General features: G+C 39.6%; 8 protein-coding genes across 17 annotated transcripts; 4 read left to right on the plus strand and 4 right to left on the minus strand.

Moving 5' to 3' along the window:
- Window positions 1-23972: 23972 nt before the first annotated feature.
- On the plus strand, window positions 23973-26244 carry LOC116215299 (probable pectinesterase 53). Of its 5 annotated transcripts, none has more exons than XM_031550952.1 (5): window positions 23973-24448; window positions 24569-24758; window positions 25282-25485; window positions 25618-25823; window positions 25980-26244. In XM_031550952.1, the coding sequence occupies exons 1-5, from the start codon at window positions 24012-24014 to the stop codon at window positions 26131-26133; spliced, it is 1191 nt and encodes a 396-aa protein (XP_031406812.1). In that variant the 5' UTR covers window positions 23973-24011; the 3' UTR covers window positions 26134-26244. The 5 variants fall into 5 exon arrangements, with proteins under 5 accessions (XP_031406812.1, XP_031406813.1, XP_031406810.1 ...); XM_031550953.1 differs by having other exon boundaries at window positions 23974-24448; window positions 25578-25823; XM_031550950.1 differs by having other exon boundaries at window positions 23975-24448; window positions 25588-25823.
- A 988-nt stretch (window positions 26245-27232) lies between these two features.
- Window positions 27233-28765, minus strand: LOC116215300 (nifU-like protein 1, chloroplastic). Its single transcript, XM_031550955.1, has 3 exons — window positions 28354-28765; window positions 27866-28002; window positions 27233-27753 (listed from the first exon to the last, which is right to left on the minus strand). Exons 1-3 carry the CDS (start codon window positions 28697-28699, stop codon window positions 27565-27567), a joined length of 672 nt encoding a protein of 223 aa, XP_031406815.1. The 5' UTR covers window positions 28700-28765; the 3' UTR covers window positions 27233-27564.
- A 7503-nt stretch (window positions 28766-36268) lies between these two features.
- On the minus strand, window positions 36269-36812 carry LOC116213733. Its single transcript, XM_031548777.1, has 2 exons — window positions 36747-36812; window positions 36269-36658 (listed from the first exon to the last, which is right to left on the minus strand). The coding sequence occupies exons 1-2, from the start codon at window positions 36810-36812 to the stop codon at window positions 36269-36271; spliced, it is 456 nt and encodes a 151-aa protein (XP_031404637.1).
- Window positions 36813-38223: 1411 nt separating this feature from the next.
- LOC116214044 (long chain acyl-CoA synthetase 1-like) lies at window positions 38224-43624 on the plus strand. Of its 4 annotated transcripts, none has more exons than XM_031549268.1 (20): window positions 38224-38406; window positions 39182-39337; window positions 39628-39691; window positions 39780-39869; window positions 39976-40032; window positions 40119-40167; window positions 40252-40328; window positions 40430-40469; window positions 40555-40649; window positions 40742-40909; window positions 41105-41215; window positions 41307-41394; window positions 41487-41553; window positions 41681-41756; window positions 41887-42004; window positions 42074-42319; window positions 42418-42557; window positions 42655-42837; window positions 42929-43048; window positions 43151-43624. In XM_031549268.1, exons 2-20 carry the CDS (start codon window positions 39192-39194, stop codon window positions 43193-43195), a joined length of 1980 nt encoding a protein of 659 aa, XP_031405128.1. In that variant the 5' UTR covers window positions 38224-38406; window positions 39182-39191; the 3' UTR covers window positions 43196-43624. The 4 variants fall into 4 exon arrangements, with proteins under 4 accessions (XP_031405128.1, XP_031405127.1, XP_031405129.1 ...); XM_031549267.1 differs by having other exon boundaries at window positions 38225-38406; window positions 39178-39337; XM_031549269.1 differs by lacking the exon at window positions 38224-38406 and adding an exon at window positions 38450-38676 and having other exon boundaries at window positions 39178-39337.
- Window positions 43625-44439: 815 nt separating this feature from the next.
- Window positions 44440-46202, plus strand: LOC116213734 (pentatricopeptide repeat-containing protein At4g02750-like). Its single transcript, XM_031548778.1, has 2 exons — window positions 44440-46000; window positions 46144-46202. The coding sequence occupies exons 1-2, from the start codon at window positions 44440-44442 to the stop codon at window positions 46200-46202; spliced, it is 1620 nt and encodes a 539-aa protein (XP_031404638.1).
- Window positions 46195-50065, minus strand: LOC116214043 (probable pre-mRNA-splicing factor ATP-dependent RNA helicase DEAH2). Of its 2 annotated transcripts, XM_031549266.1 has the most exons (7): window positions 49583-50063; window positions 49031-49233; window positions 47828-48912; window positions 47295-47420; window positions 46969-47207; window positions 46758-46876; window positions 46195-46624 (listed from the first exon to the last, which is right to left on the minus strand). In XM_031549266.1, exons 1-7 carry the CDS (start codon window positions 49880-49882, stop codon window positions 46498-46500), a joined length of 2199 nt encoding a protein of 732 aa, XP_031405126.1. In that variant the 5' UTR covers window positions 49883-50063; the 3' UTR covers window positions 46195-46497. The 2 variants fall into 2 exon arrangements, 1 of the variants encoding a protein (XP_031405126.1); XR_004158219.1 differs by lacking the exons at window positions 46195-46624; window positions 46758-46876 and having other exon boundaries at window positions 47022-47207; window positions 47295-47528; window positions 49583-50065.
- Window positions 50066-50242: 177 nt separating this feature from the next.
- LOC116214045 (flowering time control protein FCA-like) lies at window positions 50243-57020 on the plus strand. Of its 2 annotated transcripts, XM_031549271.1 has the most exons (19): window positions 50243-50690; window positions 50806-50876; window positions 51504-51582; window positions 51729-51811; window positions 51913-51985; window positions 52266-52304; window positions 52446-52496; window positions 52676-52723; window positions 52885-52932; window positions 53608-53675; window positions 53879-53945; window positions 54445-54524; window positions 54601-54665; window positions 54757-54816; window positions 54901-55240; window positions 55750-55902; window positions 56006-56170; window positions 56398-56437; window positions 56580-57020. In XM_031549271.1, the coding sequence occupies exons 1-18, from the start codon at window positions 50336-50338 to the stop codon at window positions 56431-56433; spliced, it is 1881 nt and encodes a 626-aa protein (XP_031405131.1). In that variant the 5' UTR covers window positions 50243-50335; the 3' UTR covers window positions 56434-56437; window positions 56580-57020. The 2 variants fall into 2 exon arrangements, with proteins under 2 accessions (XP_031405131.1, XP_031405132.1); XM_031549272.1 differs by lacking the exon at window positions 52885-52932.
- Window positions 57021-58092: 1072 nt separating this feature from the next.
- Window positions 58093-60695, minus strand: LOC116215372 (WRKY transcription factor 23-like). Its single transcript, XM_031551054.1, has 3 exons — window positions 60076-60695; window positions 59329-59478; window positions 58093-58840 (listed from the first exon to the last, which is right to left on the minus strand). Exons 1-3 carry the CDS (start codon window positions 60450-60452, stop codon window positions 58384-58386), a joined length of 984 nt encoding a protein of 327 aa, XP_031406914.1. The 5' UTR covers window positions 60453-60695; the 3' UTR covers window positions 58093-58383.
- Window positions 60696-60948: the final 253 nt, after the last annotated feature.

Raw genomic sequence — 60948 nt, forward strand, 5'->3', positions numbered from 1 at the left:
GAAAAGAATCCCGCCAGATTTCAAGGAATTCACTCCCTTGAGTCGGGGCCCCCCCAACCCTAGATAGCACGGTCCCTGTAGTACCCAACCATGCGTCATGCTATGCCTCCACACCAGTCTTCAACTCGACTTCAGCAACTGTCCATTTAGTCGTCCTTCCAGCTTTTGAGTCTTTTTATGTTTTGAAAGAGATTGTACATAAACTGTGTACCTTGTATATTAAGCCGTGGGCATTTGCTTTTCTGCAAACACGCATCATGCATTTTTGAAAATTAGGGTATTATTCACATTGACGGGTCCTAAGTCGGTTTCCTATCATCATGGTAAAGGATGTCATGCTTGGACCCTTGTCCGCACCTGGATCGCGTCACGCAACCGTTGGACGACCTTACTCGCATCTGGACCAGTTGGATTGCAACCAACCACGATTACGCCATCGCTTTCCTCGGAGATATCCTTCTACCGGCCGCTCGTCTGATAGAACCGAACTTCCTTGAAGTCGTGACATTATGGGATCCAGTCCACGCAGTCTTCGACATCCAAGACACCAAACCCACACCAACCACAAGGATCCCACCAAGCCTCCACAGATCGAGGCCGACACCCCTACAGAGACACCTTCCTCTTCGAGCTTGCTAGTATCCAAGTTGAGAGGGATCGTCTTCACTGGGAGATAACCGAGAAGGACGAAGAACTCACCAACCAATGTCAACTCCAGAGGGAACGCCCAAACCCATGCCGAGCTGTAAAAACGCAGCCAAGAGCAGTCTCAAACGAACGTTGCTTTGGAGAGGTTCAGGAAGAAGACTCGCGGAGGCCCGCATACATCCAAGGATAGGTTCCTCCGTGAGGTCTCAGCCTAAATCCGGTGCTTTTTAGAGCAACGCTCGCTCGTGCTCAAGCGCGGTTGGAAAACTGACTTAGGATTCTACTTTCAAGGCTTGCAATGTACTTTGAACCTTTAAAGTTAATGTGAATGACTACATTAGTATTTTCAAATCTCATGCATCACATGCATTCCTTTTATTTATTGTTTTGCAACTAACACGCATTTCCAGTAAAGGTGAGTCGTGCCAACATTTGCAAGTAGACCATATGCGGTCCCCACCCTTCCTCCGCGGTAAGATAAGCTGTGGCCCAAGGGCCAACCTACCTTCCAAGGCGAGCAAACCCCCACTGACTTCGCGCAACCGAAAGCGTCTACAAGTGCGAGTGAGCGCATCCCCGGCGTGCCAAGACACATCTCTAGCATTCTTTGTGCACATTACTCCGCGTTGTGCGAGTATATCCCTCTATCCTCATGCATGCACCCTTAGCACACCCCGCATAGTTCTCTCACTGTGCTCGCACGACATCTACCAGGCCAGTTCGGTTGCCTAAGCCCTCGCATTAAAGTTGCGGACATTTCTTACTCCTTCATTGTTTATCCTTTTCCCATTGCAAGAAATAAACAACAAGAATGCAACTTGAACCCCAAACGATCATAATCATGACAACGAATACTTCTGGTCCAGCAGTGGAATTTCGACACTAAGGCCCAACCCTCCTTCTGCAAAGATCGCAAGTAACTACTTCAACAGATAAGGCATAGCCCAACCCACCCGCCAAGGGAGTTACTATTACGGTCGCACCTCCGACCAAAAAATGGGCCCACCCTACCCTTCGTTGTGGCCACCAATCAGCCACTGGGCCAACACACACTTTCTTTCTTAAACTGTCATTTTATTTCTATACAGTCCCACAAATGGACTCCCAACTAGAACAAACTCCCAAGGGGCATTAGGACAGACCTAACAATGCCCTAACAATTCTGTCGGGCCTGTTCGACCAGTCTGTCCCTATGGGACCCAGCTCCACGAGCCTTCCCTAGGACAGCTGCGTCTGCCTACCCACACCCGGGAAAGTACACTGATGCGGCCCCAGTCACGGTCTGACCACTCTAGCGCGGCGATGACTGCACTCCCGAAAAATGAGTGTTCCCACGTGCGGTACCCCATGAGTCACGCGCTGGACAAGGGGATTTCCTATGGGTCCACTCCACATTTTTTACCCATAGTCCACCCAATAATCGCCTATTGCATCATCTTTTTCGTCATCCTTCACAGGGACACGCCAGTCACAGGTAAAGAATGATACACAGATTCACACCTCCCTAAGAACTCTTCTCGGGCCCTTCACCTTATACTTCAACGGGGTAGGAGTTCGACTGAAGAGGTACCACCCACGAAGCCAAAGACGGAGGTGATCAAGCAAACAATCCAACATCGATGCAACCATCTTACTTAGAATCGAGTAACGCCCTAGTTACAGTTATATATACACTACCGTTATCCGTAGTATATATATTATGACAGTAGTATAATATATAGTTGCTATGTGTTCCCATTCTTCTATTCCTTCAAATTCCCCCAAATTGGAGGGTTAACAAACTCAACTAAGTTACTCTCCCTCCATCTCCCTTCATGTCCTTTCTCCTCACCAAAAAAATCTCCTAAACAAAGGTTTCACTTTCCCTCCAAATCGATCCCCCTCCATTTTTCTTCGCCCAAACACACTGTTAGGTATTAAAAGCGGGAAGAGGCGCATCTTAATTAGTCAGGGCATGACTAAAATCCTATTCAACTCATCATTGAGTAATAAATGAAAAAATATATATTTATTAATTAATTTATTAATTTATTTATTTTTAAATCTCAATCAACCTAAGACTGAGGCTGATACTCACTCTCAAGCATCTATTTGGTCCCTGCCTGAGACGCTTTCGGTCGGTCTCAAACGAGACTTATACTGTAAGTAAAGTCCCTTCAAAACGTAGTTTATCAATTACACCACATCTCACGGTTAAATGGTTATTATGACAAATTTCATATTAGAAAATAAAATCTTAAAAAAATTGTACATCAAGAAAATTTAGAGGCCCACAAGAGTCGAAATAAAAAATCACGAAATATAATATCGAGAAATTACAAGAGTCAACTTAACTATTTATGGACTAAATGATGAGATAAAAAAATAAAATTTAAAAGATATTTTTAATTAGTATAATAAAATAAAATGAAAATATACCAAATCTAAATAAGGATTTACTCATTATTAAAATACTATTTAGAACAAATGACAAGAAATTTGTTCGGTAATTGCAATTGAAAATACCCACAAATTTTGGTTTACATATTCAATTCTAATTTTATTACTATAAAAGACTATATTTACATGAGGTGACCGCTGAAACCGAACCATTATAAAAGGGGATGTAAAGAAAAAGAATTAACGCATTGCATTGACATTGAGACAATATCAAAGTAGAAGATTCAAGGCAGAATTAGGTGAGCCTCCAATGACCCATTTTTACGTTATTTGGTTAATTTAATTTATCGTTTGTCTGAATTCTTATCAAATAGCCACCTAAAAATACATAAGTTGCTTCTTAAAATATTCCATGATATGTATCACTATATAGATTTGCAAATTTTTTAAGAAAATATCCCCAAACTTTTTGCATGGCTGTTAAATTCCCCCCCCCCCCCCCCCCCCCCCCCCCCCCCTTTTTAGACAGCTCTACGATCTTTCATTTTTCAAATTCTTGTACTTTGTTTTTTTGCGGCACCACGGTGTTTTCAGCCTATGCCCAAAAATATTATCCCTTAATTGAAGAGTTACTTCGATAAAATCCCGTGCAATGTATGGGGCTAGTTTTGTATTAAAAAAATTTCGTTTCTTGGAAAAGACTTGCACCAATAATACTATTAATTGGTATTTCCAATTCTTTCCTTCACTCGTCTATTACAATTTTACTTTCTTTTTCTGGGTAAATTATTACAATTTTAATTTCTCGGCAAAGATTCCATCATTAATGTTCGTTAATTAACATAAATTCAAATATTCTGCTAATATTCAGTGTCTTTTCTTTTTTGAATTCTAATCGTAAGTATGGCAGCGCAGATGTCCCAGTTATCATGTGCTCTAGTTGCGATTGCTCTCTTTGCTCTCTGCCAATGTTAGTAAGCGGATATATTCCTATTCTCTATGAATTGATCATAAAAGATGAAAATGAGAAAAAAAGAAAAGGACTGACGATATTATATACGTACTTTTGTTAATATAATAGGAGTTTCTAATTAATTTCATTTATGAATTGTACATTCGGGCAGGCACAGTGTCACGACATCCGGTTGATTTCTTGCACTCCAAGTCACTTAAGGTGAGGGAAGAAGTCAAAAGAGCCAGTCCTTACAGTGGCCATCAACTCCGAGACAGCTCATCAGGGTCCCCAAAATCAATGGCTGCGAAAATAGTGATTTCACAGTGCAGCAAGAGTGCATTTTTAACAGGGTTCTGTTGCGATTCAGATCCGTCCCTTAAGTGCTTCGACACTAGAGAGGAGTGTTTGAAAGTCTGTCCTCCCTACAGCCCCCCACCGGCTCATAACTAAGGTCATTTGCCCTAAAAGTCATCTCAGAGGAATAAAACTGATCATGTGAATCCCATTGTGATTTTCTCGATCGAGTAAACAATCTAGCAGGGCAGTTAAATGTACTTCTGTTTGCAGGATGGGTCTGATCTATGAATAATAATAATACGAGAAATGAATTTGCTCATTTATATGATCCTTTTAATAGTTTTCCTCAATTCAGACATGAATTAGTTCCACTGATATCCTCGTACTTAGCCTCATAATCCCGATGAGCACCACGGGCACTGTGTGGCTATGGACTGGCCATGCAGCTTCTGTTGTTCTTGCTCCTTATGTACGTAGCTTGGAAATAATATTCTCTAGTTTGCCCTCGAGCAATTCACTCGACACAAGAAATCACCTCCATCGGCTATGATTCCAGTCCATATGTGAGAGAAATTTAGAAAAATAATAGTTGTGTTCACTTGTATACATAATGTTCATATTTCCAAGTACAGAGAAAATTTTGACCTCTAATTTTTGAACAAGAATTCCATATTTTTCTATCGAAAAATGGATTTAGATATGAAGAAAAAAGGTGAAGAACAGAAGTTGAAAATAAATACACAGATTCTGCATGCTTTTAGGCTTGAATACCAATTCTTTTGCACAATAGATTTACCATTTTTTGGGTATTAGTAACCTTCTTCAAAAGGGAGTTATTAGCAATTGATTCATGCCCCAACACAAATATAATTGGCAATAAATATATATATTCTTATATTGGGTAATAAATGCATGGCAAGTGAGTAATGCCCATCATTTTCGTACTTCCATATATATCTTCTAGGCGATTGATTTTATTACGGAAAAAGACTATATATATATATATTATGCGGACTGCATAAGCTGAATTATAAGCATTCTCCATAATTAACATGGGATATAATAGAGCATTAATTACTGTGGCAATGACATTGAGACATTATTGATGACCCTACGAGAAAATATTAAATGATCCTACCTCATAATGATGTGGTGAGGAAGAACCAATAAAATTGCTTCGATTAAGAATACTTACCACAATTAATCGAGTGATTATCACTGTACACATATAGAATCACTACAACATAGTAGTTTATTATCATAATGATGTGGTGAGGAAGAACCAATAAAATTGCTTCAATTAAGAATACTTACCACAATTAATCGAGTGATTATCACTGTACACACATAGAATCACTACAACATAGTAGTTTATTAGCAACTAAATGATCAATTTTAGTTGCTAAAAAGTGCCTTTAACAACTAAAATATATTTCAACCATATATATAGTAACTCATTTAGCTGCTAAACTGTTACAATTGAAATGCAATCAAATTATTTTAGCTGGTATAAACTTTAACAACAATACTTTGTCCTTTAACAGCTGAAATTGTAGTTGCTGAAAAGTTTATTAGTTCCTAAATGAATTCTTTAACAACTATATCTTTCACTTTACCAATACGTAAAATGTGATTGCCATAATCTATAACAACTAAAAACACTTAGTTGCATATTAGTTGTCACAACTCAATAGCTAAAGGGTATGCCAACTAAAAATATGTTTGATTGCAAAATATTTTAGTTGTTAAAAGTGACCTTTTAGCAACTAAAAATGATGAATTAGTTGCTAATAAATTACTTTATTGTGGTGAATTCAATCCCCCAAAAAAATGTGCATACCTACACATACATAGGGGTGTAAATAAGCCGAGCCAAACCCGAATATACTAGGCTTGAGCTCAATTCGTTTATTAGTTCGCAAGCTTGGGAACAAGCTCGAGCTCACGAGAGCCTAACTCTTCGAGCTTTGGCTCGACTCGTTGTATTTAGCGAAGACTCGGCTTGGTTCACATGGGCTCACCACGCTAGCAGTGCTTACCTCGTATAAGGCTCGTGAGCTCAAGCTCGTATAGGCTCGTGAGCTCGAGCTCGCAATGGCTTGAATTGGACTACCTACGCAATAACTCATAATATATATATATATACATATATTTATATATATAGTTCATTTAGGCTCGTGAGCTTCACAAGCTGAATACTATTGAGCTCAGCTCAGCTTCTTTAACTGGCGAGCTCGAGCTGAGCCGAATTCGAGATTTCATTGAGCTGAGCCCGAACTGTTCGCGAACATCTAACCTCGTTTACACCCATACACACATATAGTCTTCCATTCTATATATTGTATTTTCCTTTGCAGGAGTAATCAACACATCGCAAGGAAGCAGCTATGAGGCGCTCGTAGGTGAGTTTCCTATACATTTTTAACTATTTCTTTAATTCGATTTATGTCCGGATCGATTTGAATCATTAGCGCATATCTAGGAATCACCTACTAGTGATTGCTTAAAAGAATGCATAAATTACTTGTTTAAAAAATTTACTATTTGTACTATTATATGAGTAATTCTACAATGATTCACAGAAAAACAATTATAGTAGTTGGCCATATCTTCATGATTTCGATTGGACTATCGTCGTATGCGCCGTTGTTGCGTCAGAAATGCCCGGGGTGGACTTCAAGCTGATCAAAAGGGTCATGCTTTATTTCCAGGGTTCGTTAATAATCTTTCGATGTGGAGTGGATATTTGCATGCATTACGTAAATATTACAAACATTTACACTAATTTTTTCCATACAAATAAATATAATAATGGCCGAGCATTCATCTCCCAATTAATACCACAACATATAAAATTTTCATTTTTGAATATTAATTTCCTGATGCCACGAAGAATTACGCATTGTTTGTAGTTCGTCCTAATTACCTCTCCAACATGATGATCTTAGTGGTCGCAAAATATATATTTTACTACATATAAAAAATTATATTTTTTTCATACATTTCAATGAAAAAATTTTAAGAAAATATAGCTTTTTAAAAATATTTTTGGTAGGAAAATAATATATTTTACTTAATTTTCCTCGGAAATTTCCCCAAAAATAATAATTATATTTTAAAAATATTCCAAAGGAACTACCAAGAGGGAATATCCCCTGACAAGTAATTTCTGATCTATTAAAAATTTTCCGAGTGAATTCTTTTTCCCTTATTTTTATTATTTTTCAACCATCATCGGAAGTTTTCAAAAAAAGTTGCACAGGAAATTTCTCTCCAAAATAGAGAATTTTCTTATAGTAAATTTACTATATTTCTTTTTCGGTTATAAGGAGTCTCATGAGCTCTAAAAAGCTAATATAGGGGTTCGGATAGTCTCACCATAATAATTAAATTTGAAATTTCTAGATTACCAGTCATAATGGCTCATGCTACCCAACCTCCGAGGCACCGAAGAAGCCCCTATTTTCATAGTCCTAGCCTGCCTGCCAGAGCTGACAAGCTATTTGATATAAGGATTGATATTCAAACAAGGACATTTCGAGTATGCGTATGCCCACGTTAGCTCAAATACGTAACAAAAGCTAATGCCCTACTGGTGGAAACCATATGGATGGGCTTTGGGAGAGGCTTTGCAAGTAGTGAACTATGTGATATATGTTTACTCTTTCTTGCCATGGCACATATCAAACAATCAGCAAGTGATTAGTGTCTCTTTTGAATATGTGTCTCGATTCCTCATAAAGTATTTAAGAAGGCAAAAAGTGCCGGACACAGGATGAATCATCCGGATTATCTGTAGTGGCTTAGCCAGCTCTGAGGTTGTGTTTGGGAGTCTTTAGGGGAGGGAGAGGAGAGGAGAGGAGAGGGGAGGAAGGGGGGGGGGGGGGAGGGAGGGAGGGAGGGAGAATGCATGCTTGTTTGGGCGATTTTAAGGAGTGGAGAGGAGAAGTAATGAAATATATGTATATTTTAAAAGAATTATACTTATAATTTATATAACAAGCCACTTTACATTTCATCCATAAACATATCTTTCCTATATCAAAATGAACTGTACGTGCATTAATTTAAATTGTTATTTCATGTACCGTAGTATGAAAAATTTTATTTTAAAAATTATTTGGAAAATGAATAGAAAATTTTGTTTTAATTCTATGTAATGTCTTATGAATAATCAATTATCTATTTTTTATTAAGACATGTAATTTAATTTTTCACATTAAGTACGTACAAATTTCAATCATGGACTTAACAAACTATTATATAATTTTTAAATTACGGGGTAATAATTTAGAAATATCGGCAAAATATGGTTATAATTATTTTCTCTTTTATAATTTCATATGCATAACACGCTATTATAATAATTAATTTTAGTTTTACACGTCATTCTTAAGTTTAATATGAAGTAGTTTTTTTATATAATTTTATAAAAATAAATTGCGTGTAAGAATTACTGCTATAAAGACTACTATGTATCAATGTTATAACAGTAGTATAGTGTAGTGCATATATATATATATATATATACACAGTAGCATATTAAAAAAATTAGTAGTATATATACATATAACGGTAGTATAAAATTATCATTATATATATATACATATATATTATATATATTACGGTCATACATAGAATATATATTATGAGAACAATATATATATATATATATTCTATTACTGTTATATATACACTACCGTTATACGTAGTATGTATATTATGAAAGTAGTATAATATATAGTCTTTTATGTGTTCCCATTCTTCTATTCCTTCAAATTCCCCCAAATTGGAGGGTTACTCTCCCTCCAAATCCCTCCATCTCCCTTCAAATTCCCTCCATCTCCCTTCATGTCCCTTCTCCTCACCAAAAAAATCTCCTAAACAAAGGTTTCACTTTCCCTCCAAATTCTCACCCTCCCTCTCCCTCCATTTTTCTTCTCCCAAACATAATTAGTCTGGGCAAGATTAAAAACCCATTCAACTCAACATTTGAGTTATAAATGATATATATATATATATATATATTCTAAATCATGATCAACCTAATACTACTCACTCTCTGGCATCTATTTCGTCCTTGCCTAAGACGCTTTCGGTTGGTCTTGAACGATACTTATACTGTAAGTAAAGTCCCTTTGAAACGCAATTTATCAATTGCTCCACACCTCACGGTTAAATGGTTATTATGAAAAAAAAATCATATATATAAAAAAAAGCCTTAAAAAAATTGTACATGATGAAAGGCTCACGAGAGTAGAAAATAGAAAATCACGAAATATAACGTCGAGAAATTACAAGAGCCAAGTTAACTACTTATGGACTAAATGGTGACATAAAAATATAAAATTTAAAAGATATTTTTAATCAGTATAACAAAATAAAATTAAAATATCTCAAATTTAAATAAGGATATACTTTACTCATTACTATAAAATACTATTTCGAACAAATCACTAGAAATTTGTTTGATAATTGCAATTGAAAATACCCACAAATTTTGGTTTGCATATTCACTTCTAATTTTGTTACCATAAAAGACTATATATACATGAGGTGACTGCTGAAACCGAGCCATTATGGATTCAATATAAAAGGGAATGTAAAGAAAAAGACTTATTGCTTTGCATTGACATTGACATTGAGACATTAACAAAAAGCAGATTCAAGGCAGACTTAGGTGAGCTTCCAACGACCCATTTTTACATTATTTGGTTAATTTAATATATCGTTTGTCTGAATTCTTATCAAATAGCCACCTAAAAATACATAAGTCGCTTCCTAAAATATTCCATGATATGTATCATTATATAGATTTGCAAATTTTTTAAGAAATATATCCCCAACTTTTTGCATGGATGTTAAATTCCTCTCCTTTTTAGACAGCTCTATGATCTTTTATTTTTCAAATTCTTGTACTTTTTTGTTGCGGCACCACGGTGTTTTCAGTCCATGATCCAAAAAACTTATCCCTTAATTGAAGAGTTCTTTCGATAAAATCCCGTGCAATGTATGGGGCTAGTTTTATATTAAATAAATTTCGTTTCTTGGGAAAGACTTGCACCAATAATGCTATTAATTGGTATTTCCAATTCTTTCCTTCACTCGTCTATTACAATTTTACTTTTTTTTGGGTAAATTATTAAAATTTTACTTTCTCGGCAAATATTCCATCATTAATGTTCGTTAATTAGCATAAATTCAAATACTCTGCTAATATTCAGTGTCTTTTTTTTTTCTTTTGGAATTCTTATTGCAAATATGGCAGCGCAAATGTCCCGGTTATCATGCGCTCTCGTTGCGATTGCTCTCTTTGCTCTCTGCCAATGTTAGTAAGCGGACATATTCCTATTCTTTATGAATTGATCATAAAAGATCAAAATGAGGAGAAAAAAAAAAGGACTGAAGAGATTATATACATACTTTCGTTAATATAATAGGAGTTTCTAATTAATTTCATATATGAATTGTACATTCTGGCAGGCACAATGTCACGACATCAGGTTGATTTCTTGCACTCCAAATCGCTTAAGGCAAGGGAAGAAATCGAAAAAGCCAGTCCTTACAGTGGCCATCAACTCCGAGACACCTCGTCAGGGTACCCAAAATCAATGGCAGCGAAAATAGTGATTTCACAGTGCAGCAGGAGTATATTTATAAGGAACTTCTGTTGCGATTCAGATCCGTCCCTTAAGTGCTTCAGAACTAGAGGGGAGTGTTTGCAAAGCTGTCCCCCCTTCAGTCCCCCATCGGCTCATAACTAAGGTCATTTGCCCTAAAAGTCATCTCACAGGAATAAAACTGATCCTGTGAATCCCATAGTGATTTTCTCGATTGATTAATCAATCTAGCCGGGCAGTTAAACGTACTTCTGTTTGCCGGATGGGTCTGATCTATGAATAATAGTAATAAGAGAAATGAGTTTGCTCATTTATATGATCCTTTTAATAGTTCTCCTCAATTCAGACATGAATTAGTTCCATTGCTATCCTCCTACTTAGCCTCATAATCCCTATGAGCACCCCGGGCTCTGTGTGGCCATGGACTGACCATGCAGCTTTCCTGCTCCATATGTAGGTAGCTTGGAAATATTATTCTCTAGTTTGCACTCGAGCAATTCACATGACACGAGAAATCACCTCCATCGGCTGTGATTCCAGTTCATAAGTGAGAGAAATTTAGAAAAAATAATAGTATGCTTTCACTTGTATACATATTGTTCACATTTCCAAGTGCAGAGAAAATTTTGACCTCTAATTTTTGAACAAGAATTCCATATTTTTCTACCGAAAAATGGATTTAGATATGGAGAATAAAGGTGAAGAACAGAAGTTGAAAATAAGTAAACAGATTCTGCATGCTATTAGGCTTGAATACCTATTCTTTTGCACAATAGATTTACCATTTTTTGGGTATTAGTAACCTTCTTCAAAAGGGAGATATTAGCAATTGATTCATGCCCTGACACAAATATAATTGGCAATCAATATCTATTCTTATATTGGGTAATAAATGCATGGCAAGTGAGTAATGCCCATTATTTTTTCACCAAAAATAAAATGCCCATCATTCTCGTACTTCCATGTATATCTTCTATGCGATTGATTTTATTACCGAAAAAGACTATATATATATATATATATATATATTACGTGGACTGCATAAGCTGAATTATAAGCATTCGATATAATTAACATAGGATATAATAGAACATTAATTACCGTGGCAATGACATTGAGACATTATTGATGACCCAAGTGTACACACATAGAATCACTACAACATAGTAGTTTATTAGCAACTAAATGATCAATTTTAGTTGCTAAAAAGCGCTTTTAACTACTAAAATATATTTCAACCATATATATAGTAACTCATTTAGCTACTAAACTGTTACAACTGAAATGCAATCAAATTATTTTAGTTGATATAAACTTTAACAACTATACTTTGTTCTTTAATAATGAAAAAATGTAGTTACTAAAGAGTTTATTAGTTGCTAAATGAATTCTTTAACAACTATATTTTTTACTTTAATAAGAGGTAAAATGTGATTGCTATAATATATAACTAAAAAAAATTTAGTTGCACATTAGTTGCCACAATTCAATAGCTAAAGGACATGACAACTAAAAATATGTATGATTGTAAAATATTTTAGTTGTTAAAAGTAACCTTTTAGCAACTAAAAATGATGAATTAGTTGTTAATAAATTACTTTATTGTAGTGAATCCACTCCCCTAAAAAATGTGCATAACTGCACACACATAGGGGTGTATATGAGTCAAACCTAGCCCGAATATACTAGGCTTGAGCTCAATTCGTTTATTTGTTCACGAGCTTGGGCCCAAGCTCGAGCTCATGCGAGCCTAACTCTTCGAGCTTGGGCTCGGCTCGTTGTATTTAGCGAGACTCGGCTTGGTTTGTATAGGCTCGCCACGCTAGCAGAGCTTGACTTGTATAAGGTTCGTGAGCTCAAGCTCGAATAGGCTCGTGAGCTCGAGCTCGCAATGTCTTGAATTGGATTACCGTATGTAATGGCTCATAATATATATATATATATATAGCTCGTTTAGGCTCACGAGCTTCATGAGTTGAACACTATTGAGCTTGGCTCAGCTTCTTTAACCGGCGAGCTCGAGTCGAGCCAAATTCGAGCTGAGACCACACTGTTCACGAACATCTGACCTCGTTTACACCCACACACACATATAGTCTTCCATTCTATAGGTTGTATTTTCCTTTGCAGGAGTAATCAACACATCGCAAGGAAGTAGATCTGAGGCACTCCTAGGTGAGTTTCCTATACATTTTTAACTATTTATTTAATTCGATTTATGTCCTGATCGATTTGAATCATTAGCGCATACCTAAGAATCACCTACTAGTGTTTGCTTAAAAGAATACATAAATTACTAGTTGAAAAAATTTACTCTTTGTACTATTATATGAGTGATTCTACAATGATCCATAGAAAAACAATTATAGTAGTTGGCTATATCTCCATGATTTCAATTGGACTATCGTCGTATGCGCCGTTGTGACGTCAAGCTGATCAAAAGGGTGATGCTTTATTTCCAGGGTTCGTTAATAATCTTTCTATGTGGAGTGGATATGTGCATGCATTACGTAAATATTACAAACATTTACACTAATTTTTCCCATACAAATAAATATAATAATGGCCGAGCATTCATCTCCCAATTAATACCACAACATATAAAATTTTCATTTTTGAATATTAATTTCCTGATGCCACGAAGAATTGCGTACTGTTTGTAGTTCGTCCTAGTTACCTTTCCGACATGATGATCTTAGTGGCCGCAAAATATATATTTTACTACCTATTATAAAAAAAATTATATTTTTTCATACATTTCAATGAAAAACTTTTTAGAAATAAATTTACTCCATACTTTTCGACTGAGATATTACATAAATAAATTTACAAATAAATACCTCGCAATGTACTATCAAATAATAAATACAAATTACAATAAATGGATCCCGATCGACTCACGCTCGACCAATATTCCGTTCATGCTCACCATTGGTTTAAACGACCAAAACCGAAATTAAAACAATGCGGGCTCGTAAGGGCCAGAGATCGGGTCCGACCGACCCAACGAATTTCAAAAGGACAAAATGGTCCTCGAGATAGCCGTGGGATCGGTCAAGCTCCCGGGTGATTGTCTAACCTCATTTCACGTGTCTTAACCCGAGTCATCCTCTGCTTAGATACTAAACGGGTCGAGACAGTGACTCAAGGCGAGACCCTAGATCGCACTCGAGACACGCACACTTGGTGTGTGGGGACGTTGGACCCCTTGATCGACAGTAAAGGGACACTGGACCCCATGTGCATCGTATCCTATGGGCACGGGCTCAAACCGTGTGAAAACAGACAAAACAAATAAAAAGCAAATCAAGTCAAAAAACAACAGACAAATTGTGTGTTATTGTTAGATTTACGTGATTAACAAATTATGAACCGAACTTGCTTGACTGACAAGTTCGTACCATAAACAGACAAATGGGGTGATATATTCAATGTGAATCAATCATGGACTGCCCTGAGATGGTATGTTTCATTCGGCAATATTGAAAGGACCCGACAAACATGATGTCTGTAGTCAATTCTCAAATGTGTGAGTTGTTTTTCAATTGTTCTGTAATGTGACAATGCAGCTTTTACAGATTATGACAAAGGTGTATTTTCGCCTAAAACCCGAAACCTAAATCTTTGCTTGACTATTTGCCCGCGATTAATTAAACCGAGTTTGAGATTAATCCGTTCTTCGTATTTGGACTCATTCTAAGCACAAACTTAGGGAAAAGGAGGCATGAAATACCATTAGGGTGCCAAGATCTCTGCACATATCCCATGAGGGACCAGACAACCTTTCACAAGCCGTTCCCGCTCGTGCCTCTAATCCAATTTTCTAAGCGTCCGAATCTACATCAGGGTGACAGAAACATACAGACAGAAAAGGGAGGGTGTACAAATGATAATCACACCTTGATGGGCGCTCGTTCCTTTCCTTATTCGATATATTTCAATCATCATGATGCCTAGGGTGTCGGCGAGGCAAGAACCGGCGGTCGTGCCCTTAGATTGAAAAAATGTGTAAGTGCATAGGAAAAATCGAGACCACGTGACACGGACTATCGAAAGTCGGCAACCGGTGTTGACCGATCCCTTGGACCTTCTAAGGTCGTGGAGATCCCGAAAGAGCCAAGAAAACCAGTCGCTCCTCCCGGAAGTGGTCTAAAGAGGACTCGTGTGCCTTGACTTGAGTCGTCTCAAATCGGGCCCAAACTCAAGTCAAAATACACGAGTACTCCCTAGATATCCATGTTACGCATGTCATGTGCCTTGATGCTCTTGAAATTGTGAGTTTTAAAAGGGTATGACCAAAAGTTCTTGATTTGTCAACACGATTACAGATTATTGACAGGTTCGTGCAATTTATTAAGTCAAGTGATTTACTTAGCCAAGTAAAACGTCCTGATTTTCCTGTATGTGGAATTGTTGAGTTAATTAAAATCTCGCCGAACGCTTTAAATTTTGCAGATTTCGAGCCGTCGAGCCCGCCATTGATGGACCTTTCGATGAGAGCTCGAATTCCCAACCGTCCTAAAATTAAAGCAGATTTTAAATTGAGTTTACGTGATTAATTCAAATTCGTGCGAGGTTTTAATTCAAATGCATTCAAACATAACACACGAATCATGGGCACACAATTATGTCAAGCTCACCAAATTCACTAGTCAAATATCGAAAGACTTATCTCATGACACTAAAGTGAAGATTTGTACCTGATCCCAAGAGGTTCTCATGATGGGTTAGCTCGGAAAATCCTTGACTACCACGGACTGAGGTGGCTTTCAAGTCAGGACTCAACCTAAGCCTAGGTAAGTCTCAACGTCTTCAAGCCCCCACCGGCATCGGCCTACTATCTCCACTTCTTTACATCTTTCTTCTTTTCACTCCCAGGCTCAAGGTGACATGCAAAGCAAGAAACAAACATGGGAGAATCGGGACAAAGGCAAATGTACAAGCCATGAACAAGATCGAGAGAGATAAGCTTGATAAAATGAGCTCTACGACTTCGGCTTAGATTCTGGTCATGACTTAAAAGTCTCATATCTTGACTCTATAATACCCGAAATGCCAATAGAAAGCAAGGGAAAGTGACCCCGGGGCATCTAGGAATGAAAACAACTTATCATATGCCGTAATGGTGACTGAAGCAAACCTCTGAAGGCCCTAATCACAGATGGCCAGCAAGCACAGACATTCACAAACGAATCTTAACACAGTGAGATGCGAGACACGAGAACTTCTAGAAGCGCACAAGATCGATCCTAGGTCATACTCAAAGTCTAGAAACTCAAATCAAGCATTAATCGACCGAATGTATAACAATTTATCCCGATGTCAATTCACATAGGTAGGCTTCCCGCGCCTCAACCATTTCCCACAACATCCATCCTCACCATGGAACAAATCTCGTTCTCAAACCCATTTGATTCAGCCACACATTCGGGCATGGGGACAAGTCACCAAGATCGAGTCTAAACATTTCACATCGAACAAAAAACAAAAAAACAAAAAATCACCAAGCAATTCAGTCCACAATGTAAACCCACCTCCAAATCATCCAAACTAAGCTAAGCACACTCGAATTGGTCAAACAATCTCATCACATTCAGCCCACATCAACTTAAAGTCGATGAAATCACGCCAAACGAGCTCAAAACACTAAAGGAACCGTAGCCTAACTCAGCCATAAGCTCAAAGGTGAATTTAAGCTCTTAGAATCAAGCAAACTCCCATAAGTCAATCGAAGAAACCGAACTATAGCTCAGCCCATGCTTCAAAAATGATCTCTAAACCTCGAAATCAAGCTAGAACCATCTTAATAGAACCAAGATTCGTTCTACAGCTTAGCCTAGCACTTAAATAGGATTTTAATCGCCAAAACCAAGCAAGACACGTCTAGATCGAAGCATAAGCTAACAACAAATCTAACTCAGCACTCAAGCACGATTTCGGGGTGAAGGCGGCTCACCTAGCCCTCTTTTTGGCTCGTGGCTGTGCTGTAACGAGAGAGGTTGAGAGGGGCTTCACCAGTCGACAAAACACTTCAAGGAGCTCAGATGAGGATGAACAACGGCTCAAGGAGCTCAACGGGAGGCAGCCAACAGTTGCATCAGCTCAGAAAGTTGAAAAGAAGCCCAAGAAACAGCATCGAGGCCAAGGAGGGACGTGAGCAGCGCATGTGAGCTTGGGGAACTCAAGAGGAGCGCCAGCATACAGTTAAGGGGCGTTGATGTAGCTGCAAAAAAAAGGAACGAGAGCAAGAAAGGGAGAGGTTGAGATGGCTTTGCCGTTGAAACCAGGGGAGGCTGTCAGGAAAATTTAAAAAAAAAAAAGAAAAAAACGAAAACAACATGCAAGAGAAGAAGAGAAAAGTCAAAAGAAATCTGCATGGGGTTGATGTGTGTTGCAGAACAAGAAATAATAGAAAAAGAACAAGGGAGGGAGGCAGTAGTGGCGCCAAGGATGCGGGACAAGTCAACGGGAGAAAATGGAATGGCACGGGCTTGCAACAGTTGAGGAGGAGCTGGGATGGAATTCTAGGGATGGTGAGAACCGATCGGGAAAGAAGGGAAGGCCAGTCCCGGCTTCTATTCTGTTCTCTTTTTCCTTTTTTTTTCGTTTTGCCCGCTAGTGTGCGAAAGAGAAGGAGAGAGAGCCGGATTGAATGACCCAGAGTGATTAGAGCTGCTGGTGATGTCCAGCAGCAGTTGTAGGTGATGGCGTGAAGGAAAAAGAAGAAGCAGAGGTGAGGACGTGATGGTAATCTGATTGCAGGGGAGAAGGGCGGGATCGCCAGGGCATGGGCATGTTCAGAGGAGTTGCTGGCGTCCTGCAGAAGAAAAATAGAGAGGAAACACCGAAAAGCAAAAAAGGAAAAAAAAAATGGTCCGCTTCAGAAGATGAAAAAAAAAGAAAAGCAAAGAAAAGAAAAGAACAGGTTAGTCAACAGCTCAAGCCTGATGGCCGAACCTTCTGACATTTGCATTTCTTTCCTCGTCTTTTTCTATTTTTTTTCCTTTTCTTTTTACTCGTACTGGCGTCTTCGGGGTGAAATTTGATTTCTCAAGATCCATCGATATTTTAGAAATGAAAATTTCGAAATCATGAAATTCGAAAAATAATTGGCTTCATGATAATTTCAATTTGCACCGACGGAGATCGAATCTCGATAAAAATCGATATCGAACGTGCGTTGATCGTAATTGCTCAATTATTTCCGAAATTTAATATTTTCAATCAAATGTCCGAAATATATTTCAAAACCATCGTTGCGTTCAAAAAAATTCAAGAATCGAAAATATGCAGAAAAATATTTTTCATTCCCAAGCATCACCCCGAACTTTGAAAAATTGAAATTAATGCACGTATGGCTTAAAATTTTCATCTTTCTAATCAGATCCCCAAAAAATGATCCAGGATTACCATTGTATTCAAAAAAATTCAGGGATCGATATTATATAGAAAAATATTTTTCAGTTCTAAATATCATCCCGAATTTTGAAAAATTGAAATTAATGCGCGTAAAGCCTGAAATTCCCGCCTGTTCAATTTGGTATTAGAAAAATGATTCAGGACCACCATTGCATTCAGAAAAAATCCGGGATTAATTTTGAGTAGAAAAAATATTTTTAGCCTCGAATTTTGTTCCAAATTTTGAAAATTAAAGTTGATGTCCGTAAAATCCAAAAACATACCGTAGAGTTTTTTTTTTGAAAAATGTAAAATTGGCGTTAAATTAGGAAAATGCCCCATTTTCAAGAGCCATGAATGTCCGAGCAATTAGCCGAAAATACTTCCATTCGATGAATGACAGAAATAATGATTTTGCCCTCTATTGGAGCCAGTGAATCAAAACGGGGTGCTGACAGTTGTTATGACAAACTTCATATATATATATATATATATATATATATAAGCTTAAAAAAATTGTACATGATGAAAGGTCCGGGAGAGTAGAAAATAAAAAATCACGAAATATAACATCGAGAAATTACAAGAGCCAACTTAACTATTTATGGACTAAATGGTGAGATAAAAAAATATAAATTTAAAAGATTTTTTTAATTAGTATAACGAAATAAAATGAAAATATTTCAAATCTAAATAAGGATATACTTTACTTATTACTATAAAATACTATTTCGAACAAAAGACAAGAAATTTGTTTGATAATTGCAATTGAAATTATTGACAAATTTTGGTTTACATATTCACTTCTAATTTTAATACCATAAAAGACTATATTTACATGAGGTGACCGCTGAAAACCGAATTATTAGGCTTGTTTGGTTTGCAAATGTGATTTTAAAATCACAACTTTAACCTAATTTTACTCACAACAAAATAAAATAGCTCATACAAAATCAAAGGGTGGACCCCATTTATATCACTTTTTTTCACAATAAAACAAAATAACTCATACAAAATCAAAGGGTGGACCCCATTTATACCACTCTTTTTTAAAATCAAAATATGATTTTAAAATCCTACTTTGAAACCAAACATAGCATAACAAAGTAGCAGATTCAAGGCAGACTTAGGTGAGCTTCCAACGATTCATTTTTACGTTATTTGGTTAATTTAGTTTATCATTAGTCTGAATTCTTATCAAATTAGCCACCTAAAAATACATAAGTTGCTTCTTAAAATATTCCATGATATGTATCATTATATAGATTTGCAATTTTTTTAAGAAATATATCCCCAACTTTTTGCATGGATGTTAAATTCATCTCCTTTTTAGACAGCTCTACGATCTTTTACTTTTTGAATTCTTGTACTTTTTTTTTTTGCGGCACCACGGTGTTTTCAGCCTATGCCCAAAAAAATTATCCCTTAATTGAAGAGTTACTTCGATAAAATCCCGTGCAATGTATGGGGCTAGTTTTATATTAAAAAAATTTCGTTTCTTGGAAAAGACTCGCACCAATAATGCTATTAATTGGTATTTCCAATTCTTTCCTTCATTCGTCTATTACAATTTTACTTCTTTTTTTTGGGTAAATTATTACAATTTTACTTTCTCGGCAAAGATTCCATCATTAATGTTCATTAATTAGTACAAATTCAAATATTCTGCTAATATTCAGTATCTTTTTCTTTTGTTTTTTTTGGAATTCTTTTACTAAGTATGGAAGTGCAGATTATTCTCAATTATCATGCGCTCTCGTTGCGATTGCTCTCTTTGCTCTCTGCCAATGTTCGTAAGCGGATATATTCCTTTTCTCTAAGAATTGATCATAAAAGATCAAAATGAGGAGAAACAAAGAAAAGGACTGACGAGATTATATACGTACTTTCATTAATATAATAGGAGTTTCTAATTAATTTCAGATATGAATTGTACATTCTGGCCGGCACAGCGTCACGACCTCGGGGTTGATTTCTTGCACTCCAAGTCACTTAAGGCGAGGGAAGAAATTGAAAAAGCCAGTCCTTACAGTGGCCATCGAGTCCGAGACACCTCGTCAGGGTCCTCGAAATCAATGGCTGCGAAAATAGTGATTTCACAGTGCAGCAGTAGTTTATTTATAAGGAACTTCTGTTGCGATTCAAATCCGTCCCTTAAGTGCTTCAGAACTAGAGAGGAGTGTTTGCAAGGCTGTCCCCCCTTCAGTCCCCCATCTTCTCATAACTAAGGTCATTTGCCCAAAAAGTCATCTCAGAGGAATAAAACTGATCCTGTGAATCCCATAGTGATTTTCTCGATCGAGTAAACAATCTAGCCGGGCTTCTGTTTGTAGAACGGGTCTGATCTATGAATAATAATAATAATAATAATAATAATAATAATAAGAGAAATGAATTTGTAAAGGAGCTCGCAAGTAAACCCTTTCATCACCCTTTTTCGTTAGACTTCTCCCCGAGATCCCTTCACTGCAGGTCTAATACGAATGTTGTGGCTTGCTTTCGTCAATCGGTACGCACATGGACGGCAACAGCCTTACCGTTCCCAGAAGTATCAGTTTGGCTGAAGAGTGGCTCATAAGATCTTCAAAAATATATGGAGCTACATTCTCTCCAATATGAATGGAAAAGGAGCAGGACAATTAGTTGTATGTGACCAATAACTTACCTCTGAGATTCCCCAATGCAAAGAGATAGTCATTTACGTGATTTATCCTCCTTTTTTTCCCCCCAAAACATCAATGCTTTTAAAGTTTATAAATAAAAATGACGCGATTTTCGTTTTATTTTTCTCAACTCAAGCTAATCTGTCCAATTTGCCGTTAAAATATTTACATGACACGTTCGTCCTACCCGGTACTTTTCCCGACATGCACCCAAAATGGAAATTGAAATGTAAATTCTATGGACACTTCCTATAACTTCCTAAAGCAAATTCCTATCCTTTCAAGATACGACACTTCCTATAATATTTTAAAAATATTTAAGTAATTTTATTGCAGAAAATAAAACATAACTCATAGAATTAGGTGAAAGAAAGAAGAACAAAAAAACTAATTACCGAGATCCCTCTCGGTGTGACTGGTGGAGCCTCCCCTGCCGGCTTAATCGGAAATTATGCTGCGATTATTTAAGTGACATAACTAAAAGCCAAAACTAGATATATACTCGCATTATCGCGGATTTTATTAAGTTAATAGAGAACATGTCCTATTTGAAATCGAAAAATTTCAAAAGAAAAAATTCATCTGTTATGTGCCATTTCATTCTTTTTCACCTAATTACTTCAATAAATTATGTGGGATTCTTTCGTAATAAATCATAATAAAGAATTCTAACAGAAAGAGTTTACTATTAGAATTTATACGAATGGTGAGAAATATTATAATAAATTAATATTGTGTTAATAATAGAAAAGGCTTATGTGTGCCCGATTTTGGTGAGGGAAACTGGGAAAGAAAGAAAATGGTGGAAAAATGACTGCTTAATAATATATCAAAATATAATTTTGGCTCTAATTCTTTTTTCTAACACATTGCTCCTAATATTTTTTTCTTAATTAATTCCGATGTGCATTATCGAAAATGGCATGCTACAAGAAAATCTTTTCCTATAGTCAATAGATATATTAATTTCTTTTACTCGAAAATTATATTTGCTTTTTATTAGGAGATGAGTGATCTACGAGTCTAGTATAAGAAAGTAAAAAATCTATCAAAATAACATAAGTAATTCTAACATGAGAATTGAATCTGAAATATTTTATCATACAAAAGCGTGTGCCATTATACAATATTATCTTTCTTAAATATTTAAGAGTATATGAGATTCAAAAACTTTTCTAAAGTCGACGAGCTGCTGATCAGTCCAAACACTATTAGCATCACAGTGGACGACAGATCGATATCTAGGCTTCAATAAATGGCGCAATAATGGGTTGTTTTCTCGGATTACCTCGAAATATAGTTTGAGTCCAAGAAAAAATAACAAAAATAGAGGTGGAAGACCGACTATATAATTATCACATAAACATTCACCTTAGAAGACTTCACCGGCGGTGATTTATTAGTGGCAATGCCAGCAGAATACTCGATATAAAAACAGTTCACAGCCTGTGCGTGCGGACTCGGAGCTGATGCATTGGCGCCCGACGAGACTAACAATGAATCTAATTTCACATGCTCCCAACACTCCGATAGTCGAGCAATCGTTCGCACTATCATGCATGTTGAAGGTTGTATGCTCGTGTGACATTGTTCACTCAAATGGCGATTAAACTTTACCAAGCTGGTCCAAAGCAAATCGCGCAAGTGACCTGGGAACACGCCACGAGTTGACTCTCGCAAAACATATATAACATCTTCGAGAAGGTTATAACTTCGAGTTATTAGTACTCCACGCGCATATTGTCTGTATGAATCAAATTAGTCAGGACACTGGGCCTCTGACTCCGCAATAACACATATAGATTGTCTGGGTACAGTACCAGCCAAATCGAGAAATCCACACCAACATAGATTTGTTTCAAGTAGTTCGACACATACTTCTCTTAAATAAAAACTTGGATTCAAGTTTTGTATATTGAAGAAATCTACATTGGAGAGCTCTACTCTTAGTGAACCGATCTAACTCAAATTGGATTAATCGGGGCCTTTTGAACTATCGGATAGTAGAGTTCATATAGAAAAATTGAGAAATCCACGAAAGAAATTAAATTTATTAGAAGGTGCAATTTTGGTATACAGCTCTGTCCGCACTTCCAAGGGGACCTTCCTCTGTATATTCGCAAATGACAATATATATGGGAAGAGGTCCCCATTGACATTGGCCCTGATCTACTCTCCACTCACCTCTCTTATGGGGACATAACACGTTTTATTCCTACAACGTTTGCTGTATTATTGATGCAATGAGGACAGTAAGATGAAAGCATGACATCATGTGTGCTCTGTTTGACAATTGCCTTAATTTCTTTACCTTTGTTAGGACGACTCCCCCTACCTCTACTTCGTCTTAACGGGGTAATATCCATAACTAGTGCCTTTAGTGACCCGTAGAGGCATAAAAGGAACATTCAAATCCGGAATGACCGAGTAGCAAAACGTGTAATGTTATCACGGACTCGGTAGCCTTTGGCAATACATGTCCCCTAGTTTCTTTTCTTTGTTTTTTATCTTAAGAACTCTAGTTCTGAAGTGCAGACTACGTCCATATTGAGTAATTCATCCAACCCAAGGATAACTATAAGTTGCTATTATGAGACATATACACATTCATATGTTTATAATCGTCAATTTTGTACGATATTCTTATTTGGTGAAGCTGTAAATCGATTATTGTTGCAATCCAAAATTGTCAATTGCAATTGTAGGGAGACTGAGTTCGGACTGTATTTTTTATTCCGATTATAATGGAGAACCATGAGAGTACTAAAATGTAGAATTCTCAATCCTACTAGCTAATGAAAGGGCACCGAATAGTCCCACCTTAAAAAGTGACATGCAACATATTGGCTGATATAAACGTCACCGCTGATGTCGCACCTCTTTCTCAGTTTGGCTTCAATATTTATAGTAATCATGAGAATATGTGAGGCTAATATTGTAAATTTACTCGACAAAAGATATTCCACTTTCATTTTCCATGCAATGTTATATGTCCTATGATATCATTCTCTTTGCTTCCACCACCATTTTATATTCCTACATACACACCAAATGCATGCAAGCTCAGCTATAACACTCACACAGCCAATGGCCTCACCACTCTCCTATTCCTACTTCTCCCTCATCTTCTTCCTTCTAATCTCTTTGCTCGGTACCTCGTCGTCGGCATCGTCTTCTACTAGTTCTCATCGATTGTTGACTCCTGAGAGAGCTAACGCTGACAGGTTCAAGCAATGGCTGGCTTGGAATGTCAAAAACCACCGCCAAAAGAGCGCTTTGAGGTCAGAGCTTGCAGCGGCTCAATTAGCCCCGAACACGACCTGGGGAGCTCTTGACTGGCAGCTCAGGAAAGCCGAGGAAAACACGGTTGAAGTGACGGTGAGCCAAGATGGTACCGGAGATTATAAGTCCGTCAAAGAGGCCCTTGATACGATCCCCCTTTTCAACACGAGGAGAGTGATAGTCAAGATCAAGCCCGGGGTCTACTGGTAGGCACGCTATTCCTTGGTCTGTCGTTTCATCCAATCAACAGTTTCGAAAAATTCATAGTCGCCTCATGATCGGGAAAGGTTTCATTATATGACTTTATGTGTGGGGGAGTGGCCCAGGGAAAAGATCAGCATCCCTAGAGCTCTCCCCTTTGTGACATTTTTTGGGGACGCTTCCGACCCACCAACCATCACCGGGAACGACACCGCATCAGTCACGGGAAGCGGCGGCACACCGCTAAGGACATTCCAGAGTGCGACAGTCGTAGTGGACGCCAATTATTTTGTGGCCATCAACATTAGGTTTGAGGTATACATTTTCAATTATTAGTAAGCTTTGCTATATCATATGGACAGTAACGCATGTGAGATTGTGAGAAGAAAACAGAACAAACGAATTGTCAGGATTACAATAATAAAGACTAAATATAAATCATGAATTAATTGAAAAAAATAAAAGAAAAGAAAGATTCTGGTCGGAAATGAATGGATCAGAGAATGAAGACAGATAAAGATTCCATTCTCTGGTCAGGAACAAGCCTCAAGTTTCCAAACGAAACAGCCCTGCCATCTAGTGGCCGGGCCACATACAGTTCAAATCGGGCAATCTTGTTCTTTGAGGGATCGGACTAGTTCCGATCTATTTTGACCGTCAGATCAACTTCTTCTAATAGGGTCTACAGCACAAAAATTTGATCTAGGGGTCGTGGAAAGGAGGGCCTGTTCTTGAGGGAAAGGTAGAATTATCCGATTGGTAATTAGCATAGATTATGAGAGTATCAGAGTTAGGGGTATTGGGCTTGTTAAACACTTCTTTTGATGTTAATGTGCAGAATACCGCTCCGCACGAGGTTGGATTCAGAGGGCAACAGGCGGTGGCTCTACGCGTATCGGGCAACAAGGCCGCATTCTACAACTGCAGCTTCATTGGGTCACAGGACACACTCTATGACCACAAGGGCCTCCACTATTTCAACCACTGCTTCATCCAAGGCTCTGTTGATTTCATTTTCGGGTACGGGAGGTCACTATATGAGGTAATTAATCAGTTCCTAGTCCATAACAACTGCGACGACTTGTCGAGGCCGGATACCTGCTGAAAAACCCGATCTGATCTATTTATGATAAGGATGATACAGAACTGTTATTTGAACTCTGTTGCAAAGAAGGTGGCCTCTGTGACGGCACAGAAACGTACAGAATCGTCAATGGCAAGCGGGTTCTCCTTCAAGAACAGCACCGTGACAGGTACTGGACTCATCTACCTCGGAAGGGCTTGGGGAGACTATTCGAGGGTCGTCTTCTCGTACACTTTCATGGACAAGCTCGTCCTTCCCCAGGGTTGGAGCGATTGGGGCAAGCCCAAGCGCGACCCGTAAGTTTACCCATTCTCACTTCAAGACAGACTCCCAGTAACATGTCCATTATTTTCTACGATCGGCATCAATATCCGATCACAAATAGAGGGCGATATCGCCTTCAACTTGCTACCATCAAATTAATTTCTTTCATTGCTTGAATGTTTTGGAAGCAGAAGAGTGTACTATGGAGAATACAACTGCAGGGGGCCCGGAGCTAACACGACAGGAAGAGTGGCATGGGCAAGGATTCTATCTGATGAAGAAGCTCAGCCCTTCCTCGGAACCTACTACATCGACGGAGACTCTTGGCTTTTAAGCCCTTAAAATCGAACCTCAACTATAATGTAACAACAACATAAGGCCTGTCAATTCATGTGTTGTGGTAAATCGTCTGAATAAATTATCCGCAAATTGATGTCGTCGATTAAGATCTTTCTGGCTACTTATTTGACTAATTGCTACCAGAGTCGAGCCCTCCGCCACACGACATGAGATTCAAGAAAGATTTAGACGAACCAAATCTAAGCCTGGAAGAAACTCACAAACAGTAGAGAAGAATGCTTTTGAATTTGACTGTCAATTCGACAAGAGTTCAACAGTGGTCATGCTTTTGCCACTACGAACATTTGATAAGTACGACTTTATTTATTTCTATACATATCGAGGGGTATGCGTACGTATTCATTACCAAAGTCAGATGACTCTACAGCCAGATGGAACTACTCGCTATCTCCCATTTCTGGAAATCTTCATAGCCGATATCCTCAGGTCCGCGAACGATCAACTCAGGTTTCCCACCAGAAAATCTCCTTCCCCGAATTTGCTTCGGATTCTTACTGCTGAAACAGATCTCGCCCCCATTTGGTGCCTGACTGAGCATAAGATCCGCATCACAGCACCTTATCAGCGCCTCAAGCAACAGGAGCAATGATGCCATGCCTCCCCAACTCCTTAGATAAATTAAAGTAAGAAGCAGAAAATAATCTATCGAAACCTCGAACTCTTTGAGAGTTTCGCCTTGGGGGCATAATAAAAGATTTCGGGCATGATTGGCTGGGGAAGTCGAGGGTATTAATTCGTGCAGGAAACGTTAAAAGGCAATTAAGTCTTTAAGTTGGTCATCCGAAGAATCCATCCATGTTTGACCCCAGTCAACAGAGCGTTTAACAACTCCCTCCGCTGCTTTTCTTCTTTGACCTCCAAACCTCTGCCCTTCAAGCAACTCCTAAGCCCACAGAGTCATTATGCTAATTCGTTTCATCAACACGAGATATCATCATGAGTACATAATGACTGGCGACATTCCAAACATTGTCTTTTCCAGACGTTATCGACTTATGGAGCAGGTACGATATCAAGACTAACAACTTCATTAGTGTAAGTGAAAGTTCCGACTACCATTTAAGCCACAACCACCGAAGAGTTCCTATTGGGTCGAAATCTTGTACTAAAACTTAGTTAAGAGCGTATTTTACAAGCTTTGCCCTCCATGTCGTTGCTATAATTTATGCTTCTACCTTTCACAAAGTGCCTAGCACGACTCAAAGATAAAAACTTATCCTGAGATCTTTCAGGAAGTAAGAATGACAAAGAAATATGGAAAGGTAAGCACTTTATTTTGATCAATACAGGTTTTGATGATATTTTTAGATGCTTCCTTTTCAAAGGACAAATATTAAACTATCATCACCGTGAGAGACATAAAACTTCGGATATCGAAAAATCTATGCATACACCAACCTTCTCATGGACAAGCTAGTCCGTGAGGACAACGTTGGTGATATCTGGGAACTTCTCCTTAATTGCTGCTTTGATTCCCGATCCAATGGACTCAGGTCCCACATACTTGACGAGGCACTCCACGCCTTCAACCGATAATACTTCGACTGACCCACCATAGTTCTTAATAGCCGGCCTCAGTATGTCGAGGTGGCGATTCACTGCCTGCATTTAAACAGGATAATATTATATTTTCACATGCAATCAAAATCAAAATCTCTATTAATTTGGAACTTGAGCAAAGCACTTCGGAGTGAAGGTTTCAGTCTCTTCTCACCTCAGCAGTGGTCTCGTTAACTTCCTCATCATACACCTGCCTAATGTCTTTGATTGCGTCCGCGAACTTCTCTTTCAGAACCCTTTCGATTCCCATCTGCATTGTAGTAGTCGAACTGGGACAGCTCCCGCATGCCCCTGTTGATCAATTCAACATTAGACCAATCCGACGGTTCGATAAAACTCAACCTTTACCAATTCTTCTGCTTAACAAATTACAGATAGACAAACAATGATTCTTAACATACTAATAAGATAATATCCTAACGAATTATCGTCCCGTGGAACGAGCAAGGCCGAATAAAACTTGAATTGAACGAGGGGATGCAATTCAATTCTTCCTTGCAATTCTTGTCCTCAACGGAAATCTCCATGAATTCTTCGAAATTCAGCAAATTTATTCTCAAAGAGCACATTGGGCGCTTCCATGATCCATCAATGGATGATGAGATTAGAATTGAAATGAAGAGCTGAGCTATGAGTACTAACCCTGAAGCTGGAGTGAGACGATGCCGTCCTCAACCGACACGACGTCGACGTTCCCGCCGTCGGCAATCAGATACGGCCTCACGTCCTCGAGAACCAGGTCGACGTTCTGGACTGTGAGCTCGAACTTCTGGGCGGAGTAAAGTCCAGGAGAAGGACTGGAGGAGGCGGCGGCGCCCGAGTCCGAGGCCCTGATAGCCGTCCTCGTCTTGATGGACAGCCGTCTCCGGGGCCCCACTCCAATTCCTGCTGGAATTCGGCGTGGTGGGTGCCGGGAGGATTTGGTCGGGGTCGCCGGAGAAGGCGACGGAGTTACGGGCAGCCTAGTTACGGTGAGGGAAGACGCCATCGTTGGTCCTCTCTTCTGGCTGGGGTTACCTTAGAACGGGGACGAACGGGGAGCGGGTGAGTTAGGGAGTGACTAGCAATTTTGGACAAGTACAGGGGTGAAAGTGAAATTTCAAATATCTTGTGGCTAATAATTTATTGACTTTTTTTTTTGGTTAATAAATTAGAGATGAATGAACATGTTGAAAAGATAAATCAGTTTCTATATTACAATTCATAGTGTTAAAAATGAAAATTGTTGAGTGACTTTACATCATCGTTTTACTAGAAGAATCAACATAAAAGTCGAAACACAGAAATGTGATAGCTCCATTTAATAATTCTCATCTCCTGATAAGACATCTTCAGTTACTTGAATCAATCCATTTGATAACTCTTAGTTCCAAATGAATTGACTTTTCAATTTTTGTTCAAAGAACATATATTATATTTTATTGATGTTATATACGACGAATGTTAGAAATATATAATAAAAATTTATCGAAAATTAAAAGTTTGCTTGATAATCGAAAGAACTCTTCAAAATATGTAATATTCTTTAACTTCCACGCTCTAAATTCTCTATAAATACCAATAAAATTCATTTTATTCATCGTTTTCTTATTTACTATGTTTTTTTTCTACACACCTATACGATGACTCCACCACTTTTCATAAGCATTAATACATATTACAATATTACGATTTTTCTATAAGTGTATTATGTGCTTTATATGTTTAGAGTACGCGTTTGTTGATTGTCGTCATGATTTTACTTACGTGGACTGTCTTCTTTTTTTACCTATATTTATTTATAAGTCATATAAGTTAATTATTTGGTAAAAAAAGATTTTAAAAAAATACCATGCAACGCGCGTGTCTCAATTAGTATGTAATAAATTCTACATAATATATATATATATATATATATATTGATAATTGGCAGGTATCACATCAAATATTACTAAAACTTATCATAATATAGAGTTCATTAATAAAAAAAACATTGAGATATATTATCCCACGCGAAAAAATTTTAAAAATAATAATAAGTTTATAAAGGTTTGGATCTATCAATATATCAGTTTAAGTTTTTGGATTGCATATTAGCTCAAGTCCGTCTAGGTCCAAATAGAAATTTTACATGGTATTAAAGCTGATTACGCTTTAACGAGCACTTGTGAAATTTTCGATTTCTATTATATTTAGAATTAATAAAAATTTAACATTGAAAGTTGGGTCAAAGTGAAAAGAAAGAAAATAGTGGACTAGCAGGAGAGCATTACCCCAAAAATTCTGGAACGAGAGATTTAGGGAGTTTTTCACGCTCGTTAATGAAGAACTCATCAGACTTCATTGTATCCGGGAAGAAAAAAAAATCTTTGTCTTAACCTTTTAACAGTGGTGTAGGGTTGAATGATTCTCTTTGAAAAGCGTGTCATCTGCACTTCGAAATTCCTCATCGCAGTTCATATTCGTGTTCTTCATCAACCGTCTTCAAAATTCATCTTCTTTCCCGGTTCGTCCAATCCATCACGACCCTCGATCATCGCAAGGTACGTCCCCAACATTCACATCTTAATATATTAACATTTAAACATTGCCTTGAAACTGATGAAGTCACCCCCATGCTTGTACGTTTTTATTAGAAGACTGGACCAGTACGTCGAATAACTTTTGGAATACATCATCTTCGTACTCCGGGATGGACCATCGAAGCGAACTTAACTTGCCAAATGAATTGGTGCGATTCGTCATGTGATCGAAAGGGGCCACCAATTCTTATCAGGAAAAAAAAAAAAAAAAAAAAAAGAGGCCGCCAATTGATTGTTTCCCTAGATGGATGAGCTATTCCTTCCGGGTTACATATTTATTATTCTCCTTCGATGTAGCTCGCAAAATCGACTGATCCAGGACCACTGATATTTCTCTTTAGAAAAACCTCAAAAGGAGAAAAAGAAATAGGGCAATGGATTCATATTCTCGGACCGGCGTGCCATAACGAGCTAGAGATCCAAAAAGATTTAAACCTCATTTGCCAATAATACTACGCGTATGTTTGAACCTAAGATTGAATTGGGTTTGGTATGCCAGTAACATCGCTCAAACTCGGTTTCGAGAAATTTTTTGTGCAAATTAGAATGGTTTCGAGCAGCTTTTGCGCAAATTGATGAGGTATGTATGCGATGATCATACATAACGAAAGCATTTTCACCTGGACAACTACTGTATGCCCTTTTCAGTAATTTTACAATTCAAGACTCTTCGCATGTATTAAGAATTTTTTGATATAATTATTCCGGGTTTAATGAGGCTAGCTAAACTAATTGCAGATGGACCATCAAAAGAACAAAAGAGAAACAAGTAGTTAATTACACGTCGTATGTGTTTACAAGCCAGCCATTCAAACCCAATAGGGTTGGCCGGATGAAATAAAGGCGCGATATCTTTACAGGATTCAAGTTCAAGTCATCCTAAATCATGCAAGTGAGTTAATACCTATTGGACCACCTGCATGCATGGTCTATGCGGTTGGCCTGATATGTTCCGTTGTAAGGTGTTCGTATGGACTTGTGAACTAGTTGGACAAAAATCCATACATCTTTCATTATTTTAAAAAAAAAAAAACACTGTCTAGATAAACAACCTTTCAATCTGCATTGATGCCTTGCCAACCAGCTGTCCCCCAGTCAGATCAAATCACTAGTCATAGTGGGATAACTAAGGTTGAGAATTAATTATAATTCCACATTAAAAAAATACGAATGAAAATTTATTAATTTATATGAAATTTGGATATCAATTTTTATTAATTTGAGTTTTTAAGTGAATATGAACTCAAGTCCATATAAGCTCAATGGAAATTTAATATGGTATCAGAGTATAGGTTATGCATATACGTATCCACGCGCATATGCGCATACATCGATGTGGTTCAAACCAAGGAAAAGAACAAACAAAGACATTCGCTTAAACAACGTTGTACAGAGATCCATGTGAACAAATTAATCTCGTATAGTTCCTATTCCATTGGTCCCATTCAATTAATTGATAGTGAGAAGGATGCTAGTTTATTAGCTGGAAATTAGTAAGATTTTTGTTATTATTTTCTTTTCAGTAGACGAAGTACAATAACTGATATATTATAGTTGGGAATATACAATACATAGTATCCTAATTTAGTTTATAAGTTTTGGCTAGTCATGTATAACATCATATCTTCGTGCATTAATGCCTACTTAACTGAAATGTGCTTATTATATTCGGACTGCCTGTGATGGTTAATAATATGTATATATATAGGTTAATATATATTCTCAAGAGCTACTTTAAAATATTAAAATAGAATTTTAAGATGCTATGATTCCATTCCCAATCCAAATCCATGAATCCTCTGCCATTTTTACATGGAAACTAGATTTCGATGAACTTTTTGGGCGAGACTAGGATGTATAGGGACTTTTGCTTTCATTGAGGCCTAACGGAGTGGCGGCCTCAATCAAGACCCGAAAACCTTGACTTTGATTAGGGTTATCCGGTGACAATTACCAGTTTACTGAAAATGGTCCACGAGTTTTTATGTCGATGAGGTTGATCGACGCGGTCCAAAGGAAAAGGCCAAATGAAAATGCATATGCTGTACAAGGTGATCCAATGTGAACAAACCAATCTCGTATTAGTTCCTATTCCCTTGGTCCCTTTCAATTAATGAATAGTAGTATGTATGTGCTAGTTAATTAGATGCATTAGCAAGATTTCTGTCATTATTTTCTTCTCGATGAAGAAAAGTTAGTTCAATAATTGATTGGTTAAAACCCATTGCCTGTAAAGGCGACCACGATGATTGAGGAGCCTCGTCGCAATAACGCGAGGCGGGTCCACAATGCTGCATCAAATATGTAATGTCCCAACCGCTGAAAAGAGATAAGTCTTTGGGTTAGTTGAGAATAATCAATACAAAGCATCCCAATATAGTTAAATCACTTTTTAGCTAGTCATGTATCATTGTTACGTTATTTGTAATGTGGAAATTAATGCAAGGTTAAGTAATGCTAGCTACTACACCCACGCGTTACACGGAATTGTTATTTTATCAAAAAAAAATTATATTAGTTTGTGTAGAATTTAAAATTTTATCTCATACATTGTTTGATTTATCATCATCATCATTATCCCCTCATCGGTTATCCTACTCGGGAAAAGTTGTGAAAACATTGGATATATATAATTTATTTTTCTCCTTAACAATTATCCCATTTGGTGAAATTTGTGAAAATTTGGTATATAATAATAATAATTATGATTTTTCACGATCCCAACATTGGAACTGCCTATGGAAAACGACACAAAAAGTCATGACATATGTTGTTTTCCACCACACCAAGAAGGGATCAAACCTTAAGCCGGGAATGGGGGGCCGCATACTCTTCACGGCATGTTGTAAGGACCGACGCAAGATATCAATCACATGTGATTATTAATATAGTGAAGCCATGTTAATGCAATACCTGAATAATAAACGCCTCCCTTCTAAAAGCTAAGCCGTCATCTCTAATTGAGCTTTGAATGGAAATTCCAAACAAATTGAACACGTTGATTATAGCCAAGTCTTCTATGTTGACTGATGTCCCTAAAAGACAACTTTGGTCTGAGAGTTTCAATCAACCCTTTCTACTAACACTTTCTAGTGGTTTGTGCATTCATGAGACTAACATATGTTATATAAGAATGGCTAGTAATCGTCATGATATATAAACCTAATTTAAATCAGGAATTAAGTTCTGAATTTTTTACCCATGGCGGGAATTTTGCATGGTTCGCTTGGAGCTAAAAGCAAGAAACGTTTGAATCCAGTGAACATGTAACGAGAAGTATGAGGTATCTTGAAGCTGGGCACTTAAAACCCATTGCCTGTAAAGGCGACCACGATGATTGAGGAGTATCGTCGCAATAACGCAAGGCGGGTCCACAATACTGCATCAAATATGTAATGTCCCAATCGCTGAAAAGATATAAGTCTTTGGGTGAGAATTTAGATTGATATTGCAGATTTTACAGGGCTTGTGGTCATGATGAATATTGTCATGTGCTCAGATTTAAGATTAAGAAGTTGATTTGACAAGGACACCTAAAGTCCTTTGTCCACAGTGAACCTCTTCATGATCGCGAACATAGGGACGCATGCGGGGATACTCTATGAGGAGTGATTTATTAAAGTTGTTAAGCTATTATCACAATTTATTGTCTTTTCCCTTTTGCTTGTTAGACAGTTTGCAATACATGTTGTGATGACATTTTGATTGATGAACATATATTTGGTTTATGAAGTGGTTATTGTGGTTCGCTAACTCTTCATGGACAGAAAAGCGATGCGCTTGGACATCTCCCTTCACCGAGAGCTATGCTTCTGACAATGATCACATCCGATAACCACGGGCCAAACTCGATAACCAAGGGTCTCCATCACGCCGCCCGATAACCAAGGGCAAAACCCAATAACCAAGGGTCTCGATTGAGTCCAATAACCAATGACTATATCCCGATAACCAAGGATGGGGCAACGCTTGATAACCAAAAGGCTACACTAAAATGAGTTCGATAACCAAGGACCACGTCTCAATAACCAAGGGACGATGCTCGAGAACCAAGAGCAAAGCTTTCCTTGGCAGAAGCAACAACGCTCGATAACCAAGAGCGAGGCTTTCCTTTGCGGAAGCAATAACGTTCAATAACCAAGAATAGAGTCTTCCTTCGCAGAAGCAACAATGTTTGATAATCAAGAGCGGGTTTTTTTTTTTCACAGAATTAAACAAGTGATACAAAGTCTATCTTCGCGTCAAGACATTGCTTACAACATGATAACGGTAGTTGTGAATTGATTCCCTTCCCGCGACCTCTCGAGCTTATGGGAGAGGGGGGCTATGTTAGGGATCGGAAAATCGACCCGTCCCATTCGTCTTACAATTATGGGTCCACCTTAACACACCCAAATTGGTAATTAAATCCTCAATAAGGGTATTTCTCTACCTACATCTCTTTTATATCTATCGATATCCTTAATTTATCTCTAGAATGTTTAATCAATATTTTTATGAGATATTATACTATCTTTAACTTTATATTTGGCACGTATATCTACTTGTTGTATGCAATTGAATATTTGATACAGATTATAATATCTCAATACGGATATCCCGTACATCTCTGTAAATACTTCTCCAAGTATCTCTAAACTCTAAATTCAATTTTCTATTATTTCTCATACACACTCTCATTTAAGTATCAGAACACACTCGTATTTAAGTATGAGAGAGGAAAATCGATATTCCCTCTCGATCTCCCATTTTGCAGGTTGTTCGTGTGGTGATTCATGGAGACTCGAGGCTTGTGACTTGTACATGATCAAGACTCGATTTTTCACGACCCAACAAAACTGAATAACAAGATAAAGTTGCTTTATCATTGTTTTTGTTAGACATTATAATTTTATTTTAGGTGTAAGGATTAAAATTTTTGTTGGGCCCTTTTTTTTTTGGTCATTTGTCTCTTTCCAAAGAAAAAACAAAAGCTGATCGTGGTTACTCCAAATTTAGAAATGGACAATGCTTGAACTAAAGTGATGGGTCCCCTATCCCATCAAACATTTAATATAAATCAAGGACCACCACACTGAGCTAAAATAAATGTTTTTCCTCTACCTCAAAGTACGAACCCAACGAATAAGGCTAAATTAATGGCACACCGCAAGTAAATCACTCTGGGGAAAAAAAAAAACAGAGGTGCTTCAAAACTTATTAGATATCAAATTTCAAATAACTTCGAACGCATTGGAAAATATATATATATATATATATATCAACATAGATTCGCAAGTTAGATTAGTTGGTTTGGCTGAGTCGTAGCCATGGGCCAGCTTCTCGAAGAAGTCGTGGATTTGGGATTCGAAAATTGAGTAAGACGTAGATGCTAAAATAGTTCCAATTGTGGATGCATACAATAGAAAATCGCGTTGTAGAATAGAACAAGCTAAGAATTCAACTGATATGCAAATGCCCTATTTTACTGCATGAGAACAATTAAGACCAATTTGCTTTTTGTTTGGTTTTCGCATTGGATATAATCACTTGACTTTTTGCGTTTATTCGATGCAATAGTAAATTAAAAGATTGAAAATATGCTTGATTCAATGTCGGCAAGGGGTCATGATTGAGAATTTGCCATCTTACCGTCGCACAGATCTTAGAATTGAGACCCATCAAAAACTTCGCAATTTTGGGAAGTAAAAATTTTTTCAACTCTGTTTAATTTAATTTGTTACCAGATAAAGGTAGCCGATATTTTGAAGAGAGAGGGGCTCGCCAATTACCTTTATTTGACTTACCTTAATATTTTTTTTTTAAGAGGGAGGGATCCACCAGTGCCTTTCTCTATCTTTCTTATGAGACCCACAATTGAAGTTGAAGGTGGCCTGCTTCGTCTTTGCTATGTTATAATTTCAGTTGCTACCGACAGCAAGAAAAAAAAAAAACTAACAAGTCAAATAAAGGCAACCGGTGAATCCTTTCTTCTTCAAAATATCGGTCTCCTTTGTCTAGTAGCAAGTTAAATTAAGCAGAGTTGAAAAATCTTTTACTTCCCAAACAGAATCTATGTGCAACTTTTCGATTTCCTTGTTTCTGGCCGCGTTCTTGGCAGCTCCAGATGTACATCCTCTGCAGGTACACACAGAAGGCTCAAGGTATCCCTCAAGTTCATCGCACAGCCTCTTCAGTTCGGCGAAATAACTTAGAACAGAACACCCTCCTTTCTTGAGATTACTGATGTCCGCCTTGATCAGCCGTACTCTTGGTGCATTGCCCTGGGAGAATTGCTGCTTCAATTCCTCCCACATCACAGCAGCAGTTTGTGTATATGCAGCCGCTCCTTGCAAGCTTTGCTCTGTCGAGTTGGTGATCCATAGCATGATCATGGAATTGTTTGACTTCCATATATCAAAATTCAGGACTGGATTCATCCGGCTGCTTCATTGAGCCATCAATGGACCCGATTTTGTTCTTAGCCTAGAGAACCCTGAGCACTGCCTGAGACCAAGCGTGGTAGGTCTCTCCATTGAGAACCACGGTGACAAGAGCCATGCCCGGATTATCTGAGGCGCATACGGCGATGATGGATCGACTGGCTTCTTCTCCGGCGTGATTGCAAACTCTTGGTCTATGGATCTTAATGCTCTGATACCATTCAAAGATTTGCATGGAGTTGAAAATAATCATTATCTACTATCTGATCTCATGTACATATATACAGGGAAGTGTAGTAATCTACATTAGGAATACATGAGCAAATTGTGGGTCGGAGCAAATACAATTGGAAAGTGAAAATTCTTCCTCCATTTGTCCCTAATTTTCAATACTCTTCTTAAGTGGAAGACTTTTAAATGGGAAGTTATTGGATGATTCTATCTCGTCACGTAACGTGAGGAAATATTTATAAAAATACATGAAATTAAAAATTTAATACTAATCCCTCATATAATTATTATAATTATTCTTCATTAAGTTCTCCCTCAACATGTCATTTGAGGAAGGATTTTCTCTTTCTAAATAAATTTGCACCGATCTACCGGTTGTGACGGATCAGAATTTGATGAATGCAAACAAACAAGCAGCACAGCCAATAGCAGAGTCCACTTCCAATTCCCAAAGGGGCCATTGGCTTGATAAGATCTCCATCTGACATCAATTAATATCGGTATTTGTCAAGGGTTAACTTCATTACATTTATTACCTATTCAAATAAAGGACATCATTAATTATTGTTAACTAAGATACCGGAAGGGACATCTAACTCTCTGTTTTTATTTTATTTTATTAATTATTAGGTAACGCATGGCCTAGGGGTGTTTGAAACATCCGGACATTGGGAGAACCCAACCTATTCGATGATCTAAACTGGTACCCTTTCCTAGGCTGTCGGCCTCTCTCATAACCCAAAAATCAAAAAATAAAAATGTAAGCGGCTGAATATGAACTGAAGTATCCTTCCTGCTTAACTTACATCTCTATTTTCTCAATTCAATTTTTTTAGTTTTTTTTTCCTTAAATCCTGTATTTCAACTCCGATTTCTGAGATACCAGGTCGAACTGCCCTGTTACTCATTCATTGTAGATGATTAACTCCCAAACAAAATAGTTATAAGTGTTTTACTAATTTCTATTTATAAGTATTTTAATTGATTATTATTCATTATTTAATTAATTTTTTTTGTCATGTTGGCGGTGCTCACTCAAATGTAAAATTTTTTTTAAAAAATGAAACGTCATATTTATAGAGAAAACAAAGAGAAAAAGAAGAAAAACAATATGGTGCCGTAATGTAACCGGCAAAAAATATATAATATATACATATATGGTCCCAATAAGAGGAAATTGAGCAAGTTGTTTCCTTAAAAAGAAAAAAGAGAAAAAGACGATACGAAAAAGGAAAGGACGGGAGTGGACCGTACAAAGTAAATGAAGGAGCTGAGAGATCAGAGACGCAATACTATTCACCTGCTTCAACGAACTCAATTAATTCATAGCTATGGCCTCTTCCCCATCCTCCTCTATCTTCCCCTTCTTCTTCATCTGCTCCTTCTTCCTCTCTCTTCCCTCTATTAAATTCAACTCCGAACTCTCTCCCCTCCGCCGACTGCAAAGCTCATCAGAAACCATTCACTCGCTCTGCTTCTGAGTAAGCTCTGCTCTGTCCCTCTCTCTCCTCTGCTTTCCGCCCTTGGCCCTGTCCAAACCAGAGTAACCAAAGCACCCGACTGATCCTCGGCCCGTAGGTTGCCAACCTCCCTAAGCCAAGCTCATAAAAATCCAAGCTTTGGTTAGGACTGGGCCCAGTCTCCGTGATGGGTCGGTTTCGGGTTTGGTACCCGAAATGCCAAGACGATGTTGTCGAATTTCCGGTGTTCATGGGGACATGGTTTTTGTAATGTTACTGGAGGAGTACGAGGTTTCAGTAGGATCTTCTTTTATTATGTTGTTGTTAATGTGACGTTTCTGTTAAACATTCGACCTTTATTTTGTCCTTTTATTCCCTTTCTTTTACGGTTCCACTCTGCGGGTTCTGCAGTCTGCATTATATCTTACAGTGTTCTGTTTTTGTTTGATACTGCCATGCTTCTTGTACTTATACACACACACACACACACACATACACACACACTGGTTCAGTTCCTATTTTTATATTTGCATTTCTTCTCTCTTTTCCTCCACATAGAGTGTTCCTGACAGCACCGTAAGATCTCATTACTTCTGTTTTTTTTCCCTTTGGTTCTTATCTATACACATCAGATTCGCTGTAGTTTTTTCGTGTTTTCTAATACACGAATATCCCAGTAAGCATAGAGATTTCGCGGATTTTGTGTAATTTTAACTGATGTTAGTTAATTCTTGCGGGCCTCTTCTCTGTGTTTGACATTAATCTTTTGGTTTTCGACGTTTCTTCTGTCAGTTAGTTCATAGAGAATGAAGATTTTGTCAGTCAAAGTTGAGGATGGAAGCGAAGGCAGAGATGGGAGGCCATCGGTGGGTCCCATCTATCGTAATCTGCTCTCGGAGCATGAGTTTCCTCCACCGGATCGAGACATAAACACGACGTGGGATATTTTCAGGTAATTCTGTTCGTGCTCTGTAATGGCTGAAGACTCCTTTACAAAGTCTGCTAATTTAACTACTAGACCACGAATCTGAAGCGGACTACTCTGTGGAGTGTGGAACTGCATCGATGGTGCAAGCGCAAACTCGTACCCAGGACGATCAAGAAGCAGTCACATTCATATCTTGATGGAGTTAATGTTTCTCATGTGCGAGATTGCACCAAAATAGTGAAAATAATTGTCGAATAATGTAATATATTGTTTTTGCACCTTTCGAAGTTAAGGATAAATTGTTGTGGTTGCAGAGTTTCAGTTGATAAACATCCGCAGAACAAAATGCTGGGATGGCGTAAAACCAATGGCAAAAAGGTCGGTAATTTGTAATTCAATCCACATATTTTCCTTTATTAATTTATTCTTCGTGTAGTCATCATCTTTTTCTTTTGTGGCTTCTTAGCTAGGACCGTACACATGGAAAACGTACAAGGAAGTATATGAGGAAGTTCGGCAAGTCGGTTCGGCTTTACGAGCATCTGGTGCCGAACCAGTAAGGATACACACGCATACAAAATCTTATTTCCCATGGGAAAAAAAAATTGTTCCTACTCAAATCAGTGATCTGTGAATGTGATGTTAATTTGAGTATCTGGCAGGGTTCGAAGATCGGTATTTATGGGGCAAACTGTCCCCAGTGGATTGTGGCTATGGAGGTCTGTTCTTAACCGACCTCATAAAACTAACTCTTCCCCGTCAGATCTTTGTCTGATCATTGTATATTTTCGTGTCTTTTCTTTAGGCTTGCAGTGGCCATAGTTTGGTTTGTGTGCCGCTCTACGACACTCTTGGTATCGTTCTTTCTATAAATTTTCCTTTTTTCTGGAACAAGGTATCGATTGACTTACATAATCTGTTGGTTCTCTTTGTGACAGGGGCCGGAGCTGTAAATTATATTATAGACCATGCAGAGATTAATTTTGTTTTCATCCAAGATAAGAAGGCAAAAGAAGTAAGCAAACAGCTTCAGAATTGATTTTCTTCTGTTACGGAAATTCTGTATACGGCTATCGGTTCTAAATTATGATCCAATTCATTTTTGTGTCTTTGCAGCTACTCAATCACGACTGTGTATCTTCTCAAAAGCTAAAATGTGAGATAAGTATATCAGTGCTGATTTGATTGCATGCTGAAACTAGGTGACCTAGAAACCGAGATTAATCAAACCCTCTTTGCAGCAATTGTTAGCTTCACATCCTTCACAGAGGAGGAGAAGGAAAAGGCAGCGCGAGCAGGGATTAAGCCTTACTCGTGGGATGAGTTTCTTCAAATGGTTTGCCTGTTTGTCGATAGTTTTGCTGCGTAATACAAAAACCAGTTTCCCCGTGTTATTCGATACAAAATTTCTGTTGATTCACTCCTCAGGGGAAAGAGAACCCGTGGGACCTTGCACCGCCCGAACCTTGCAGCATCTGCACAATCATGTACACGAGTGGGACCAGTGGAGACCCGAAAGGTGTCATGCTAACACACGAAAACCTCGCGACATTTGTGAGTGGAATGGACCTCTTCATGGAACAGTTTGAGGATAAGGTAAGAAAAGACCTATTGTTGGTTCTTCATATTTGACATATACCACATAACTGCCATAAGTTCACGTTTACATTGAAGAAGTAGCAATAGAATGGAACGAAATTCCTATGCGAAAGAATCTTAGATCTGTATTAATTTTTTGGTACCAACCATGACATCATAGTCCTAACAGATTCAATTCATGACTCTCAACAGATGACAGTCGATGATGTGTACTTGTCTTTCTTGCCCCTTGCTCATATCCTCGATAGGATGATTGAGGAATATTTCTTCCACAATGGTGCTTCTGTTGGATACTATCACGGGGTATGCTTGTGTTCCTGTTTCGCACTCAAAGAAGTCGAATTTTCATTATAATCTTGTTCTCGCAGCTAATGTCCATTTTCTCGTGTTGAAGAATTTGGATGAATTAAGAGACGATCTGATGGCATTGAAGCCGACTTTTTTGGCCGGAGTGCCTCGGGTTTTTGACAAAATATATGAAGGTGCCTAAAAAGTTCCCTTTCAAATGTCTGCAGACCTCTTTGATGCAATTTTATGCACAAATGTCTCTTACCCGCTGCTTTCCCGACTTTAGGTATCAAGAAAGCGCTAGAAGAACTAAATCCGGTCAGGAGGAGAGTTTTCGATATGCTTTATAACCAGTACGTGCATGTCATATCTATTTTGTTCGTATCTTTGCCTGTTTTTCAGCCCACAAGTGACCTCATTATTCTTATGGAAAATAAAAAGCATATACACGATTAATCAACTTGTAAATTGAATTTACAGCAAACTTGGGTGGATGAAATCTGGGTATAAGCAAAAAGAAGCATCCCCAGTTGCAGATCTCTTGGCATTCAGGAAGGTCATATAACGTCTCTCATCTAATATGCGTATTTTCATCATTCAGGGCTCGAACTAGCTAGCGCTACTTAATCATACTATTTCTTAGGGTATTTGGAGAACTGAACAAAATTCATCTCTTGTGGCTGAAGGTAAAAGCACGACTTGGCGGCCGGCTTCGTCTTGTGGTTTCGGGAGGGGCACCCTTGAGCCCTGAGGTTGAGGAGTTCTTGAGAGTCACTTGCTGCGCTTTCTTTGTGACGGGCTATGGTAATTTACAGCACAATAAATTGGAGGGTAGACTTATATAGAATCTCTTACACGTAATGTTTCTCTTAGGGTTGACGGAAACCTGCGGGGCTGCAACTCTCGGGATCCCTGACGAGATGTGCATGCTTGGAGCAGTCGGTGTCGTTGGAGTGTACAACGAGCTCCGCCTCGAGGAGGTTCCAGAGATGGGCTATAACCCGCTCGAGAACCCTTCAAGGGGTGAGATTTGTCTTAGGGGGAAGACGGTATTTAGCGGATATTACAAGGATCCTGAGCTCACCAGTGAGTCCATAAGAGATGGATGGTTCCATACAGGTCAACTTACAAGCTTATATCTGTTAGCAAGCATTCACCCAAAGCTTTAGGTAATATTTGGTAATTAAAAAGTTTGGTTTCGGTTTTCCGGGCTTTAGGGGACATTGGGGAGATACTTCCTAATGGAGTCATTAAGATCATCGACCGGAAGAAAAATCTCATCAAACTCTCCCAGGGAGAGTATGTCGCGCTGGAGCACCTGGAAAATGTTTACGGGGCAACCCCGATTGTCGAAGACGTGAGATTTCTTGTCCAACATTATCTGATCGTTTCTTTAACAATTTTCTGGAGAAGAAAAATTAAATCATACGTTTTGAATTGTCCATTTTGATTAGATCTGGGTCTACGGGGACAGCTTCAAGTCGATGCTGGTAGCAGTGGTGGTCCCCCACGAGGAGAGCACGAAAGCTTGGGCAAGCAGAAATGGCTACACTGGGAAGTTTTCCGAGCTCTGCTCTCTGGAGCAGCTGAAGAGCTACGTCCTTTCCGAGCTGAAGGCAACAGCCGAAAAGAAGAAGGTGATCCCGTTTTCGCTCCCCTCATAATTTCACATTCTTGCTACTTGTTCCTGATTCTGTTTTTCGATTTTTCATGCATTTTTTTAAACAGCTGAGGGGATTTGAGGGCATCAAAGGAGTCGTCATTGAGAAAGTCCCCTTTGACATGGAAAGGGACATGGTGACTGCAACACTGAAGAAGAAAAGGAACAAACTGCTGGACTATTACAAGGTGATCAATCCGTCTAATCGCTTAATTGATTATCTCATTCAGTTCATATTTATATATGATGCCGATGAAACCATAGTTTGTTTGGTCTTTGACATCGAGCAGGTGGAAATCGACGAGCTGTACAAAAGTTTAGCTGCACGAAGATGATAGGTTCGAAGACAAGGAGAGGCAGAGGACAGTAGCATGAGAGAGTAGGAGGAAGGACACGATATTCGCAGGATGTTTACATAAGTTGAAACAGTTTCGTTAAATAAAATAAATTCTCTGTTGCAAGTCCTCAGTTGTCTGAACAATGTAACATCATCTGATCTGGTCATTCATCAACTTCGGAAGTACGACGGAAAGATGGCATTCACCTAGAGGACAATGGGACTAGAACCAACCCGGTTGGTCACGATTTCAAGTCGGCCAGCGAGTCCAACAAGTTCTAAGAGTTTGTTCGAAACATTGTACGTGCCTGAGAAGATTTACTCAGATTAGCTTTGATCAGTATTGTTAGTAGTTCATATCGAACTACTATTCTAATAGTCGAAACAACTCCACATTGCAGCTTAAAAAATCTGCAGTATTCCGACACATTTTATTAGGCTTGAACTGATCTGTCCACTTGACCCCAAAATATGATCGCATATTAGTCAATGTGGATCGTGCCCGAAAACACGATGTTGCCAAAGTCATCTAGCGGCTCCACCCCGGCAAACCTCTCTCCACCATAATTTTGGCCGTGGTCCTAGTCGATCAATGACAAGGACTGTAGCGGAGTAGCGGTTGGATGCAAAAACAGAGTTAAAAGGCGAGACCTCGATAAGTTGGTATTGCTCCGTTTGTTATCAGAGTCGTGATTTAAGATTTTAACTTTAACTTTAACTCAAAACACTACACAACAAAACACACATTTCAAAAGTCAAATTGGTGGGCCCCATATATTATTAAAATACAATCCCATTATAATTAATTATCTCTACCTTCCATTCATTTTATATTTCAAAAGTCAAACTGGTGGGCCCCATATATTTTTGTCTTCTTCTACAATCACAATCACAATCACAAATTCGTGACTTTAACTCCGAAAACAAACGCATTGTATGAGTCTCGTGTCATTTACGTTAGTTCGAAAATTATATTGCAAAAATAGTGATCTATTCGTTTCTATTACTTGACCGGAAACAATTTCCGTTTTCCTTTTGACCAAGAAACATTTTCCGTTGACTTATGCTTTCGACAACCACACATGGATTCATTTTCTGTGTCAATTCACATTGGAAAACACATGAACTCTGTTATCCATTCCCGTTTTCCGTTTCTTCTTCTTCTTCTTCTTCTTTCTCTTCTTCGTGAATACTTACTGATTGAAACCATACGATGAGCTCAAAAACCTTCCTTTCTCAACAATGGCTCCTCCCGTCCCCCTATCCTTTTCCCGCCAAATCGGTGCCCTTTCATCGATCGTCCTCAACTCGATGATCAGAAAATGCCTTCGAGACAGCAACTTGAAGGAAGCCCTCCAGCTGTTCGATCGGAATCCCGCTTCCCGGGACGTTGTTTCGTGGAACTTGGTGATGGATGGGCTGATTGAGAACCACCGGTTGAATCAAGCACAGAGATTGTTCGACGAAATGCCCCACAGAGACGTTGCCTCGTGGAACACTATCTTATCGGGTTATCACCGGGCCCGTGATCAGTCCCGAGTATACCTTCTCCTCCGGAAAATGGGAAGGTTCGGCTTTTTCCCAAATGAGTACACGATATCGATAGTGATCACTGCTTTCTTGGGTTCCAAGTTCAGTTCTTTGGTCCCTCAAATTCATGCCCGTGTATTTCATTTGGGCCTCGGATCGAGCGTCTTTGTGGCTTCTGCTTTGATGAAGGGCTATGCTAATATTCGCGAGAGCACGGGTTTGCAGAGGTTGTTCAATGAACTTCTCATGAAAGATGTCTCCTCTTGGAACACTTTGATATCGGGCTGCATGGAGATCGGTTGTATAGAGGATGCTGAGAGAGCCTTCCGAACAATGCCTGCTAAGAACAGTATTTCTTGGACTAGTTTGCTCAACGGTTACATCATCAATGGACGTATTGATAAAGCCCAGTTGGTGTTTGAAACGATACAGGAAAGCGAGAGGAATGTCTACTTATGGACGGTGATGATTAGTGGGTACGTGAAGGACAAGAAGTACGAGGAAGCATTGATGTTCTTCATCTCGATGGTGAATAGCGGGGCGATGCCTAATCACTTCACGTACTCGTGTACTCTGAGCGCGTGCGCTCTCACGTCCTCTCTTCTTTTGGGCCAGCAGGTCCATGTGAGAGTCGTGAAGTACGGTATGCCCAACAGTGTGGTCCTATTGACCTCACTCGTAGACATGTATGCAAAGTGCGGGGACATTGTAAGTGCAAGTCGCGTCTTTCAGAAGATGCAGAACAAAAATAGTGTCTCATGGAACTCTATCATAGGAGGGCTTGCCAGGCATGGTTTGGGGACAAGAGCTCTGGAGATGTTCGAACAGATGATTGAGGAGGGGACCAAGCCCGATCAAGTAAGCTTCGTGAATGTCCTATACGCCTGTGGGCATGTTGGACTGGTGCGGGAAGGTGAGGCATACTTCAAGTCCATGAAGGTGAAGTATGGGATCGAGGCCGAACTGAAGCATTATGCCTGCATGGTGGATCTCTATGGTAAGGCAGGCGAGCTGGACAAAGCAGAGAGGTTGATTAAGGAGATGCCCATCGAGCCCGATGTGGTCGTGTGGGGGGCATTTATTGGGGCCAGTGCAATGCACTCGACTCGAAAGCTGAGTGAGTTCGCAGTTCAAGGGATCGAGAGGCTTAAGAAGGATCATCCTGCGGTATATTCGATGTTTCTGAAAATTCATGCAGAAGAGGGATCGTGGAGCGAGGTAACAGAGTTGAAGAGGATGTTAGGAAGGAAGCACGTTGAGAAGCAGAAGGCAGGTAGCTGGGTCGAGTTGAGATAATTATAACTAAGAAACAGTTCTTTTGCAGCTTCGAAATCTTGGAGCGAAGCAGAAGCCAATATATCGTGCGATTTCAATTGCCATACTGAGCACTTGCACAATTATTCTGGTTTGATTTAGGTTGGACATCATACCAAAAGGAACTTTCACCTGCCAAGAAACAGTATCCTATGACTTAAATTGAATCCAAATTCATTTCCTGCTGTGTTCATCAATTAAAGAACCTCACAGGCCAAGACAATGGAGGAATTCCACAATTGACTACACATAGTAACAACGGGAAACTGCATTATACTATCTAACAAATCATCAAAACATTGGATATCATCAGCTCATAAAAATTTTTGCTCCCTTTTGATCCCTTAGTAAACTCTAGAGACAAACAGCAATCCATCCATTCTCGTCATCAACAGCCTGTGCCTCTGGAGAGGGAACAAGGGATTTGCCTGAAGGCTGAGCCAGCCTGAGGAATCTTCACCTTCTGTTCTTGCTATCCTCCTTTTCCCGTTCCCGCTTCTTATAGAGCCTCTCAAGGACCCTCTTAGCCTCGCACTGGGGAAAGTTTTCCAAGTCATAATAATGGGGTGCTACATCAACCAACCTGCAGTAATGAGAAACCATTATTTTTAGCCCTACATCATTCATGCCATTTCCAATATCATTCTACATGCCTGCCCCCCGGGGGGGGGGGGGGGGGGGGGAGAGAGGGAGGGAGGGAGGGAGGTAGGCAGTACCATTCTCCACGAACGTCGGTGACTGTACGGATAAAGTTCCTGCTGGTTAAGACATACTCGTTGTAAATGACCCACTCGGGCTTGTGATCGAGACAGGTCGATGGATGCAAGTGCACAACCTAGAGGGACAACCAAATAAGTCAGCAAACAATCTCACCCACAGACGCTGCATCTACTTAGTAAGGATCAAATGTGGAGAACTTATGTGCACCTGATTGTCCTTGACGGTCAGATAATGCCCTGTCTTTTCAAGGTGAGCAACCTGCATGAAGTACCCTGCAAGAAGTGCCTTCCTTATGTTGACATAGTAATCCCTGCTGTTGAAATCTGTGCTACACAGCTTGAGGTTGTATCTGGCCATTATCCGGACCAACTGTTGCCTCACATTATCAGCAGCCTTCATTGTCCTCTGATTGATGAAGTTCTCGTAGCACCATGTGGGATCCTCACCTATAGACCATTAAGAATCAAAACAAGTCAGATCATCCAGAAGCAATAAAAGTCAAATTGTTGGAAAGATGGGAATTAAAAACTTACTGTTCTGCTTGTAGGCATGGTAGACATTCAGGAGGGTCAGGTGGTCCCCATCAATGTGGCCAAACCTAGCTTTAGCTTCGTCTGCAGCCTTTTGAGCTTCCCTAGGCCTTACAAAGCAATTGGGTACTAAAGAAAAAATGGGGTATCACAGCAGAGGCCCACGGAAGGTCAGCGATGCATAGAGGGAAGACGAACCATTTGCTTCATGAGATAATACTGAGAAACTGCAACTATCTGCACCAGCACTTACTTAGAATCCTATGGTGCATGTCTCAATGGGGAATGGGACCCAAACAAAACAGTTACTAATCACACTTCCCAGTTCAACACATAAATGTACTTTTGCACGATGGTTGCACATTCTCATATTATTTGCATGGGTGGTTAACGGTGAATAATAAAACATTAAAAATCAAAGCCTGAGATTAGATTTAAAAATCATACATTAAGTCTCCACGATCAAGGCAATCATGTTGATATATAGCGGAATTGAAAGTTCAGAACAATAATAACAAGGTGAGACAATAGAATACCTGATAACATTGCAGAGACGGACAAGATTTCATTCGAACAGTTGAACTCAGGACTAACCACCAGCATCTTTGACATCTGAGGATCTAATGGGAACTCGCTCATGATTTCTCCCATTTTTGTTAAGTTCCCATCATCATCAAGTGCTCCCAAGTAATTCAAGACTTCCAATGCTCGCATCAGTGTTTCAGGAGCTGGAGGGTCCATAAAATCGAAATGAACAAGATCATCAATGCCTAGCTTTTTCAAGGTAAGGACAGTATTGGCAAGGTTGGACCTCAGAATTTCTGGATAAGTCTGATTCACTAGATCATTACTGAAACTTCTCTCAGTATAAAGTCTGAAACATTTTCCTGGTTGAGTTCTACCCGCACGACCTGCCCTCTGGTGTGCACTCGCCTTCGATATTGGAGACACCAGAAGTGATTCAACACGAACACGAGGATTGTAAACCTTCTGCTTAGCAAACCCAGGGTCAATAACATAGACTATTCCATCTATGGTCAAAGAAGTCTCCGCAATGTTTGTAGCCACCACAATCTTTCTCCCAGGACGGCCACCTTCTTCTGAGGGAGGCGGAGCAGGTTCAAAAATCTTCTGCTGCATAGCCGGGGGAAGAGACGAGTACAGTGGCACCACCTTAACGGGGCCCACTTGATTCCCCATGTTTCCAATCTCCTTATTGATCTTGCGGCAAGCATCTTCTATTTCTTCTTCACCAGTAAGAAACACAAGTATATCCCCTGGGGGTTCAAGCATGTGTATCTGCACAATTGTACGAATAGCAGCCTCTAGGTAGTCCCGCTCAGGTTCCGAAGTATAGAAGACTTCCACTGGATGAAGCCTGCCAGGGACTTTCATAAGTGGTGCCCCATAAAAATAATTTTGAAACTTTTCAGCTTCAAGGGTCGCACTCATCACGACAAGCTTGAGATCGGGCCTATTCTTCAGGACCTCTTTCAAAAGACCAAACAAAACGTCTGTTGCTAACGTTCTCTCATGGGCTTCATCGAGGATTATGACCTTGTAACGTTCCAACAGAGGATCCGTCATGGCCTCCCTTAATAGCATACCATCAGTGAGGTACCTAAAATGAAAATTGCAAGCAGATCAGAATTTCCCGTCGAGGATAGAATTTCCTAGGTAACATGAAACATCAACATATTTCCTAGGATAAATAAATAAAGAAAATAAAAGGAGCTCACTTCAAAACAGTTCTTGCACTACTGCAGTCCTCAAAACGAATGCTATAACCTACTTCCTCTCCAATTGTTACATCCATCTCCTCCGCAACACGCCGCGAGACGGACATTGCAGCCACTCTACGAGGCTGTGTGCAGGCAATCATCATTTTTTTCCGCTTATCAGGGGTTTCCATATCCACGGCCTCAAGGACAAACTGAGGTATCTGTCATTCAAAAACAATACAAGTCAGCGGGATGTCCAGCTATCCAATGAATCATTCCAACCCAATAGGCCAGACCAACAAATCTCTGCATTGTAAATCAAATTATCTGAAAAAATATGGAAACAACTCAAACGAAATTCTTCCCGAAAAGGAAAAAATGTAACACCCACATAGAATGAGCTAAAATGTTAACAAGTCCTGTCTGTAATAACCAGACAGAGGGCAAAGGAAAATTTGACGCCATTACTGATTTCTGAGCTCACATCCACGCCCTCGGAACTCCGATGCACGAATTCACAGAAGAACGCAAATTTATGGCAGTTAGCTCATGGGAGGGGAGGAAACCAACCTGAGTGGTTTTACCACTACCCGTCTCTCCGACCAAGATAAGAGTCTGGTTCTTCTTCAGGGTCTGCAAGAACTCATCTTTCTGCTGCCAAACGGGAAGCGACTTCCTCTTCTCCAGTATCTCATAATACCTCGCCGAGTAGGGCCTCCCGTTCCAGCGGTTGACGAGGCTGCTCCCGTCATTCTTCCCATTGCTGCTACCGGTGGCCATGGCGCCGTTCGTCTTGCTGATCTTGCCGGAGACTGAGGGATCGGCCACCACATCGAAAAGGCTCACCTTCCTCTTCCTCTCCGTTCCCATCAATATCCAGAAACCCTAATTGACCGAATCGCTTGATCGGGTCCGGAGCTGCGGCCGGGCTCCGGTGGGGGGTTAGGCCTTGGGAAGAGGATTGCGAAGAGCAAAAACCCTAGGCGGAGGCTGGGTTTTTTAGAGAGGGAGGCGGTGGAGGTAATCGAAAGAATGGCGAGGGAGCAGTTTCGGAGAGAGAAACTGTTATAGAAAAGCAGGCAACAAACCCCGTAATTGCTGTTTGGTTCTTATTTTTTGAGTTATTTATGTTTGTGTCCTTAAGGTTCTGAATATTACAAATGGGCCCATCAAACTTCATGGAGTTTCTCAACCGGGCCCGGGCTCGTCTTCTCCTTCTTCGGACTTGGGAGTGGGACTGTGCACTTTCTGCTTCCTCTGTTCAGTTCAAACTCGAAGCTGTTATCAAATCATCGAATCAAAGCTTCCGATTTCGGCTCGGCGATGGACATGCCGGGAGGAGACTATTACGGCGGCTATCCCCCTCCGCCGGGGCCCCACCACCCACCGAGCGATCCTCAGTACCCTCAACAGCAGCCGCCGTACAATCCCTATCCTACCGACCCTCTTCCGCCCCCGCCCCCGCCCTTCAACGGCCCTCCACTGGACCCCAACTTCAACTACCACCAGCCCCCGCCGCCGCCGCCGCCGGCGGTCAATGCCCCGTGCGATTCCTACGGTGGAGGAGGGGGATTTTGGCCCAGTGGAAATAACGGTGGGAGCAACTATGGTGGTGGCGGCGGCGCCGGCGGTTACTCAGCCCCTTTCCATGGCCGCAAGCGGCCTCGGCATGCTTCACGTACTCTAATCTCCCTCTCTAACTTTGATACTGTCTGGTTTATTAGTGCAAACCGTCAATTTTTAATGTTTAAGTTTGTCATGGTGATCTGTTTGTCTTGTCCCTCTGTTATTAGAGCACGGCGATGGTACTGGATATCCCAAAATCTACGTTGCATCGGTGCCGAGAACGGCTACTGAAGAAGATGTGAGTCATTCTTTCACATAACATTAACATTGGCTGGAATATCTTCGTGCAGGAACTGTATCACCTTCTAGTTTATGATTGTGTCACCCTCTCTTATCATGTATACCGATGATGCCCTCTTGTGGTACCTCAACCTGAATAATCTGAACAGAAGTAAGCGGCCTCGCTTTGATGGATTCTCAAAAAATGTCTTTTGAAATTCTTTTCCTCATTTGCTTCTGAAATTTTTTTTCAAGGATTTTTCTTTGGAACATGTTATTGAAAATCAACCGAAAATCAGGGCTGGAGACTGTTTGTGTGTAGAGGGTAATTGGCAATGAATGCCAGAGTTGCTGGGAGTGGTCACTGGTGGTTTGAGTAAAAAGAATATCAATTTTATGTTTCTCCAGATTTACGAATTAAAAGAAAAACAAATGTCGAGATGAGAGTTTTTATGCGGTGAATTCATGTAAACATGCTTTTCTATGTCTAGCATTTTGGGAAGCAAAGACTTGCAAGGTGCCTCAAAGGTGGTATCTTCTGTATTTCACCTACTCAAGAATCCAGATCACACTCGTCATCTCATTACTACCTTGGACTTTGTTTGATACGTGTTTCAATCAGAATGTTACGTTGCTTTGACTTCAGATTCGTCCCGTGTTTGAGCCACATGGAAGACTTGTTGAGGTTATTCTTCTTAGGGATAAGAGGACTGGTCAGCAACAAGGTATTGCGAGTCCTATGCCGTTTATGTTGATGGAAACTCTTAGAAGTTTCTGCCTTTGTCTGGAGATTTTGCTATTCGTTTCTTCACATTGTTTGGATAAGTTCTGTTCTTGCACCGAGTAAACTATGTCGATTACACTTGTGCAGGGAGTTGTTTTGTGAAGTATGCTACAACTGAGGAAGCTGATAGAGCTATCAGAGCGTTAAACGATAAATTCACATTCGAGGGGGTGAGTTTGTATCATTTAGCATTTTTTCATGATTCTATCCTTTTTTTTTTTCCTCTGTTGTATTAAATTATACTCTGTTAAGGGATTAATTTTTGGTACAGGAACTATCTCCTGTTAAAGTAAGATATGCGGATGGGGAGCGGGAACGCCTGGGCCTTTTAAAGAACTGTCCTGGTAATACTGAATCGCTTCCAGATATCCCTGTTATCATGGTTTTGGTTGCATGATCTTTGTAGTGCATTATAAGCTTTTTGAATTTTCAATAGATGCGGCAACTCTTTCATGATCTGGTCATATCATGATATGCAGTCTTTTATTGTCTATGTTCGTTAATCAAAACTGATGTATTCTATGAAAGGCTCTGCAAGTTTGTATTTTAGACGAAAGAGCTTAAAGAATCTAATGAACATTGATTGACTTTGATTGCATATTCTGAAATTATTGATGGTGGCAGGTGGCCAGTGGGCAGGATCTCCACCAGCAGCTGCCAATGGTAATAATTTTGGTCTTTGTTAGTCAAAATTGTTGGTCATATGAAAGACTCTGCAAGTCTGCATTTTAGATGAGAGCTCTTAGAGATCTGTGAACACGGATCAACTTTGATTGCATATGATGATATTGTTGATGGTGGCAGGTGACCAATGGGCAGGACCTCCACCAGCTGCTGCCAATGGTGATAATTTTGGTATGTGATGGTCTACTGCAGTGGCTAGTTGAGGAAACTCAAATAGTGATTGTCAATTCCTACATTTGTTAATTTAGAATGTACATTTATGAAAAACAATCAGTTCATATGTTTTTCACGGCCTAGACTAATGATTTATTTGGATAAGCTTTCATGGGTATGGGTTTTCCTTGTGACAGGAAGTCAATGGACAGCACCTCCACCAGGCTTCAAAGGCGATAATCATGGTATGAGGTTTTCTATGGTAGTGCCAAGAATTAGAAACACATATTGGTCATCAACACCTAAATTTGTTGGGTAGATAGATCACAGCATGATAACAGTCTGTACTGGACGAGATAACTTGGAAAATGTGACTGTATGTGGATATACTTTAATCTTGTGGCAGGTGGTCAATGGGCAGCACCAACATCAGCCTTCAAAGGCGAGAATAAAGGTATAAGGCAGGTTGTGGAATTGGCTTGTCATAGGACACTGATTGATCGTTGAACAAATGGCTATGGGTTTAACGTTGAAGAGCATGTGAAGATAACATTGTTGCTGTCTTTCCATTGTTGTGTTGTTTGTTGATTTGGATGGAATGGAAATGTTATCCATAATATTTGGTGGTTGATGTGATATGTTCAGGGTTTTTTGGATTATTTGAGGTGGTTCCTGAAGGAACTTGGTTTCAAAACTTTACCTATTGCACTCTGCGATATCTTTGCTAATAATGTATATTCACAAATATCTCCATGGCTGCACAGTATGAAAATTAAATTTGCTCCGGAAAATAAAAGAGGTCATCCATATTAACAAAGTGATATAAGAAAATCCAAGTTGCTCCAAATTATGTCAGTCATTTCTGTCCTGTTATGTTATTTCCAGCAAATTATGTCGGTCTTGTCTATGATAAGATATATCTTTTACTTTGTTTATGATGAACCTGCGCAAGATATGGCTGGTAGGAAAGATGTTTATGAGGCTTTGATACGACATTTTCCTTCAGCCACATACAATGGTGTTTCCATGTCTTGCTCTTGGTGCATGAAGAAAAAAGAAATGGTTGAGTTTCTTCAAAGTTATTTTGGTTTCCTCTTCTTACATTCATGCATGTGATGATTGATGACAGGCCTACTTGTGGATAAAGTATATGTTAGTGGTGTTAACAGACATGCAACAAAACAGGAAATCAAGGAGGTATGTGTTCTACCTGTTGGTTTTTGGTTTAAAGGCAATACCTGAGTACCTTTATTCAGAAAATCGTCATATTATTCCAGAAGACAATGTATATAATGTGTAACAAAGGAAGGAACAGATGTGTCTAAATCTTGCATCTTTTAAATTTCTTATGATATGTGAAATTATATTAAGGTGATTATGCTTCAACTTTGTCTTTCCAGATCTTTTCCCCATATGGTGTTGTTGAAGATATCTTTATCATTCGCGATGAGATGAAACAGAGTCGGGGTGTGTCTCTGATCTCCTCTTGGTCTGTTGTTTAATGGCTTTTCTTTTCTTTTCTTTTAGTGTATATTTCGATGACACTCCCTATAGTTTGTGAAATGGTCAGCGACACCCCCTTCTTTCAAAATTAGCCACATACCACCCATCCTTTTGCTGATTTCTATTATTTTTTCTTAAATCGGGTCAGATTTGGTTCGGGTAAAGAAAATTAGGTAATGGGTCGGTTTGTGCAGTTTCGTGACATGGGATCCACATGGCAAAATGAATGTTCTCTTGGTACGACCTCAACAAAAGGAGGGGTGGTGTGGCTAATTTTTGAAAGGGGGGAGTATCGCTGGCCATTTCACAAACTATATGGGGTGTCGTAATTTACCCTCTCTTATATGGTGATCCTACATGTTTTTATTTTCTTCTTTAGAAACCTTTGTTCGTTAAATTTTACGGGATTCTGCTTTTTAGACTTTCTATACATTTCGTGATATTTTGATCTCTTCTTTTGAAGGTTGCGCATTTGTCAAATATTCTCATAGTGACATGGCGGTGGCAGCAATCAAGTCATTGAATGGAACTTTCATAATGCGGGTAAAAATTTTTCCTACATTTTCCCATGCTCCTCAGAAATCAACCATTCTTTACTTTGTGTGTCTTTTTGCTCTAGGGCTGTGATCTTCCATTGACTGTTCGATTTGCGGAACCCAAGAAACCTAGAGGTGGGGAACCAAGGTATGCTTTGTAGTATCCCTGGAGTATCTACTTCTATTTCCGATGTAGTTCCCCTTGAATTCTACGAAGGATCATATTCGTTTGATTTCAGGGGCAATAATTCATCATCGGGCTCTTATTTCAGTGCTCATTCTCGAGAACCAGTCAATAGGTAAAAAAATTTCTCCCCTCAACTCCTCTAATTCTCTCCCTCTCTCCACCATTTTGCTTGTGATAAATGATGGATTAAATGCAGGCATGCACCACATCTCAGTAATTCTATGGGGGGATTCATTCCTCCTGTTCCATCACATCACATGCAGCAACAGTTCAACTCCTCATTTCCAAATCAGGTCCCTGCAGATCATAGAATCATGCCGCAACCAGTTCCGCCATTGCAGCAGACCCCTCCGCTGTTACCCCAGTGCTCTACTCCGCATGTAGAAACTCTCGAGGGTTCTCAGACACCAGATCAAGTGGGCTCCGAGATACGCCCACAGCCTGATAAGCTTCAAGCATCTAACCAAAAGTCTGAGCAGCAGCAGCAACAACAGCAGCAGAGTTCTCAGGCATCAGAACAAATGGACAAGTTCATGGTACTTGCAAAATCCCATAAATCTCTAAATCATGCCAAACTCATTGAATTAGAGTTGAATAAAATCCTAGTCATATTGAATAAACTTGGGGAGGATAACACTTGGAAGGCAAGATAAAGGGTTCATGCCAATCTGTCTTTCTAGTTGAAACACTAAAGCCAACTCTCTGCACAGCAACTGTGTCTTTTTAGGTATACTTCATATTTCACCAGAAACCCAGTGCTTATAAGCTGATGAAACACAAAATAAGCTAGATTCTGATGTTCTAAGTTTTTCATGATGGATCTCGAGGGAAACACCTTAGAACAAATGCTATGCTGGCAAATAATTCAGACCCAAAATCTTAAGGCTGAAAGCGGTAATCCCGCAAAATCTTGTCCACTAATCTTAGCTTCCAGTCATTCTGGGATCAACCTGATGGAGAGCCTGTCTCTTATTTTGCATTCATTAATTCCAATACTGAAGTCCCAATCTGAAATGACGTTCTGCCCCTGTCATGATCTCTGCAGACTGCTCAGGCTCAGGTCGGTCCTCAGACAGCTGTCAGCGCTTGTACCACATCAACGGATGCTGAAGCAGCTTCTCTCGAGTGTGATTGGAGTCAGCACATCTGCCCTGATGGATTCAAGTACTACTATAACTGTGTCACTTGCGAAAGCATGGTCAGTAATATCTCCTGAACAAAAGAACTTTTGCATAATACTATTTGCACCCTCAGCATAATTTCTCCAATCTCATCTTATGCTCATAATAACTTGCTTTCAGTGGGAGAAACCTGATGAGTTTGCAAGATATGAGCAAGAGCAAGAAAAGCTGCGAAATCGGCAAAATTCTACCCAGCATATTCATTCGCAATCACCCATTATTTCTTCCACCGTAGAAACTGCTCAAGCACAACATGTGCAGATTCAGAATTCTTTCTTCCCCCAGGTAATGCAAGTGAGCATATAGTTACCTAACTAAAACAATTTCTTTTGCCTTCTCAAATTTCTTTTGGATGGCACAATGTTGCATTGCCACATCAGGGGGCAAATATTCATAGAGACTATCTTTAGCATACGATTTCGACGTCTAGCCGTCAATGCTTCCTAAGATCTTTTTACTACTTTACATGTTAAAACAGATTGGTTAATTATATTATGCTGCAAATTTTGCAGGAGAAGGGTCTAGCCGTTGTCCCAGCCTGTGGTTGAACAGGTATTATCTGTTCCTCCAAGTCTCATAATCTGCATTGGTCAATAAAAATAAAATATTAATTATAAGTTCTCTGCCTGAAACTCCATTCGAACTTTTGAACAAATTTTTATGCTCTTCGTTTCGTTCTATACTCGATCCACAGATTAATCCTTGATCATCAATGAGATAGAGGATCACGACTGATTTCCACCATGGTTGTTGATGAAGTGGAACAGTTTAGGGATGGGGTGGTAGAATAATCGCTATAAAACCTGTCCAAGGATAGCTAATGAAAATGTTCGAGGTATGTTTTCCGGTCTTTATGTTCAGATGTCCTCTAGGGTCTCCATTTATCTAAACTATGCAATGCAATATTGTATTCATAAGCGTTATTATCTTGGTAAGTGTAGTTTAGACGCAGGGTCACCATTATTCTTTTCTACTGATTTCTGTTTGTGGTTCCTATGTTATCGAATGTATCTGAGGACGCAATACCATACGCTGCAGTTGAGAGTGTACGAAAATGTAATCCGAAGTTGGTAACATTATCACCTCGATTTGTACAATGTAGCAATACTACTAAACACCTATCTGTTATGGGAAATGAGACTCTTATCGTACACCAAATCATGTGGAACTCCTTCAGTGGACCCCCAGAAACTGCAAATGATCGGATGAGAACTTATCACTTCTGAACTCCATTATTTCTTCTAAAGAAGGACATCAAATGACCCTTGGGCACGTACGACATATAACGTCCCTCGTCAGCATCTGTTCGATGGAATAGTTATTATGGTACAAGGTAGGAAGGAATCCGAACTGTCGAGGTGCATTTTATCACGATGGAGACTACACGGCACGATTTGGCCACAGCTTCATACTAGCTCAGATTGCGATATAATTTGTCTTGGGAGTCTCCCCCCCCACGCAACACACCTTCCGGGTTATTATTTCTTTTTGTTTTTTTTTTTTGGGGGGGGTGTGAAAAAGGGAAAGGAGACAATGAATCTTCAGCAAGAAATGGGAAAGATGGGCGGCATTTATTAGAGGGGCACAGCCAAAAATGGGGCGGTGGTATGAATAATTCTTGCTTTCCCCCCCCCCCCCCCCCCCCCCCCCCCCCCCCCCGTTAAGAGCGCATTATATTCGCGTCTCAAAATTTCCTGATAAGATCATGAGATATTTTTAATTTATTAATTGTGATCAATTTATGTTCGAGCGTCTGCTTAAATTTTAATCATGAGTTGCTTTCGTTGAGTTTCGAAACTGTACGCTGTGGATTTTGATCACCGTGACGCACGTCGTGATTGATTTTTATCTTGAGTTTTACTTAGAAAGAAATGGAAAATGAATCGCCCGAGGTTCCATTTTCCCTTTCCCGAAATTGGGCTTCTTTTAGATTCCCAGACAAAGGAGACGTTAGGGTACTAGAAAGAAAAGAAAAGTTTGCTTCCAAATTGCTTTTGTAGAGTACTATGAACTGAATTGAATTAAATGCAAATTCCTTCTAGAGCCCAAACAAGAACCTCCGGACAAAACTGGTCAGTCGAATTAATGGAGAGCGAATCACACCAATTTTGTATGTGAATGTCCACAGGAACTCGATCCTCTTAACGACCACGTGGTCGAACCATCCTTAGGTATCGATTGATCATCTCATCATAACATATCGGAAGTCATGGAACATATAAGGTGTTTCATTAACTTAGTCCACGGCAAGTACAGGAGAAATCATGTAATTAGCGAGCCAGGAGAGACCAGTAATGCCATCGGTTGATCGGGTACCAATATTCGAGTTTACATAAGGTGTTCAGGTCGACCTTTCGAATCGGTATCTAGTGACTAAGTACTACGAGAGCGGGCCTGCCTGCAGGCGTTGCACACAACTTTGATGGGTCCCTAATTAAGTTTCTGTCCTAACTAATTACATCAAAATCAGAACCCAATAATTAAGAGGGGGAGAGAGTTCACTGCTCTTCCTTTAGGACATGGGACGGGACGACGTCTTGGAGGAGGCCGTCATCCAAAATCAGGAGACTCGCCGGCGCCGATGACCCGGGAGGGCAGAACCCTCTTTTCTCAATAATAGCCGCAGTTGTTGACCCCTGCAAGCTTTGACCGGACCTCATCACAGGCGACAAGTCATTGATAGTGACTCTGGGTGGACAGTAGTACGGACCACACTGGTGATGGCTCCTCCTTTGGATCATGTTCGGGTCCACTGAGAATAGGTTCCCGACCCTGCCGGAGAAGGCGGAGTATTCAGGTGCTGGCCTCATCAGGGCAGAGTGGCGGGGGACGAGGAGAGGGCTCGGGTGGATGTGCTGGCCCTCGTACGTTGTCACGACGATAGACGGGTCGGCGTGGGATCGCTCCACTCTCTTCTTCACATTGCAGGAGGCGCTGGTGCAACGGTAGTAGCTCCTTCATATAAATCAAATCAAAATAAGAAATTATTAAATCGGAAAATATTAAAACTATAATTCCATATACATATGATATATTTTCGAATGAGCAAGTCAGGATAAAGTTTTCAACGAAGCAAAAATAGCTCGAATGAGGAGATAGTGACACAGACTCGGACTATCCGAGGATTGGAACATAGCCGAACAAAGGACGAACTCTCCTCGCTTGATGCCACACTGCACCAACCGATAGAAACCCTCAAAGGGCACATATCTAAAGATATATATAGCCAACAATCAATGAAACCCACCGTAAAAAGATCCTAAACCGGATGTCAGTATCGATCCTCCCGAGTTTTTCTCATTGATACAGAGGGGAATGAGATCGATTACGGTCGCGAAATGATTTCTTTTCTTCTTTCCAAGAGTGAACGCACAGAAAGATGAGGAAAAAATTGGCAATAGGAAGAACCATTGACATTTATGCACATAGGAATATGTATATACCTGGGGAAGGGGCTGTTTTTGACAGCCTTTTGGCCGTACTTTCGCCAGCGATAGCCGTCTTCAAGGTGATCGACCTCGCTCTTAGTCATGAAGGCAAATCTCGGCTCCCTCTGCTTCTTCTCTTTTGCTTTTTTATTCCTTTCCAAGGCTCTACACATAACAAATCATACCCCACGAAAATATATATAAATTATCTAAAAATATGCTCCACCAGATAATGAAAGCAAAATATTAATTAATCCATTTAAGTAACCACGCTTAATCCGAACAAAATATAACTCAAATCATACGCTACTCCCTTCGCCCGGCCCCAAGATCCGAACTAACCCTCGCTTTCATCTCCCATCCTTACTGATTTATTTTTGCTTCCATTCGGATGAATGCTCTTTCGACTCTTCGAGTGCAACCATCAACGATGAAAGACACTAATATTCGATTGTCGAGTTATATCCACCGTTATGATGGATGGATATAACACCACCGATCGAGCATCGGAACTTTTTTTTTTTTTTACATGAATAAGAAACCCATATTTCCTAGATCAAATCCAAAAAGGAAAAAACCTACGGGAAAATGCAAAAGCTTTTCAGCTTCCCACGAGACTAATTTTTAGGGTTTCATCGTTCAGTAAAAGTATAGAGATTCGTTGCACTACGAGAAACCGATATGATCGAAATCAAACTACGAGCGAGCCAGCGAGTACTAATGATGCACATAAAAAAAAAATTCGGTAAGTAATTTTCTTACTTCTTTTTAGTCTTTTTCTCCTCTTGCTCTTCTTCTTCTTCTTCTTCTTCTTCTTCTGGTTCTTCGGCTCCGTGCTGTTTCGTGCCATCTTCATCCTCCTCATCCTCTTCGGCAGCCTTGACCTGCACCTCGTCAGTCGAGGCGGAGGAGATCGAGGAGGTGTTAGGGGTGGCGGGCTGATTCGCCGCCTCCAAGGAGGAGTACTCCACGCCGGCCGGGGGCTTCGGGGTGGCTTTGTTATGAAGAAGAAGCATGTCATCGAGCAGGTAGTTGTCATGATAGTAACTGAAAGGGGTCAAGTCCTGCATGCCTAGCAGCTCCATGAACCCATGCTGTGACTGTGCTGCTGATGACTTCACAAGATTCTCCATCTCCATAGCCCAAAGAAGCAGATCGAGTGAAAAATGGTTGTATGTATATGTATATCTCTCACTCTCTGCAGACAGTACAGTTGGCTCTCATCTGATGAGTCCTTGAAGCTGAACAGAGGAGGAAGACAGGAGAGAGAGAGAAGGGTAAGTGGGGGTTGAAGTGGTAGGGTAGGTATTGATCTGAAACTGAGAGAGAGAGAGAGAGAGAGAGGAGTGAAGAAGAAAGTGAGTGCAAGCAAGCGAGGGGGGAGGAGGGGGGGAGGGGGGGGGGGCGAAGCTTATAGGAGTAGCTGAGGTTTGGCAGAACAGAACAGAGAATTGACTGGCGATTGCAGGTCAAACCTTGTACGGAATATACTGTCCAAAAAAAAAACACAGAGCCAGTTTAGGCTTTCGATGCATCGACTTGGTTGCATTTGCACCCCCACAAAAAATAAAATAAATAAATAATAGTTTATATTTATTGAAAATATAAAAAGAAGAAAAAATCTTAAGTTACAGT

The sequence above is a fragment of the Punica granatum genome, chromosome 7 (assembly GCF_007655135.1).
Source record: "Punica granatum isolate Tunisia-2019 chromosome 7, ASM765513v2, whole genome shotgun sequence".
Classification (NCBI taxonomy): domain Eukaryota; kingdom Viridiplantae; phylum Streptophyta; class Magnoliopsida; order Myrtales; family Lythraceae; genus Punica; species Punica granatum.

Bases quoted from the DNA above. Each gene is read 5' to 3' on its own strand.
- LOC116215299 (XM_031550950.1), top strand. From the start codon at position 24,012: ATGCATGCAAGCTCAGCTATAACACTCACACAGCCAATGGCCTCACCA. The intron at 24,449-24,568 runs GTAGGCACGCTA...GGAGTGGCCCAG, and splicing joins ATCAAGCCCGGGGTCTACTG to GGAAAAGATCAGCATCCCTA. The intron at 24,759-25,281 runs GTATACATTTTC...GTTAATGTGCAG, and splicing joins CCATCAACATTAGGTTTGAG to AATACCGCTCCGCACGAGGT.
- LOC116215300 (XM_031550955.1), bottom strand. From the start codon at position 28,699: ATGGCGTCTTCCCTCACCGTAACTAGGCTGCCCGTAACTCCGTCGCCT. The intron at 28,003-28,353 runs GTTAGTACTCAT...ATTGATCAACAG, and splicing joins CGTCTCACTCCAGCTTCAGG to GGGCATGCGGGAGCTGTCCC. The intron at 27,754-27,865 runs GTGAGAAGAGAC...GTTTAAATGCAG, and splicing joins TTAACGAGACCACTGCTGAG to GCAGTGAATCGCCACCTCGA.
- LOC116213733 (XM_031548777.1), bottom strand. From the start codon at position 36,812: ATGGCTCTTGTCACCGTGGTTCTCAATGGAGAGACCTACCACGCTTGG. The intron at 36,659-36,746 runs GTTCTCTAGGCT...GATATATGGAAG, and splicing joins GGTCTCAGGCAGTGCTCAGG to TCAAACAATTCCATGATCAT.
- LOC116214044 (XM_031549268.1), top strand. From the start codon at position 39,192: ATGAAGATTTTGTCAGTCAAAGTTGAGGATGGAAGCGAAGGCAGAGAT. The intron at 39,338-39,627 runs GTAATTCTGTTC...TTGTGGTTGCAG, and splicing joins ACGACGTGGGATATTTTCAG to AGTTTCAGTTGATAAACATC. The intron at 40,168-40,251 runs GTATCGTTCTTT...TCTTTGTGACAG, and splicing joins GCCGCTCTACGACACTCTTG to GGGCCGGAGCTGTAAATTAT.
- LOC116213734 (XM_031548778.1), top strand. From the start codon at position 44,440: ATGGCTCCTCCCGTCCCCCTATCCTTTTCCCGCCAAATCGGTGCCCTT. The intron at 46,001-46,143 runs GTAGCTGGGTCG...GGTTTGATTTAG, and splicing joins CGTTGAGAAGCAGAAGGCAG to GTTGGACATCATACCAAAAG.
- LOC116214043 (XM_031549266.1), bottom strand. From the start codon at position 49,882: ATGGGAACGGAGAGGAAGAGGAAGGTGAGCCTTTTCGATGTGGTGGCC. The intron at 49,234-49,582 runs GTTGGTTTCCTC...TTTGAATGACAG, and splicing joins GTAGTGGTAAAACCACTCAG to ATACCTCAGTTTGTCCTTGA. The intron at 47,208-47,294 runs GTAAGTTTTTAA...AATGGTCTATAG, and splicing joins CCATGCCTACAAGCAGAACA to GTGAGGATCCCACATGGTGC.
- LOC116214045 (XM_031549271.1), top strand. From the start codon at position 50,336: ATGGACATGCCGGGAGGAGACTATTACGGCGGCTATCCCCCTCCGCCG. The intron at 52,305-52,445 runs GTAATAATTTTG...TGATGGTGGCAG, and splicing joins TCCACCAGCAGCTGCCAATG to GTGACCAATGGGCAGGACCT. The intron at 56,171-56,397 runs GTAATGCAAGTG...CAAATTTTGCAG, and splicing joins AGAATTCTTTCTTCCCCCAG to GAGAAGGGTCTAGCCGTTGT.
- LOC116215372 (XM_031551054.1), bottom strand. From the start codon at position 60,452: ATGGAGATGGAGAATCTTGTGAAGTCATCAGCAGCACAGTCACAGCAT. The intron at 59,479-60,075 runs GTAAGAAAATTA...TGTTATGTGTAG, and splicing joins GAGAAAAAGACTAAAAAGAA to AGCCTTGGAAAGGAATAAAA. The intron at 58,841-59,328 runs GTATATACATAT...ATTTATATGAAG, and splicing joins AAAAACAGCCCCTTCCCCAG to GAGCTACTACCGTTGCACCA.